The 72,089-nt window shown below is 34.3% G+C and overlaps 5 protein-coding genes and 3 pseudogenes across 5 annotated transcripts; all 8 read right to left on the bottom strand.

Annotated features, from left to right (window-relative positions):
- Positions 1-13,569: 13,569 nt before the first annotated feature.
- LOC144838287 (BTB/POZ domain-containing protein KCTD6 pseudogene) lies at positions 13,570-14,058 on the bottom strand (annotated as a pseudogene).
- Positions 14,059-14,669: 611 nt separating this feature from the next.
- LOC144838286 (BTB/POZ domain-containing protein KCTD16-like) lies at positions 14,670-15,356 on the bottom strand. The gene has a single exon (XM_078693627.1). It carries the CDS (start codon positions 15,354-15,356, stop codon positions 14,670-14,672), a length of 687 nt encoding a protein of 228 aa, XP_078549753.1.
- Positions 15,357-17,039: 1,683 nt separating this feature from the next.
- LOC144838285 (BTB/POZ domain-containing protein KCTD4-like) lies at positions 17,040-17,666 on the bottom strand. Its single transcript, XM_078693626.1, has one exon. The coding sequence runs from the start codon at positions 17,664-17,666 to the stop codon at positions 17,040-17,042; it is 627 nt and encodes a 208-aa protein (XP_078549752.1).
- A 27,537-nt stretch (positions 17,667-45,203) lies between these two features.
- On the bottom strand, positions 45,204-45,716 carry LOC144838284 (BTB/POZ domain-containing protein KCTD6-like). The gene has a single exon (XM_078693625.1). It carries the CDS (start codon positions 45,714-45,716, stop codon positions 45,204-45,206), a length of 513 nt encoding a protein of 170 aa, XP_078549751.1.
- A 1,564-nt stretch (positions 45,717-47,280) lies between these two features.
- LOC144838283 (BTB/POZ domain-containing protein KCTD6 pseudogene) lies at positions 47,281-47,963 on the bottom strand (annotated as a pseudogene).
- A 783-nt stretch (positions 47,964-48,746) lies between these two features.
- On the bottom strand, positions 48,747-49,115 carry LOC144838282 (BTB/POZ domain-containing protein KCTD6 pseudogene; annotated as a pseudogene).
- A 1,686-nt stretch (positions 49,116-50,801) lies between these two features.
- LOC144838281 (BTB/POZ domain-containing protein KCTD4-like) lies at positions 50,802-51,428 on the bottom strand. Its single transcript, XM_078693623.1, has one exon. The coding sequence runs from the start codon at positions 51,426-51,428 to the stop codon at positions 50,802-50,804; it is 627 nt and encodes a 208-aa protein (XP_078549749.1).
- Positions 51,429-71,123: 19,695 nt separating this feature from the next.
- LOC144838280 (BTB/POZ domain-containing protein KCTD6-like) lies at positions 71,124-71,672 on the bottom strand. Its single transcript, XM_078693622.1, has one exon. It carries the CDS (start codon positions 71,670-71,672, stop codon positions 71,124-71,126), a length of 549 nt encoding a protein of 182 aa, XP_078549748.1.
- Positions 71,673-72,089: the final 417 nt, after the last annotated feature.

Here is a 72,089-nt window from a genome sequence, read left to right as displayed (position 1 = left end):
TTATCGCTCATCATTTGTTCTAATACATAATACAGCGCTTCCGAAGAAATATCTTTACACAATTCTAACACATTAAAATTGTTTTCCAACTCTTTACAAGCACGAATAGTACTCTGGAGGATGGGTGAATCCAAAACAATTAACCCCGTCAATTTATATTCAATGTATACTAAAACTACTTCCTCTAAATCAACCATAACGCTCGACAAAACAAATGATAATGGATGTAATTACCAAGAAAGTTACAACTTAAAACATTTATTTTTGTTTTTAAAAAGAAGTTGTAACATAGAAACTAATTGACATTTATTTTTTTATCGCTCATCATTTGTTCTAATACATAATACAGCGCTTCCGAAGAAATATCTTTACACAATTCTAACACATTAAAATTGTTTTCCAACTCTTTACAAGCACGAATAGTACTCTGGAGGATGGGTGAATCCAAAACAATTAACCCCGTCAATTTATATTCAATATATACTAAAACTACTTCCTCTAAATCGACAAAACAAATGATAATGGATGTAATTACCAAGAAAGTTACAACTTAAAACATTTATTTTTGTTTTTAAAAAGAAGTTGTAACATAGAAACTAATTTTGTCAGGAAATGTGTTTTTATTATTTATGTGATTTATTTGTGTTTAGAAAGTTACAACATTAACATTTAATTTTGTCAAAAAAAAATGTGAATATACGGAGCCGAATGTAATTTTTAATCCTTAGTATAGTGAGAGATTTTATATAAGAAAAAAAAAAGAAAAAAAGAGCGAACGGAAACTAATGATTGCAGATTAGCCATATAGAAATGGATTGAAATTGGAAATCCACATGATCAAAGAAAAGAAACCATCGTTCCGACAGAAGCTAATGACAATTACAAAGGATGACACAGTTTGAATATAGTAATTACCGTAAAACATAATTAAATGTTGTCAAGATAGTTGTCAAAAATAAATAAAATATATTATACTGAATTTACTTAGTACATTTATTTAATTTAGGCCGTAATTAGGGTTGTTGTTCATTTATGATTGTGAAAAATATACATACGAATAAAACAGCTATATATATATATATAAAAAAAATAATGATTCAGTGTTATAATTTTATTTACCTGTCATTATGTTAAATAAAACATATTCTAAATTAAATTTATATCATGTTAGATATATTTTCAAGAACATTTGTTACATAAAAATAAATTTGTAAAGAAATTTGTTACATAAGATAAATTTGTTAAGAAGTTTGTTTCATAAAAATATTTGTGTAGATAAATTTGTTACATGAAAATAAATTTTTCAAAATATTTGTTACATAAAAATAAATTTGTAAAGAAATTCGTTACATAAATTTATTTTTTACAAGAAGTTTGTAACAGAAAATTATTTTGCTAAGAATTAGTTGCATCAATTGATTTTATCAACCGTATGTAACATAAAGAATTATTTTATTGAAAAAAATATTTTGTCATTCAGTCCATTTGTTCAATAGGCCTAGTTCGTTTAAGTTTTTAAGAATTATTTGTGTAATATTCTTGTATATAATAGAATTTATTTTTAACCTTTGTAATTATTTTGTAAATATCATTTATGCAATATTTTTGTGTGTAAATATTTGAATTTATTTATACTTTTTGTATGGAAATAATTATACTAATATTAAATATCATTATTTGTTTATAAATTTATTTGTGATTATAGATTTATTCTTTATAAGTATGTCGATTAATTTCAGAATCAAAAACTTGTTACATAAGAAAAAAAAAAAATGGTCATGAAATTCGTTAAATAAAAATAATTTATCAAGAATCTTTTTACATAAATTTTATTTTATCATTAAATTTGTTACATAAAAATAATTTGTCAAGAATCTTTTTGCATAAAATTTATTTTGTCATTAAGTTTGTTACATAAAAAAAAATTGTTTCATGAATCTTGTTACATTTTTTAAATTTTTGTTTTCAACTACTTATATGAAAATTCAAGTTAAGAACGCAGTATAATGACAATGACTGGGCGTTTAGTAACACCTTTCACCGCGGTGATTATCGGACAGACTTCCTCCGGTAACTCGGTATTTGTTAACAATCTTTTAGAAAATAATTACTTTAAAAAAATAAAACAAGTCGTTTGATGATATGACAAAGTGTTATGGCGAATATCAAACTTAGTTTGAGAAGTAAATACTGTTTGTGTTTACATGCGTGTCATAGTAGAGTCCGCAGAGACCTACAGATTTAAATTTAGAAATTCAAACAGAGTTAAAGATATGTCCATCAGGGAATGGCTGAATGAGCTCTCCCATTATTTAAAATGTTGGATGAAATGGGCTAATGTAAAAGAAGATGATGCTGCAGGCATTTTATCAAGTTATAAATAATGAATTTTAACTTATTAAATTTACTATGGTTGCATACACACTAATTTGAATATGCAGTGATGAGCAAAAAACAAATGTTAAAATTCATTATTTATAACTTGATAAAATGCCTGCAGCATCATCTTCTTTTACATTAGCCCATTTCATCCAGCATTTTAAATAATGGGAGAGCTCATTCAGCCATTCCCTGATGGACATATCTTTAACTCTGTTTGAATTTCTAAATTTAAATCTGTAGGTCTCTGCGGACTCTACTATGACACGCATGTAAACACAAACAGTATTTACTTCTCAAACTAAGTTTGATATTCGCCATAACACTTTGTCATATCATCAAACGACTTGTTTTATTTTTTTAAAGTAAATATTTTCTAAAAGATTGTTAACAAATACCGAGTTACCGGAGGAAGTCTGTCCGCTAATCACCGCGGTGAAAGGTGTTACTAAACGCCCAGTCATGGTCATTATACTGCGTTCTTAACTTGAATTTTCATATAAGTAGTTGAAAACAAAAATTTAAAAAATGTAACAAGATTCATGAAACAATTTTTTTTTTTTATGTAACAAACTTAATGACAAAATAAATTTTATGCAAAAAGATTCTTGACAAATTATTTTTATGTAACAAATTTAATGATAAAATAAAATTTATGTAAAAAGATTCTTGATAAATTATTTTTTATTTAACGAATTTCATGACCATTTTTTTTTTTTTCTTATGTAACAAGTTTTTGATTCTGAAATTAATCGACATACTTATAAAGAATAAATCTATAATCACAAATAAATTTATAAACAAATAATGATATTGAATATTAGTATAATTATTTCCATACAAAAAGTATAAATAAATTCAAATATTTACACACAAAAATATTGCATAAATGATATTTACAAAATAATTACAAAGGTTAAAAATAAATTCTCTTATATACAAGAATATTACACAAATAATTCTTAAAAACTTAAACGAACTAGGCCTATTGAACAAATGGACTGAATGACAAAATATTTTTTTCAACAAAATAATTCTTTATGTTACATACGGTTGATAAAATCAATTGATGCAACTAATTCTTAGCAAAATAATTTTCTGTTACAAACTTCTTGTAAAAAATAAATTTATGTAACGAATTTTTTTACAAATTTATTTTTATGTAACAAATATTTTGAAAAATTTATTTTCATGTAACAAATTTATCTACACAAATATTTTTATGAAACAAAATTCTTAACAAATTTATCTTATGTAACAAATTTCTTTACAAATTTATTTTTATGTAACAAATGTTCTTGAAAATATATCTAACATGATATAAATTTAATTTAGAATATGTTTTATTTAACATAATGACAGGTAAATAAAATTATAACACTGAATCATTATTTTTTATATATATATATATATAGCTGTTTTATTCGTATGTATATTTTTCACAATCATAAATGAACAACAACCCTAATTACGGCCTAAATTAAATAAATGTACAAAGTAAATTCAGTATAATATATTTTATTTATTTTTGACAACTATCTTGACAACATTTAATTATGTTTTACGGTAATTACTATATTCAAACTGTGTCATCCTTTGTAATTGTCATTAGCTTCTGTCGGAACGATGGTTTCTTTTCTTTGATCATGTGGATTTCCAATTTCAATCCATTTCTATATGGCTAATCTGCAATCATTAGTTTCCGTTCGCTCTTTTTTTCTTTTTTTTTTCTTATATAAAATCTCTCACTATACTAAGGATTAAAAATTACATTCGGCTCCGTATATTCACATTTTTTTTTGACAAAATTAAATGTTAATGTTGTAACTTTCTAAACACAAATAAATCACATAAATAATAAAAACACATTTCCTGACAAAATTAGTTTCTATGTTACAACTTCTTTTTAAAAACAAAAATAAATGTTTTAAGTTGTAACTTTCTTGGTAATTACATCCATTATCATTTGTTTTGTCGATTTAGAGGAAGTAGTTTTAGTATATATTGAATATAAATTGACGGGGTTAATTGTTTTGGATTCACCCATCCTCCAGAGTACTATTCGTGCTTGTAAAGAGTTGGAAAACAATTTTAATGTGTTAGAATTGTGTAAAGATATTTCTTCGGAAGCGCTGTATTATGTATTAGAACAAATGATGAGCGATAAAAAAATAAATGTCAATTAGTTTCTATGTTACAACTTCTTTTTAAAAACAAAAATAAATGTTTTAAGTTGTAACTTTCTTGGTAATTACATCCATTATCATTTGTTTTGTCGAGCGTTATGGTTGATTTAGAGGAAGTAGTTTTAGTATACATTGAATATAAATTGACGGGGTTAATTGTTTTGGATTCACCCATCCTCCAGAGTACTATTCGTGCTTGTAAAGAGTTGGAAAACAATTTTAATGTGTTAGAATTGTGTAAAGATATTTCTTCGGAAGCGCTGTATTATGTATTAGAACAAATGATGAGCGATAAAAAAATAAATGTCGGCAGATTTGTGACAGGACTCGTTTTATGTACTTGTGTTGTGAAACAATGTGACACTGAAATGCAGTTAGAAAATGTAAAACGTGTCTCTTGTGGATTTTTCAAGGAAAAGTTTTCGTTATTTGAACTTCGTAATGACGATAAATCGGTTAGTATGTTTCTTTTTTTTGTTTTGTTCGTGGGTATTTTAACAAATATTCTTAAATTATTCATTTTATTTATAATGCGCGTGTTTCGTTTACTAATTATTTTTATTTTTTATTTTCGTTCAGAATTTGTTTCTGTGCTTGAAGGGAGATGTTTTTTTCAGAGTAGTAGCATTCTTAGTGACTGGTATGGTGTTAACGCTTGTTTTTTGTTGAATGTCTTCAGATGTTTCCTCTAGTCATCAAAACAAATTATTATGAACACCATATTGTATTGATCTCTCTAATTAATTTTAGATGTGTTATCATTTATCTAAAATGTATATTTCTCAATAATAACACTTTACTTTATAAATTTGGTAAAAATACATTTATAATATGCCTTTTTATTGAAACCGTCGTTACATATCGTGCGTCTCAAATTTGTTTTCTTTTGTGTGCGTTTTATTTTTTTAGCAGTACCTATTGTGTCTTTCTTAAAAGATTTAAAATTGAAAACACGTAGAAAATGAAATTCATTTTGAAATAAAGAAATTGTATTTAAATTTAATTAATCTATGCTTTATACATTTTGTATGTTTATTTTTGTAATATTACTTATTATATATAAAATATAACTTTACATTACAGATCTATTGTACTGTTTAAAATTAAAAGAAGTAAACAGAATATTTATAATCACAATCATTTATTATGTGTGTTTGCAATTACATTTAACAACAACAGAAAAGAAAACAAATTAAATTAAGTCGATAAATAAATTTACCGTGAATTAAAGTAGGAAAACTACTTTTACAAATTTACACTGACAGTAAATTAAGTCAAAACATAGGCCTAATTAATTTAATTTCATTAAACAAATCTATTGCAATACACAATTCACAAACATAATAATAATTTAACAGAAAAGAAAACAAATTATTTTCCGGGCCGATTCCTTGTACCATAACAACTAACCTTTCAGGCTCAGGTACAATTGTTTGATCAAACTACATCGGGTGAATAACGAGAGAAGGAATTAAAGTAAGACAATATGTATATAATACGCGTGGAATCTAACACACGTTTACGAATTCTAGTTATATCATTATTACGATGATCGGGAAGCTCTAAAAAACTACAAACATAACGATAAAATGGAGTTTGAGCAAATATTGATCATGCCAACATGAACGGGTAAAACTAAATACAATACAACAGTAATTGAAATTAAAATAAAACACTTGACAAATCATTGACAATAAAACTATTTTCTTTTCAATACGTTCATGACAATACCGCTTGAAAAAATCGCTACATCAAAAATGTTGTTTTTGAATGGTAGAGAGTGAGATTTTGGTTTACGGGTTATTTTGTTAGGATTAGTTGTTGTTATTTTTTCCAGTCCGATTCCTTGTACCATGCTACCAACTATTTCAAAATTGACTTCCTTTGATTTTTGGAAATTTAAAGTCAAACAGTTTGTCTGAATCAAATTTTATACACGTTATTTTTCCAAATCCATTCCCCATTGTTCATCAATAACACTTACAAGTACCCAGTTTCGTTTGAATTTACGTTGAATGGATTTGTGTAATGTATATGTATCTTGCTTGCTCAGTCAGTCATGAACTTGTCTCTTGGTAAAATTTAAATCGTATTTTACATTTTGATAAAGTCGGTCCACACCACCAAAACTATCAGGATACTTAGGATCGTAATAATATACTTTTCTTAAGTACTCATCCATACTCATTACCCTCATTCACCCAAATGAAAATTAAAAAAATAAATAAAATACTTAAATAACACGCAAAGATCAAATTCATTTTCGTTGTTGTTGCTTTTAAAAGAAAAAACAAAACCTTTATTTTAACACATATTCTATTTCAATATAATTTACAACCATAATAATAATAAATTTACCGAAAAGAAATAAGAAATATAAAAATATAATGTAACATTAATTAAAAAAAGTGTTAAGATATTATTTTAAATTTGTACAAATTACAATTGGTAAAGAATCTTATTAAAAAGTTCTGAATCATTTGTAATCAACTTTATGGCTTTAGCAAACGCATCAACATTTATACAACGTAAATGAAAGTAGTTTAGCGCCCATTCAAAATGGGTAGCGCTATTGTCCACAAGTTTCAATGCCAGAATTGGTCGAAAAAATGTTAGGAGTTGTTCATATCTTGAGCCGTGAAAGTTATAACGTTCAACCATGTCCTTCAGAATGAATATAAATTCTTCTATGAAAACCTTCTCAATTGTTCTCATTATCTCTTTGTACTCAAGTTCGGTAGTTTCTTTCTTAATCTCCGCCTCCAGCACAGGGTTCAGGTACTCTTCCGCAAACACCCCATCTTCTACCTCATCTTCTACATCGGCTTTTCTTGCCAGAAATAGGTGGTAGTCAACTACCGATGACGTGTCGTCGTATACAATCCTCTCCTCTTCAGAAATTATTCTCGATCTATAATGTTCGTCTTCTTCAGTATTAGATACATTATTGAAATCAACGTTCATTGGAGGTGGGGGTTGAATCGCCATTAAACACGTCATATCCCCCATCTCTTCCCTCATCTCTTCCTCCTCCTTTGCTGTAAAATAGGCACCAGTCATAGCTAGTATGTCTTCGTCTTCAAATTCTGAATCACTGCTTATATTATATAACATCTTCTTCGACATCAGAGTCCATAGTAAGATCAATTATTTCAATCACGGAACCCATAGTAACTAGTTGTTGGTTTTTAGTTGAATATGCTAAGTCTGTCAGGATGTAGCACTGTAGAATGAGGTAAAGATGACAAAATATTCGAGAGTTATATACATTCAAAGGATTACATTCGGCATTTACTGAATTTGTTTCAGCCAAATGTCATTGTTGTATTTCCTGTCGGAACATTGTGTCGAAGCGCCGTGTATCTTTTGTTTCATTAAGTAGCTTCCCCACACAGTCCATAGTAAGTTCAATCACGGAACCCATAGTAACTAGTTGTTGGTTTTTGGTTGAATATGCTAAGTCTGTCAGGCTGTAGCGTTGTGTAATGAGGTAAAGATGACAAAATATTCGAGAGTTATATACAGTCAAAGGATTACATTCGGCATTTACTAAATTTTTTTCAGCCAATTGTCACAGCTGTTTCAACTAGTGTTAAGATATTAGAAAAAGTCAAGCGCCCTCAGTGTTAGCAGACGAGGCTCCCCGAGTCGCGCGAACATATAATTTTTGTTTACAAACCATTATTTCGCGAACGCCAAATTAAATTTCGCTATCGTGAGTTTTTATGTAGTAAAAACATTTTTTACAAAACAAAACGATTAAAAAAAGTGTATATTCAATTAAAAAATAAATATTTTATTGTTTCTTTACTATAAATTAATAAATAAACGACGATATTGTCCATTTTACTGAAATATTCTCCCGCACATAAACCAGGAAGTCGAGATAAACTGTGTAATGAAATAGTAAACAATCGTAAGTAGAAAATATCATTGTATTCTTTACTTATTTTTTGGATATAATTCATTTTTTTAGAAAAAGAACGAACTAGAATATAGTCCATCATTATTATATAAACAAAATAATACAAGTTTTGTTAATATAGCCTGGTTCAGTTTTTAGTAAAACTCGCATATTTTGCAACCCCTTTATACATTGTTATTGTTATCGGCGAGAAAACGGTTTGGCGATAGGCTTAGAACGTGCGTTGACGCCCGCGATGACCGTGACAGTAATGTGGGCCTAGAATGAAGCTAGGCCCAAACATAGAAAATTCGTAATAGTTAAACCTTTTATTACCCTAATCCTAAATTTAATCATTATAACTGTTACCAAATAATTAATGGCATGTGTTTATAATAATAATTATTGCTTTCCTGGTGCATTTTTAGGCTAGCTGGTGTGACTGAGTGACAGTCCTACAGCCTAGGCTAGGCCTTAATATTAATACATTTGTATAATAATGGTTTAATATTTTGGCTATTAGCTCTCTTGTTTGGATTTGTTTGGACACAAAACTGAAGTACTTTAGATTTAAAAATTGATTTATTTTTAAAGGGAAGTACAGTTGCATCTATTGTTTTTTAGACCATGGCAGTGAAAAAAAAAGAAGCAAAACAATATCGCACAGCGTTGTTAGGCCATACCTGGTAGACATTGAATAAAACAGGGTAGGTAAATAATCATAACCACCTCTTTAGAAAGTTTAATACACACTCCAAACAATGAAATGTGTGTTTGTACTTCCATATTAAAGAACAATGTTAGTATAAAATAACTGTCAAAACAAACAATTGTTACAGTAATTTATAAATATACCTCTTTTTCTTTATTAAATATTTCCTCAATCAACTATTTTTCCAGGTGTCAATATGTTATAATATTCAACACGCGACAGGATGCCGACATCTTGACTGGTAAATTCAAATGTTGTTTCAACTTTACATTGACATTACATATTAACTCAATTGGTCAAGTTGCTCTTTAAATACACATTGTCCCTTTGAGCATAGAATTTCAAAATTGTTTATCCTATTTATATGCATAATAAAGCAAACCTTTGGCTGGAACTTATTTTCCTATGAATTATCCATATATTATCATTATCTGCTACAAGAAATAGTGAACATTTTTTAAATATAATAATTTTGATGCTCATTTTTGATGCAGATTGAAATTTATTTGGTTGACCAATATTGTTAAATCTCAGGTGATCATCTAGCAGACTTTGAGAAAATCAGAAGATGCAGCACATCGACATGCTACAATGATTAAAATCCAGTCTTTAGAAGAGAATCTTGAGCATTTAAGAAATTAACTCTCAGTGTCACTTGTGACAAAACAGCATAGTAAGATTGCAGAAACTGGCCACAGAATAAATCTAAAAGAACAAGAGGTCAAAGACTTGGTCAGTCCTACATTATACACCTTTAAAATTATGTCTAAAACATGCAATACTATAAAAATTAATGCCATATTTCTTTTATATATTTTATATAGCGAACTACTATGAACCAAGAGATTTGAAACTCTATGTACAAAAATGGACGAGGTATTTAGACAAAATAAATTCCTCGACAGCAGTACCACGGAAGAGAATTTTGCGGGAAATCATGAAGTCACATTTGACGTTTATTTCACCTGAGATCCAGCATGAAGTAACTAGGCCGGTAACTAAGTGCAGAAAAGTTTGAGGAAATAGGAATAGTTTGCTATTTCTCAGTTAATTGTTACAGTATTGCATATATGTACAGTATACTGTATGCATAGTAGTATTTTTTGTTGTTATTGCTAGAACAATGATTTTGTAAATAAATGGTATATGACTTGTAATTGAATTGAATTTTTTGGAAGTTATTTTATTTTAATTTGGTTTATATATTATTGATTGATAACGGAAATTGATGTTATTTACTGATTTATATTGTGATTGCATATCAAAATAATAAATAATATACAATACAAATATGAAAGAAATATGCATTTATAATTAAATATCTAATGTCACAGTACTCTATAGCTTCTTTCTATTAATATATCACAGATCTTTGACTAAGACATGCTAGGTAGGCTGCTAGGCATTTAACCTGCTGATGATGTAGCCTATACCTATATATAGTATAGGCCTAGCTAGGCCTGTAGCCTGGACTACTCTGTACTCCCCTCCCAATATGAATGATTATTAAAATAGCTTAGGCCTAGGCTAGGCCTAATTTTTAATTAGGACCAGGAACAAGTAATTAATCAGCTTTATAACAGGTCTACTGTCACTCAGGCCCCCGTATAGACATGTTTACGTGTTAAAAATAAACAGCCATTAGTCTTACACAGCTGGTTTTAACCACGCAAAGGGGCCTGGGCATAGCCTATTATAAGCTAGCATAGGAAAAAATCCAGCCAGGCTATATGAATACGAACCTTCTTAAAACATTCAAGGATAACTAAAGTATCCAACTAAATCAAAGAATTCAACAGAAAAAATTATTTTTAAACTGATATGGAAAACAACATTTATACCTACTTTTTAAATGTATCACTTGAGAAAAAAACTGGCGTTGGGTGTACAATTTTGGTTAACTTTCAATTACATTACCTCTTAAAATCCACGTGATAAAACGCCGACAACATGTTTTTCACCTTCACCCAGGGTTGTTCTAATGAATATTCATTATTTTTCTGACTTTCGCGGTCTTTATTTGTTTTTATTGGCTATTAAAATACAGTCCTTTTATGCTTGATTGCTTCCGGGTTCCTCGTGTGGTTTGTATACAATATGTTTTCTGAATCACTACTCCATAAAACGCTATGAAACGTTGGGGGCGCTACACTTAATTCATATTTCTGGAACAGCTGTGTTGTCATTGTCATATCCTTGTTTCATTTTATTTCATTGTAATTGTTTTATTATCTGCTTTTGTTTTTTGCTTCTGTAATTGTTTTATTATTTGATTTGATATCTGCTTTTTACATTTATTATTATTGGTGTTTTCCTTTGAGCACGGTCTTACCTACATGCGCGTGCGTTTTTATTTGCTAATATTTCTCCCCTTTGTTAACAAATCCGGAAGATGGTTAATTACCTGTCGGTATAGTTCAATCAAGACATACTTATTAAATAACTTCATTCATTCTTATCTTTTTGTTTTAGTCATTGTTATAATATCCGGATCAAATAACTTATGTCTTTGGATTATGTCGGCATACATCAAGCAAATACCTCAATTAACTAGTTTTAATTAACCAGGTGCATCTTTATTGTACCCTTTTTAAAAATACCGCCAAGTACATGACTAATTCAAATCTTACAACAATCCTTTACTTCCTTACCCAATGTTAACCATTGTATTATTATATCCGAAACATAACACCTATTGACTTCAACCATTGTAAACCAATTGTTCACAAGCAACTAATTCATCAAATGATATACTCTATTGTCTTATACTATCCCCATTGTTAACCATTGTTATAATCACGACTGACTAGACCGTATACCTCTCTACTAAAACTTAGCCGGTACTGTAATAATATTGTACATCTTAATTGTCACAGTCTCTTGTATATGTCCAACAAGAGAATTTCGAGTCTGTTGCAAATGTAGGCCTAAATCCTAGTTGGGTTATTTCCTTAAACAAAGTCATTTCATCTTTTGGGGCACTTATGGTAAGGGCGTGTGGCGCTGTGTGTTGGACGTTCGACTACTGATCGTTAGACCGAGGTTCGAATCCAACTCTCGCCGAATTGCTTGTATCCTTAGGCAAGATACTTTACTTACGTTTGCCTCTCTCCACCCAGGTGTATAAATGGGTACCCGGTTAGATCAAGACACAACTTTGCGCTGATTACTAGCTGCATATATGGGAGTATGTTTCCATAGGTGTTTGATCAGGAAATGACTGGGGTAATAATGTTCAGCGCATTGAGAGCTTGCTTATATGCGCTATATAAGAATGAACTATTATTATTATTATTATTATTTTTGGAATAAAATCGGTTCTCGTAAATTGCGTTGGTAGAGATGGTAATTTATTGAATATGTTTGCGACACTGGTAGATATAGCCCACGAGGTTGAATATATTTGGCGTACCAAATCCAAGTATTTTCCTGTCTCTTTATTTTCAACTAATTGGATAAGGTCTTCTAGTTGGTAGAAATCTGCTTCCATAGATAAAATATCAAACTCCTTAAATCCTTTAAAAAGAACAAGTTTTGATCTTCGCAGGAAATTCAAATGTGTCTGAATGTGGGCCCATCCCCGTCAGTAATGTAGCGATTACACTGATAAACTTTAGAAGGAGGACGACCACTGAACATTCCACCCAGCATAGAATCTGGATAACGAGTTAAGGTTGATCGACTTGTGGTGTAAAAACATCCACCAACATTTAGCTCCAACACCTCGTCTACATGCGAATCCATGTTTCAAATTATCCGCCACAACAACAAAGCTAGAAGTAACTGCAAAATTATGTCCCGGTTAGATTTGATGGCTCAAACCAGTATACCGCGTACATGTAGTGTTTATTTATGGCTAGGAATTATGGTTATGGTCAAACAAGCTAACTCATCGAGGGCAGCTCCATATCAGGATCCAGGTGCGCAGCAAAGAAACGGGCTTTGCTAGTTTTAGATAGATGTACGTTCCTTTTACCAGAAGGCCTTCATATTTTTGTAGTCAGACCTAGGAATGGAGGAGGTGATTTTGCCAGTCATGGTTTATCTCCAAAAATCTGATCTCAAATTGATCAGAAGTCAAAAACAGAAGAAAAGACTATACTAAGTTTTAAAACTTAGCCAGGTACGGTACCGTAATACTGTACATCTCAATTGTCGCATTCTCTAGTAAATGTCCAACAATGGAAAGTTGAACCTGAAGTGCATGCAAATGTAAATCCTAGTTGAGTTATTTCCTTAAACAAAATTTCCGGATCTATTGTGATTTGTGTTGCAAAACTAAACTGTGTAAGCCTACGCAGCCTAGGTTTGTCTTGCAAAACTAAACTGTGTAAGCCTACGCAGCCTAGGTTTGTGTTGCAAAACTAAACTGTGTAAGCCTACGCAGCCTAGGTTTGTCTTGCAAAACTAAACTGTGTAAGCCTACGCAGCCTAGGTTTGTCTTGTTTTTTCATTTCCTGTTGTATATATGGTAATTTATTGAATATATTTTCCACACTGGTAGATATAACCCAGTCCCCATTTGAATATTTGTGTACCTCTATAAAATCCAAGCATTTTCCTTCCTTTTTATTTGTAACTAATTGGATAAGGTCTTCTATTTGGTAGAAATCTGCTTCAGCTGATAAAATATCCCACTCTTTAAATCCGTTAGGAAGAATTAGCTTTGATCTTCGCAGGAAATTCAAAATGTGTCGGAATGTAGGCCCATCTCCGTCAATAATGTAGCGGTTACACTGATCAACTTTAGTAGGAAGACGACCACTGAACATTACACCCAGCATAGAATCTGGATAACGAGTTAAGGTTGATCGACTTGTGGTGTAGAAACAACCACCAACGTTTAGCTCCAAAACTTCATCAACCTTTGAATCCATGTTTGCAAACTACAACTTAAAAATCAGAATATAAACTAAAAGGACAATGGTTATATTATGGTTAGATTCGACAATTTCCTTCAATCACTACAAAGCCGATTTTCCACTAGGCGATTCGGATGCGTTAGCCTATACGCATGTGTAGAGATGGATTTTGAAGATGAAAACATGAATCAGACTTTGAACTATGATTAAGAAAAAGAACGGACATAATGTTGATACAGTCCCTTGTGAACAGACACTTAAAAGGACTGATTTTAAAAATATTATTTATCTAATGATCAAACACTTTTGTAAGAGATAGAAAGGGTAGGCCTTTCGATTTCTGCTCCGATAGGTTTTCTGTATCAACAACATATAAAGATTGGACAAAGAATAACGTTTTAAAATCGATCTTTTTTTCAAATGTGCTGTATGCTTATTTTTGCAAATAAATGTTTACATAAATGTTTAAAGCCCACGGGCTTAATTGAGAATTGTCAATGAATGTTTATGATGCATGTATACATTAGCTCAACCCTAATGTTAAAGTTAGGTATATCATGAATTGAACATTGACTTTCCGTTTATGTTCTTGTTATAATAATAGTTAACAGTTAATCAGTGATTTACTATAGAAGACATTCTCTTGCAAATGTCCACCTAACACAACGGCTGTTAGAGGATGTTGTTATAAGTTTAAACCCTAGTTGAGTTATTTCCTTAAAAAGTTGCAAACGATTTAATGAAAAGTGTTCGGGAAGTGTCAATCCATACTCAGCGTGCTTGCGATAACCATTAAAAACTATCTCCGGCTCATAACCCCTTTCTAGCTTCTTAGACATTAATCCAGATTTTACACATGGCATCTTGTCGATTAGGTTAGGTGAGGCAAACAACCACCAAATGCCGTTTGTTTTAGCTGGTACATGCTCATTTTCAATGTTAGGATAACCTCCACTACACGAACCCTTAAATTCTACCTCTATGAATTCAAATTTGCCCGTCCTTGTTTTTTCAATTAATTGAATCAGCCCTGGAATTTGGTAAAAATCCGCCTCTGCCTGTAGAATATTCCACTCCTTAAATCCGTCAGGAAGAATTAGTTTTGATCTTCGCAGAAAATTCAAAATGTGTCTGAATGTAGGCCCATCTCCGTCAATAATGTAGCGGTTATACTGATCGACTCTAGAAGGAAGACGACCACTGAACATTGCACCCAGCATAGAATCTGGATAACGAGTTAAGGTTGATCGACTTGTGGTGTAAAAACAACCACCAACATTCAGCTCCAACACGTCGTCTACATGTGAATCCATGTTTCAAATTATTATTATTCAAAAACTGCAAAATTATGTTAGATTTTATGGCTCAAACCATTATATAACACGTACGTGTTGTGTTTATTATGGCTAGGAATTATGGTTTGAAAAACAAACAAACGATATCATCGAGAGCAGCTCCATATCAGGATCCAGGGGCGCAGCAAAGAAAAGGGCTTGTTTTAGATAGATTTGTTTGTTAAGTTCCTTTTACCAGAAGGCCTTCATATCTTTTTAGCCAGACCTAGGAATGGAGGAGGTGACATGCCGTTCATAGTTTATCTTGCAGAATATCATATCTTTAACGTTTGCGTTTATTATTTCAGAAATATCGACTTCCTCAATTTGAAAACTATTACAATAATATACAAAAGCTAAGTCGATTATCAAATATAATTCACCCTTCTAGTCCCGCCATAAAGAACACCAGCGAAGAATTTATTCTTTCTTCGAAACAACAGATAGATCCTGTATACAATATTTCTCCTCTTATTCCGGAGAACAATCCAACTTATACTCTATAAAATAATGTTTTCGTTCTTCACCTTCGTATAAAATCTCCTTATAATTCTGGGTTATTACGGTATCCCCACCCGTTCCAATGTTGCCAGCCTTTTCTACCTCATAATAACTTTAATTTGACTATAATCTTTTGTCCCGGTCGTCGTTTCTGGTTTCCATCTCAAATGTTCAGTTAATTCTTAGCATTCATGATATTGTGATATTGTGCGGTCCATATTTCTAGCTTATAAATCATTATGTAATATAAATATAAATAATAGCATGAGAAGGTAGAGTTAGGTACTTTTCGTGTCTGTATTGTGCTTGTTTGTTTTAAAATATAATTGTATACTTATTATTTAGCTTTTTAGATATTGTTAAGTATACTTTCATTCACATATTTTAACATGATCGAAAAATTGTTGTTACAGCCTCAAAAGACAATAACAGCGTACCATTCTATCTTATTTATTTAACACAATGATTAACTTAAACACAAATGGCTAAACATTATTGCAAGCTTGAATGTGATTTTCAGCAAAGCGATGTCTCGGGGGTTAAAGTTAGAAACCTGAAATACCCTACACAGGATTCACTAAACCACCATAAGCGGAGCCTCAATCTGCGATTCTTCGTACCTTTATATTTTCTGTGTGTCTATACTACAAAATACATTGAGACTATTGGCTTTAACAGTCAATCTTGATTGAATTACTGTTTGACAACTACCATTGCATTTTCAAATGAAAAAAGCAGCAAAATACATACACAACTAATTTAGTAATATTGTAATAATAATAATAATAATTGTTTTTTTAAAGCCTGGTAATGGCATTTGCAACATATCAGGTTAGGAATTGGAACAACAATATTTTAACTTTCTCGAATTTGCTCCTACAATATTATGCGAATATCCACCTGTTAACAGCCCAATGTTGCGGACTAGCTTATCTCTTTAAAAAGAATACATACGATTTAACAAACAAGAAACTTTAGGGAAAATGGCATTCAATATTCGGCACAAGAAATGGAGCCACAAAAGCAAAACGATACATTAATCAACTTTTGAAAAAAACCGACATAAAATAATCGAAACAACATGATGCAAACGTTACAAACTAAACAAATCTTGACAACTGCGTTACTAAAGACTTTTAACAATTCGTAACACGTTACACATTATATAGTGCCCGCAGAGGTCTCTCTTGTAAATGTCCTTCTATGCCTATCCTTCGAGTCTAAGCAAGCAGTTTCCAATGTAAATCCTAGTTGAATTATTTCCTTTAATAGTATAAGATGATCAGATTCGAATAGATAGGGAACTGTCACTTCCAACTCGCCATGTTTCTGAAGTTCGGAAGTTTCCATTAGTGATGGTAGTTTACAGAAAATGTTTGGCAGACTGCTAGATACACGCAATTGGGATGTTGACTTGTGTACCTCTATAAAGTCTAAACATTTAACTGTCTTTACTTTTTTTTTACGAATGTGTTCTTTCTCATTTCCAATAAATGTAATCAGTCCTGGAAGTTTGAAGATATCCGCTTCATTGATTAAAATATCCCATTCTTTAAATCCTTCAGGAAGAATAAGTTTTGATATCCTTAGGAAATTCAAAACGTGTCTAAAGGTAGGCCCATCTCCGTCAATAAAGTAGCGGTTACACTGATCAACTTTAGTAGGAAGACGACCACTGAACATTGCACTCAGCATAGAATCTGAATAACGAGTTAAGGTTGATCGACTTGTGGTGTAATAACACCCGCCAACATTTAGCTCTACAATGTCGTCTTTGTGTGAAGCCATATTTGTCAAATTCGCTCCAATATAATTTAATCTAAAAAACGGGAGAATATTCAGGTTAGATTTGAACCACTCTCCAGCCATTTGCTAGACATGTATTATTTAATGTAAAAACAACAAAGATATTTGGCTTATAATTAACAACTCTCTGAAAACAAAGATCTATTCTTTTAGAAAGAGAGCCTTTACTTTATTTATTCCAATAGCATTCGCCACAGCGTTGGCAGTATGGTTATTTGTTAGATATTATATATATATATAGTCGGATCGGTAATGATTGATAATTGTTACATTTGAATGAGATGATGATGATAAATTTGTTTCGGATAAATGTGGCTAATCTCGTATTCATAGAAATTGTTTCAATGTGCTTTCATATAACATTTCGAAGAAACGAAAATACCAAGGTAAACTAAATAATGAGTGGACGAATGGAGTACGATGGTGTATCGAAATATTGCGTGTGTGTAGGCGATGGCGTCTCCGGAGCCGTGTGCAAACAATCGATTCCTAAAACAACAGTAAACTGCACGACGTGTGCAGCGCATAACGGCCGATGTGTATACTCTGACGCCGCAGACGGTGACTATTGCGTGTGTCCCAACGATCGTTTTGGATTTTCGTGTGAGTATCGGTACGTCGGTGGTGTATCGGCAGCGATGTTAGCGTACGTTCAGGCTTGTCTCTAAAAAAAAAAAAAAAAAAAACACCGCACACACGCACTACACTATGGGCATTAAACTGGCCTTGTTCGAATGCGCTTATCGATGGTTGCCCATTCAACCGTATTTCTACATATCTATCATACTTTTCATAACGTTCAGCCTCATCAGTTATGTCATCGTAGCGTCCAGAGCCATCGTCGGCAACGTATGTAAAGTATTGTCCGCTGTAACGAAACAAGTGGAGCGAATCATCATCAGTCAAGCCAAGAAGAAAAGTTTACGCGTGTACATGCATCAATTCCAGGCTCTGTGGCACACCATCGACGGATGCGAAGCTTTTCAAACTTGGTATCAAGTCGTACGTTACGGATTTCACAGAACGATGGGATCCGTTTTCTGTGACAAAATGCGATGGTTTTACTCGATAACGTTCACTCGTTATCTTGTCTATTATCCAATGAATCTACTCGTATGGCAACCGACGCACGGTGACTGCTCCGTCAGTTATCAGGACGATATCTGCTTTGCCTTTCATCTAAATCTAATCTTGGACGTGATTCGACGATATCTTATCATATCCGTCGTTGTTTTGTACAATACTTGGCCTCTCGTCTCTCATTATATGGCCACATTAAAACGCATCTTTAGAACTTTGCATCGAGAAATGTGCTATCAGTTACACAGACTTGATCCCGGCGGTCATTCTCTGACGCGCGGACGCTTTGCAAAACGAATCAAACATTTTTTTCACTTTGATTGATGAAATGAATGATCTTCGGCCAGAGCACTTTCAGCCACTTTGCGGTTATGCACGTGCATTCTGGCTCCAGCGCATATTGCGTAGACAGACGCGATCGCTACTAAAAACGCTGTACAACAGGTAATCAATTCTAGTGTACAATCACAGTCGTCTTCGTGTACAGTACTGGAGCAGCCTAACGACATCCATCTGTCCCAGTCCAATAGTTTGGTGGCGTTTCTAATGAGTTCCAGTCGAACACACTCTACACGCTCGACGAGCGTAGATCTAGACACTGTCATCGAGCCATACAGTCGATTCAACACGACAGAGCCACCGACGATCGAGTTTAAACTCACGTTGTGTACCCGCAACGTTTCTTCAGACAACAGCGGTGATACGTGAACGAGTATGGGCGGTGGCGCTGAATCGATATTCATTACATCATCATCATCATCACCACCACCACCACCGTGTACACCGAGACGCTCCAATGTAACGTTGTACACGCGTCCGACTCCTGTGAGACGCAGCGCAGACGACGAACGCGACCAGTTGTTGCATTTAAACGAGAAGTCTTGTACGTGAACGTGATCACCGATCAGAAACGACGTGCAATCATTCGCTGTCACTATGATGCCTTTACCGCACAACGGTCGCACAGTCACGTTCGATACAAACACTTCATCATAACTAATACTCTCGAGACTAGAAGAAATGCACGATGAAACGTTTAATGCGTCGTCTGGAATAACAACGTACATATCGTGTGCATCGTTTCTATAATTCATGTCTTTCAGGTAACCAACCTGCGACGTGCATAATGACTTGTTTGCAATAAACAGAAATAGAATCAGAATTATTTGTTTTTTATTCATTTGAACAATTCACACGATGCCGTTGATTCTACAATGGAAATTGCTAGAGATAACTCAATACATTTTTTAGGTATGACTATCTCAAAAAACGATATATCTCTTGAAACCAAAGTAAATAAGAAATCCACTAATAAAGGCTTATTATTACATTATGATAGCCATGTGGATATCAAACATAAACGTAATCTAATTCACACAATGCTGCTTAATAGGGCCTACAAATTGTCATCTACGCATGACATTTTCCTATCAGAGGTTGATAATGTAATAAAGATTTTTCAAAAGTTGAATTATCCTTTAGATCTTATTAGTAATATTGTTAAGGCTTTCAACCAATCCATTAATACTTGTGTGACTCCTAGTAATACTAATGAAGATATGCTAACTTATGAATCTCCCCAGCCTATTAGGATTGTACTACCGTACAAGGATCAAACTTGTTGTAACACGGTTACTAAACAACTTAGTGCGAAGATTGAAAATGATATTTTACCAGTATTTACTAGTCGTAAGATAGGTGACACCTTAAAACCTAAAGAAATGAAACCCAGAATCATTAATTCACAATGCGTTGTGTACAAATTTCAATGTGGTTTGTGTGATACAAACTATGTCGTTTACACTTGCCTTTACAAACGCATTAATGAACATAACAAAAGTATTATAGGCGATCACCTAAAACAACATGGCATAACTGGTGATATCTCAGAATACTTTAGAGTCTTATCTAAATGTAACAATAAGTTTGATTGCCTAATTAAGGAGATGTTGTGGATCAAAGAGATAAAACCTACACTCAATAAACAATCGGATTCCATCAATTGTTTATCTAACTCAGTAGGAGGAGCTAATTACTTAATTAGCCCTCAATTAGCATTTCCTGTCACCAACTTTGGTGCTTAGTGCACATAATTATTATTGTTTTGTATTCACTTGATCTTGAAAATGGTTCTATGATGGTACCGAAACGTCGATCTCTCTTTTTTGTCATTAAATTTTATATTGAAATTATATAGTAAACGTCTTTTAATTTTTATTCATTTCGTTTCTATAACAAATTTAAAGTCGTCAACTGCAGCCAGTTCGTCTACGCTAAAATTACAATTTATCAACACTAACGTCACATGCTCCTTGTCAAACACACTTGACAATCTTATCGGAGACACGTCCATACATTCGATACACACCGTCATCGGATTAGCGCTCGGCAGCATGTCATTATCAAACGTCAGTCTGTTGCACCTTACAAGTCGAACGTCTTTCAAACCCCCTTCTCCTCCTCCTCCTCCTACTTTTGTCATCAACGTAGATAAAAAACTGTCGACGATCGGCACATCTATCAAAGTTAAACGTTGCAGAGATTGTATGCAGAGTACACGTTCAGCAAACGTTCTTCCCAACGTCGCATGCTGTCGTTCGCGCATTGCCGCGATCAAAATCTCGTCTGGATCGTGCTCGACTGCTTCACTCACAAAACGTACAATGGACCGCAAATCCATTTTATGAGCCTCTACGTTGTTGTGCATACGTTGCAAAATCTGAGCAATACATTCGTGTCTTTGACTCGCGCAAGTGCATTCGTTACAATATTTCCTGTCAATACGTACTACAGTCACGACGCATTTCTGAAACGAAGACACCTTGCAATTTGCGCACCTATACACTATTTTACATGTATCGCATGCTTTTACGCCGCAGTGTACACAATTCTGAAGCAAGAATCGAGTGCACTTTCGACAACGATCTGTTTTCTCATCACCGTATATCAAGTCGTTCCAAACTTTTGAAATATTCGACGTACACAGTCGGCGTGTCGGATCATCTTTTAGACAATCGCGTATACTCAGGCATACCTCTAACGGTACCTTGATCATTGTCATGTCGCGGACGCGTTGAAAACACGTTTATAACATCAACACAACGATATCATCATCATAACTTTTACGCACAAATTAAAAAAAAAAAACAAAACAAATTAACGTTTCGATTCTTTATTATCATCATCTCAGAAACAAAAAATTATTGCTAGTACTACTGCACACATCATGTATAAACGAAATAAATTCATAAGATTTTTTTTTTTTTTCAAATCTCAACATCCCATAGAATGTTCAACAGTGCTTCACTGCAGTCTTTGAAATAATAACTCAAATGATCATGTTCTGCACTGGCCATTTTCATATCTAAGCACACGTCATAACAATCTCGGATGTCTTCGTAACTGTTTGCTGCCAACAATTTGTGTTTAAGCATACAAATGTCCGTTCTGATAGGGCTGTAGGCGCCGTCGTAAGCTTCTCTCTCTACTGATACTGACTGAGCATTGTAACTGACGAGGGCATTCTGAATAAAGTTCATCAAGTCTCCCACGTACATTGACTGTCGAAGACTTATCACTTCTCCGAACGTTGATGCCTTGTTGTACTCTGGATACTGATACACGCCTAAACATATGTTAAGCAACGTGTCCAATTCGTAGCCTACCAAACCAAGCATTTTTGTATCGTTCGGGAACATCGCTCGTGCTTCCTGCAACAGTCGCACACATCTCGACAACTTTGACAACGTGTTGCAATTGTTCAGCTTAGCGTGAAGATTGTTCACGTACACGTACAAATCTGACATTATCGGTAACGATTGAGTATACGGGTAGTTGTAGTCGATATTGCAGTACTTGAACGCAGTTGATAGCCAATTTCGTATATCTTCTTTACTCATTTTCTTTCGTTCATCAATTTTTCTATGAAACATATCTTCGAAATTATCTATATAATATTGGACGGAATAACTATCGATTATAACGTTCCTGTTCTTCATGATCGGGTCATAGTCGTCGAGTATACGCATGCTATCTTCACATCGCATTTCTAGTCTACGCGACATCGGATTTATGTTCCACTGAAGCATTATACGCTCTTTTGCATCGCCGTACGTAAGTGCATGGTCTTCGATGTACCACGTTGAATCGTTGTTAAATCTGTAAGCAAATCTATGGTCATCATTCGACATCATCGTGAATGAAAATGAAAATATGGAATCGTAATCAGTTCCTTTTAACCATTAACAAGACACAAACACACACAGAGAGACACGCACAGCGCAATGATGACAAAGGCTCTCAACTTCAACACCGATTGGTTTATTGTAGGCAACGAGAATGCGACGGGTGGTGTTGGTGAAACACTACGAGATGAATTCAATAATACCGATTGGACGAGTTGGAAGGTGATGAAGAGGGACGATGAAGCAGCAGCAGCACCACGTCTACCCGTTCTACAACATTCAAAATCAAATAAACGAATACAGCTTAACAAAATGACGGTACAAGGCAGACGATTACTCCAACCGCACGTACATCCCAATCAATGGATATTAATAGATATTGACACTTTGATATGTTACCACGATGAAGACAGAACGACGTTTCTCACTACACATCGTTTACCAGCAAGCGCGTACACGCAGCTGTCGTGTAACAATCCTGATCGGATACGCTTCGGTCATGCATCGATCGCGGCCCGGAAATGCTGGAAACAAAACACAAAGATTCCGTACGCGGCTATCCCGATTCGATACATGGATCGCGACACCACGTTCGATATACGCGATGCGAGTACACTCTTCTACAAGGTTCTCTTGACCACCGACAGTCCACAATACAAATCTCCAGAATCGTATTACAGAGCGTTGGTGCAACGCGATAAACAGCCACCGTGGACTGTCGAAGTCAGGCAATACATACTGAACATACCGCTTCCCCCTCCCGCACCAGATATCGAATACTTCGAAGCCATCATGCGCTCAGTTGATTTCAGAACGAGCGTTAGAAACAAACGATTACCGTTACAATCCGGTGAATCGGCCTCTTTTTTGCGCGCCGAACCCGTTGTAATAGATAAACACGGTGACAAGTTTGCTCTTCGACCGGCCGACGTCATGACGCCCACCGCATATCGTGAATTCTACTCACAAGTTGGATGGACTAACGCGCACGACTTTGAAAAATGTATACAGTCCGTCTACAGATTCATGCATTGTCCCGTTGTCAGAAGAAATCTGTCCAACGGAGAAGTTGAATTCACGATTCTCATTCCTCTGCCGCCGCCTTCTCCTCGTCCTCCCTCTGTGTCATGATGAGTACATGAACGTATTTCGCGCACGAAACGACACAGCACAGAGACGATGAAAGAGTACACTGTTTGTTCGTTGATCACAACATGTTTCGCTACGTCTATTGTAATCGACGTACTGTTACAGACAAACGTTCATCCGATAATCGATTGGCACGCCATCTTTCTACCCGTTTGCCTCTACGCCATATTCGTACACGCTGCATCGACAACAAAACTCATATCGGCGTTTCGATTGAGCATGTGCGCGGCTGCAAACATATCGTTTCTGTCCAATATGAAATTCCTGATCGGACCGTGCGGTGTATCCTATCGAGATCCGATGCAAGAGTGCGGTGCTCACGGAACTGATGCACGTTGTCAACGCGCCTTGACGGACGCTCTTCGATGGCAAGCCGATCAACGACGTTGTCCCATGGTAGAGTTGGGAACAGCTGCCGGTTCCATTTACTACACTGTACAAATGTTGCTTGTCTATCTGCCCACCGGTATTCTGCCGGTAATACGAATACGAATAGAACTTTATTGCAATCAAACGAAAGATTGAAGTTTAACAAAAGCGTTTCACTCAGAAAAATAAAATGCAATATACAAATATAAAAGACATTCAGAAATGTAGAACATACAATCAAAAAATTAAAACAAAATTACAATTAAAAATCACTTATTATAAAAACAATAAATATAAAATTCAAATTGTTAAAGACATAGGCCTGCAGGATAAAAATTTAAAAGTATTAAAAATGTTTACAAATTTAAAAAATGTTAAAAACTTCAAAAATTTTCAATAATATTTACACAAAAAGGTACGGAAGGTCGCGGAAACATAACACAAAATGTTTACCATTTTTGGAATAATCCGTGATTAATAATAAACGTTTTTGAACGGTTAGTTTTAACTCTAGGGATACAGAACTCACGGAGTCTTCTAAGATTATAAGCAGCAGAAGGAGCCTCCGGTAACAAATGATTCAATCTGTGACTGGGGTCTTTGATTTTAACAAAAAAATCCTTGCACAGTCGAACACGGCGGTCTTCTAAGGTAGAAAAACCAAGGAAGCTGCGGGCATCGGAATAAGTAGCATGCGGAAAAATACATTTAAAGGCCCTTCTCTGAATTTGTTCAAGTTGTTGATTCTGTTGCTTCGTAATATTTGATCCCCAAACTGGGGCCGCATATTCTAATATTGGTCTAATGATACTAGTATAAAATTGGACAAGTGCGGGGGCATCCAGGCCTGCCCTCCGCACCTGTTTGAGAAAGTACATTCTAGAATTACATTTACTAATCATTTGATCAATATGAGGTTGCCATGACAAATTATGAGAAATAATTACACCAAGAAGTTTAAATTCGTCAACACGTTCCAGATTACAATCTCCAACATGGAGTGGCTCAAAAGCAGTCTTTGACCTTTTACAACTAATTCTCATCTCTTTCGTTTTCTTAATATTAAGGTACATATTGTTATCCTTAGCCCACTGGACAGTTACGTCAAGAGTGGTTTGGAGTACAGTTGCCCCATCGTTGCCGACGCGTTCATGGATGGAGGTGTCGTCCATGTATTTCATGCACGGCACCCCATCCAGAAGATCGTCGACAAAGATGATAAACAACATGGGCCCCAACCAGGATCCTTGGGGGATACCACCCTTAACGACTGTCCAAGGGGACAATTCATCGCCTAGTTTAACACGTTGTTTTCTATCACATAGAAAAGCATAGATCCAAGAGATTAGATGGTCTTCGACCCCTAAATTATACAACTTATCAATTAATATATTATGGTCAATTAAATCATAAGCCTTTTTGAAATCAAGCAATAATAATCTCATTTCATCTCCTTGGTCAGTAGCATTAAAGCATTCGGTTAACAAAAGTATAAGAGCGTCAGTGGTAGACACACCCTTAGAGCAACCAAATTGATTCAACTTGATTTTATCTTTAATTTGGACCCAAATCATTTCCCCTACGATCCCTTCAATAACTTTCATGGTGGTGGAAGTCAGCGAAATAGGACGCAAGTCATTCTCAAGAACCTTAGGTGGGTTAACCTTTGGAATGGGGATTATATCGGCTGACTTCCAAAGCATGGGGAGAACCCCTTCCCTTAAACTGGAGTTAACTATTGCACTTATTGGCTTGGAAAGGACATTGGCAAAATCACGTAGTACCCACGGAGGGATTCCGTCCGGGCCTGGGGCTTTATTACATTTCACAAGTTTAAGCTTAGACTCAATTGTCTCTGGCGTGATAATTAAATGGGGTGGTACTACAGTGTTACAATCATTGGTTTTTGGTTCAAGAGGTTTGAACTCAGAAGTCAGGGACTGGAAAAAACCACTAATTTTCGTGGTAAGATCGTATACGTTCCCGTTACATAATTCATTAGCCATAGTTTTAAAGTACTTAGTACCCTTTCCGAGATTAAGAAATTGTTTAATACCCCTCCACCAAGATTTAGAATCGGGCGAGAATAACTGGGCAATACTATTACGATAAAAATCACCTCTCAAAGATTTAGCCATTCGGTTAGATAAGTTTCTAAGTTTCTTATATTCGGCAGACATGGGGTCAATTGCAAAAGCTGCTTGCCGTCTAGAAACGATACCTTTAAACGCATTATTTACCCATGGCTTATCTTTAAGAAGTCTTTTAATCGTTACTTGGGGGAAGTGTAAATTTAAGAGTTCAGAAATGTTCTTATGATACAGTTCAAACTGGTTGCAGCATCCATCCATTCGATATAGATCTTGCCATCTAATGTTATTAATGTCGCGTTCGAAGTTTTCCTTGGCACCCGGTTTACAGCTACGTTTTGTATGGTAAGCGAAGACGTTAGGCGATTTAAATGTTCCTACGATTGGGGTGCATACGATGACGTTGTGATCAGACAGTCCTAAAGGTGATTCTTTAGTAGGTGCATTAAAAACATCGCTCATATTAGTATATATTAAATCAAGTGATGCTACACATAACCGATCGTTCAAAAGGAAATCAAGTTCTAGACTGCTGGACGTGGTACATGTTCGTTGGACTGCCTATAGTCGTTGCCACGTTACTGGTGGACGTTCTAGCCGGAGCCGTTGTATATCCACTTTGTTCTGAGCCCGTAGTGTACACGTTTCTGTCTGCCGCCATGATGTCCAGATACTCATCTTTGGAACGCATATGGGAGGCGGTTTCATTGATGTCGGTGGCTATGACAATCCTGGATCTGATACGCAACGTTTTTATCTATAAACTCGGTCCATGTATGTTTGACGGTCGTGAACTGTTCAAATGTGATGAGCTCGATAGCTGCTATCAGAATCTACTCGATTTGAGCGCACACAAACTAGACTCATCAGACTGTCCGATCAACAAAGTCGGTCGACACTGGGCATTCGCTCTCATGATTTCGCATCTGATCAGATTCTTCACCATAGTCTTTATTCAATGCTTTATGTTGATGCATAAACGTCATTTTCTAAGAAAAGGCGATGCGGATGGAGAGGAGGACGATGAAGATGTTCTGTTCACTAAAGAACGAAAAGGATGATACGACAAAGGCAATAAAAAAAAATGTCTTTACATTGCGTGTTTTTTGTTTCTATTTGGGTCGCATCACCACGAAAGGAGCCTTGTGTCGCAAAAGCTATATTGCTATAATTAGCTGACGCTTTAAATGCTGGCCTTCTTGCTAATGCTGACGATGCGGTCCTGTTCAGCGACTAGCTAGGCCTACATACATTCAGGATTGTTTTTTACTCGGTGAGGGGCAGAAGAAAAATGGGGTAAGTGAAGATGAAGATGGGGATACTAAAGACTGGCTGGGGATAGACGAAAATTCTGACGGCGAGGATAGTTATTGAAAACGAAGAAGAAATTAATGTGTAAGAATTTGTATACTAGGCCTAATCATGATCTAGAGTAGAAGTGAGTTATGTTAACAGATTGTGTGCTCAAAATAATCCATTAATCAACATAATTATGCATTTTTAATCGTTGATTTTATATATGAAGATGATAATAAAATTAAAAGAAATTAAAGTGTAATCTTTATTCGTATTCATTGTTTAAGTGTGTAAAATTTCATGTAGATCCATTAATAATAACTAATGGTATTCAATGAGAATGTGTTGTGGATATTGAATAGAACCAATGAACCACTGAACTTCAAAGGCTGGTTTCTAATTGTTGATAATCTATCGAAAGTAATCTATTGAATTCGGCTTATATCTTAATTGCCTGGAAGGAAATTATAAAGCAAGTTACATATTTTTGGAAAGCTTAGAGAATGGAGAATAATATTTTAATAATAATAATAAAAAAAAAATTAATTTCAACACAAGGCTCCTTCTGTGGTGAATCTTTGAATCAAATTACATGTATTATTATTATTATTATATATAAAAAAAAAGTATGAAGATTAAAAGTTATCGTTAATGTACAGCGTCGAGTGCACATGCGTGCATGATGTTGAAGCTAAGAGGATTGATTTTCGACGTATTTATTGTTTTATTCGTTGTAAGTGTTCCATGGAATTGGTTATTGTTGTACAGAGAGAGAGTGGCGGTTAATCGGGCCGAGATGACACAGAGACGAATCACAGAGAATGATGATACGATGAATGTTTTTGTGTCGTGGTTGCGAACAAATATCTTTATAGAAGAAAGAGACGAATGTACAGAATATCACAGAAACTATGTGGTACATCCGATCCTGTCCGTTTCGCCGGTTGAAGCGTTTGCCAAGACCGTTTCTAGCTTGATAGAGATTCCTGCTCGGACACTTGGAAAGGCAATGTCTGACTTTAACTTGAATTTCATAGGCAGAATTCCAATTTCAATCTGGATTCCTGCCCTATTAACATGGTCTTCTATGCTCATAGCTACAGTTACGTTCGTCTATTTACTCTGTCTAAAGTACAGTCGTCCAAACACCGTATTCGTTACTGCACTGTCCACGAAGAAATGTTGGTCGTCGCGAAACGGTAAACATCGGTTAAAAGTACACTCGTAAAGCTTTGTCACTCTGAAACGTTGAATACTTTTTTTTTCACACCACACCCACCACTATCAAGAAGTGTTTTGTGTATACACACACACACGATATTAAAGTCTATTTTTTTTTTATAAACTATTATTTTACCATGTACAAATGATATAGTATTCTCTGGATAATAAGTTCTCGAGCCGTGAAGAAACGGTACAAATATGTAATGCTCGCTTTCTACACTATACCGTTTCGATTTTATCAAGAAACGAACAATATTATTTGTATACACACGCACACACACGCCAGATAGTAAACTTGTTTACTCTTCTGACTTTTTGTGTGATTGCGCCCTCTGTATATTTTTTATTATTTACTCATACACAAAATGATTCTCACGGCTCCCATGATAATGAACAAGTCAAGCACCCTCAGTGTTAGCAGATAACGTTTACTGAACCGCGCGGAAGATTTGTTCGAGCGGGCGGTATCAAACAATCATTTATTTAATGTGTTTTCAATAGTTAAAAGATAACACTTATTTTATGTAAAACATTATTACGCCCTAATGTATTACTTTTAAGCTATATCTATTTTAACATGTAATATTGATTATAACGTGGAATACATTTGCACTTTGGTGCAATTGTATTCGACAATTAAAGTTTGTATGTAAGCGGTTTTCTGTGCATGTCTTCGAATAGAGTTTTTATCCGAATTCAGTAGTCGTCCTATGATTCTGCACACAGGATGACAGAGCCATGAACACACACACGCGCACTCACACACACACACACACACAAGAAATGAATAAATAAAAACAAACAAACGTGATCTAACTTTTTAAATTTTTTTATTTGTTAAAACGATTTCCGAGTTAACGAAATTTAAATTTGATTGCAAATGAATCAAGTAATGCGCAACTCTCGATCAGTTGATGTCAATTTCCGATGAAGATTTGAATCTACCGCCGACTCTCAAACTGTCTTTGCAACAGATTGATCCGAGAGTTATAATGGACGAAGGCGATAGTCGTTGTGTAAGCTTCCAACATATGAAAGCGTGGATATTGGAACCTCACAAGTCTATTTTTTTTTTATAAACTATTATTTTACCATGTACAAATGATATAGTATTCTCTGGATAATAAGTTCTCGAGCCGTAAAGAAACGATACAAATATGTAATGCTCGCTTTCTACACTATACCGTTTCGATTTTATCAAGAAACGAACAATATTATTTGTATACACACGCGCACACACACGCCAGATAGTAAACTTGTTTACTCTTCTGACTTTTTGTGTGATTGCGCCCTCTGTATATTTTTTATTATTTACTCATACACAAATGATTCTCACGGCTCCCATGATAATGAACAAGTCAAGCACCCTCAGTGTTAGCAGATAACGTTTACTGAACCGCGCGGAAGATTTGTTCGAGCGGGCGGTATCAAACAATCATTTATTTAATGTGTTTTCAATAGTTAAAAGATAACACTTATTGTATGTAAAACATTATTACGCCCTAATGTATTACTTTTAAGCTATATCTATTTTAACATGTAATATTGATTATAACGTGGAATACATTTGCACTTTGGTGCAATTGTATTCGACAATTAAAGTTTGTATGTAAGCGGTTTTCTGTGCATGTCTTGGGCGTTTGGGCGGTATCAAACAATCATTTATTTAATGTGTTTTCAATAGTTAAAAGATAACACTTATTTTATGTAAAACATTATTACGCCCTAATGTATTACTTTTAAGCTATATCTATTTTAACATGTAATATTGAAATACATTTGCACTTTGGTGCAATTGTATTCGACAATTAAAGTTTGTATGTAAGCGGTTTTCTGTGCGTGTCTTCGAATAGAGTTTTTATCCGCATTCAGTAGTCGTCCTAAATTCTGCACACAGGATGACAGAGCCATGAACACTCACACGCGCACTCATAACTTTTTAAATTTTTTTATTTGTTAAAACGATTTCCGAGTTAACGAAATTTAAATTCATAAACAATAAATACAGTACAATAATAATTGAAATTCTATCATTAAATAAAACATTAAACAAACTGAAATTTCAGTCAACCGTGATGCTCTATGTACATAACAATATGCACCACTAGCAGCAGACATTAAAAAAGTATGGATTCACGTACGTACAACGAAGGTTAACATTCACAAACAAATATATTATTAATTATTAATTACTACCCTATTAAAAACTAATGGAAAGTATACTACCGACACTAATGAAATTTTAAGAGAACAGGTCAACTTTTACAAAAACTTATATTCCAAAAAAAATATTTCTGTTAATAATATAAATAGCTATCTTGATAAATCAAAATCCAAAACACTTTCATTAAATGACAGTATGCAATGTGAAGGTTTACTAACTATAGATGAATTAACAAGTGCTCTTCATAAAATGCACTTGAATAAAAGTCCGGGGTGTGATGGACTAAGTGTAGAATTTTACAAGTTTTTTTGGAATCATATAAAAGAAATGTTATGTGCATCCTTAAATTATAGCTACAATAAAAGTAAACTACCTAAAACACAAAAAAAGGGAATAATAAAATTATTATTTAAAAATGGAAAAAGAGAATTACTAACAAACTGGAGACCAATTACATTGTTAAATGTTGATTATAAAATTATGGCCCATGCCCTATCGAGTAGAATACAAAAAATAATTGCCCCAATTATTGATTCCGACCAAAAAGGTTATATCAACGGACGATTTGGAGGAGAAAACATACGCTTAGTAGAAGACGTTCTTTTCCAGACCAATACATGTAACTTACCCGGAGCAATAGTTTTTCTAGACTTTGCAAAGGCCTTCGATTCATTAGATAGAAACTTTATTTTTAAATGCCTCCAAAAGTTTGGCTTTGGAATGTCATTTACAAAATGGATTACATTGTTATATACAGAAACAGAATGTATTATAGAAAATAATGGTTGGCTATCTGAAAGTTTTCAGATGGAAAGTGGAGTAAGACAAGGATGTCCACTGTCTGCTCTTTTATTCACACTTGCTGTTGAAATAATGGCTAATAACATAAGGGATAATCCTCTATGTAAAGGCATTATGTTACCATGTAATATAGATAATGTAAATGAAAGTACTGTTAAAATTTGTCAATTAGCAGATGACACCGTCTTATTTACACAAGACGAGACTAGTTTAAAACACTTTTTGAAAGAAATAGAGGTTTTTTGTAATATATCTGGATTAAAATTAAATAAAGAAAAAACTAAAGGAATGTGGATTGGTTCCAGCAAAAATAATGAAACAGCACCTTTTAATCTAACATGGACGAAGAATCCAGTTAAATTCTTAGGGATATATGTCGGCTACAATAAAAGAGTGTGCGAAGAAAAGAACTGGAATGAAAAAATCACTAAACTTGATCAGATATTGCAATTATGGCAAAAAAGAAACCTCTCTTTTTTTGGAAAAATAATTATTATAAAAACATTTGCAATTTCCAAACTTGTATATAATGCTAGTGTCATAAATGTGCCTAAATATGTATTCCCAAAAGTAGAAAAGGTATTATATAGATTTTTGTGGGGTAAAAAAAGAGAAAAAAATAAAAAGAAAAACCCTTATAAATTCAATACTAGAAGGTGGTCTAAATATGGTACATCTTAGCACAATGGTTAGTTCGTTAAAACTTAGTTGGGTTAAGAGATTGTTAAGCCCTGACCCAGGTAAATGGAAATATTTACCAAAACATTATATGTATCCATTTAATTATACTGTCAATATTAGTGAGCCCAATTTTGAAAGTCATGTAGAACTGAAATGTATGCCTGAATTTTATAAAGAAATGTTAAAAGTGTTAGTGTATTTTAACAATATAAGTAATACATACCCGCAAAATGTAAACGAAGTTGAAAAACAATATTTGTGGGAAAACACTTTTATAAAATGCAGTGGAAAAACATTATATTTTAAAAGTTGGATACAAGCAGGGTATAAAACAATAAAAGATATAATAGTTAATCACGGATTAATGACTCCGACAGAATTGATACCTACCCTTTCAGAGCAACAAAATGGAATAATTGAATATTTTAAGATTGTAAATGCAATTCCCTCAAATTGGAAGAAAATATTTATAAACAATGAAAAAGAGAGAGACAAACAAGAAATAAAAACAATATATTGTAAACAGTATAAAAATTCTTTTTATTATAAACACATTATAAACAATATATCTATTACTCCATTTTGTCAATCGAAATGGGAAACGGAATTTAGAAATGTGAACTTTAAGTGGAATAAAATATGGTTAAAAAAAGTCTATAGCATGAAACATGTAACAAAAGTAGCACAATTTAATTTTAAACTGCTACATCGGATTCTGGCATGTAAACAACGAATGAAGATATGGAAAATATCTCCTGAAGAAATGTGCGAACACTGCCAAAACGAAATTGAGACAGACAAGCACATGCTTCTGAAATGTAAAAGTATCCAAAAAGTATGGACAACATTTAACAACATGATTATAAAATGCTATACACTTGAAGAAACCGTACATGATTGGCTAGACATTGTTATTGGAACAAAAAGTGAAAATGTCAATGAATTATTATCATTGTTTACTTTTTGTATTTATAAAACAAATTTTATTAAATCATTAGAAAACCATTCAAAAATGAGATCAAAAGTCGTCTGGAACTTGTTCCGATTTGAGCTAAAAAATCTTATAGAGAATCAATATGCTTGTAACATAAACAAGGCAAAAAAGAAATGGGGTAACGTAAAAAGAAAATTATTAACTTGTATTTCTTAAAATTACATGTATTAATTTTTAATTGTTTCATTATTATTTTAATTTTTTATTTATATATATATATATATTTAAAACTTTATTTTAATGACATTTTATACAATTTCTATATATAACTACAATGTGTAATATGAAGAATGAAATAAAAGTGGGTTGCCCCCACGAAAGAGAAAAAAAAACAAATATATTATACATATGTATATTTTTCCTGCTTTAGATAACTAACCATTTCTGCTTTGTACCCCAAAGCGTTTATAACTATGCCTTTTCATTAGTTAAAAATTCATACTTGTACAACTAATGATGAAAGTTATTATTCAATTAAACCAACAAAAGACAAATTATTGACAATGAAACTATGTTCTTTTCAATACGCGAATGACAGTGCCACTAGAAAAAACCGCTATATCAAAAATGTTATTTTTGAATGGTAGAGTTGTCTCCACCATTCCTAAATTTTCGCTGCAGATATTAAATACGTCATTGACGTAATCGTCGAAAAATAGATTTTGGAACACAATAACGCGTTTGCATCTTTCAACATACCTCATTATTGTTTGTTTGTCTTTTGTTGGCTTCATTCGAATATACGTGAAGCCATTCCATTTTAATATATCTGCTACCTTAGCTGTGTCACTGTTATGTACAGCAGAGCACGAAGACGCTACAAGGTAGTCTTCGTTTTTGTTGTCGACGTCTTCGGAATCAAAAGCGTAAGTTTCCTTAAAAGGTAGAAGTGTGCTTTGCCTGTGAAAGAAAACATGACGTAAATAAAGAATAATAATTTTCTGGTTTTGGGAGCATTTTCCTGCATGAACAAGAATAATAGTTTGTGAACCTACCATGAAAACATGCCTCTAGTTCGTTGACGGCGTTTAGAACGACCCGTTGAATGTAACGATTGTTGCTGCGTTGATTCTATATGAAATCAAATATATATAATATATATTATAACAATCATATTATGAGCAGCGTTAAATAGTATCGTTCGCCAACAACAATGCATCTATATATAAATTACCTTTGTCCACGGTTTCCTCTCCTTTCGGGTTGAACGGGTGCTCTTCCGAAGGAACTCTTACCAATGTACTATATGAATAAATTATATATATATCTATATGAATCGAATAAATAAACAAAAATGTAATGTCAAGAGAATAAAAAAAACCACTTACTGCAGTATTGGTATTCTTGTTACTGAAATTATAAAAAAAAAAAAAAACTGGTTTTATTATACAACTAATAATACGTGGTGCTGGTGCTAGTTTGCAACCAATTAAAACATATACAAGGCTTCTCGGAGAAGGATTTAATACTGGATGTGTTCAGGGTACACATCTAACTCGTGTTCTCTTTAAAAATTTATTTATCCCAATGAGCATCAAGTTTTTCAATATGAATCATATCTATCTATATATCTATATTATAAGTGAGAGACAAACGAACAGACAGACGTACACACTCTCTCACTTATAATATAGATATATAACGTTAGTATTGTATTTACCTTTAACATTATCTTTCCATTGTGGAACATTCTGAACTGATGTTCGTTGTACTAAAAACAAATTAAAAAAAAAAAGTTTACAAACCACAATCATTGTCATTATGCGTTGCATAACCCGGTAAAAGATATATTACAAAATATATATCGAATCATGCCCTTGCAAAACTATGGTAACATTATTTCTTCTTGATAAAACAAAAACAACAAAACTAGTGAAAAAATAAAATTACGTTGCTAAAACAAAAAATATACATTTATGAATTACCTTCAACATCGTCCATCCACCACGGAGTCATCCACAATGTATGTTCTTGCACTTCACACTTAGCTGTTTGCTGAGACATATTAGTTAGTATACTGCTTGACTGAAGTGTGTGTAGGCTATACTGCTTGACTGAAGTGTATGTTGGCTACTGATTGACTAAAGTGTGTGTAGGCTATATACTCTCTTCAAGAATGTTGATATAAAGTTTGCGGTACACCACGTGTATTAGTTCTGAAAAGAACTGTTGAGTTTCTCGACGTTTCGATCAATATGCTTTGATCGTCCTCAGGAGTGAGAATGCAGAAAGTCCAGGAAACTTGGAATATAAGTGGGAAGGGTGGGACTGGTGTGAAAGCCAGAAACAATGGCAAGTTCACACAGTGGGAGGGATTGAAACTAGCTATAGCAGAGCATTGTTTCTCAAGAACAATAGTGAATGGAAACTTGCTATAGAAGAGCATTGTTTCAGATAGGTGTGAAAAGCAGGGTGAGACAAGCTAAAAACAATTGCATTGTCTCAAAGGTGTCTAATTTGACTAATAACAAATTCAATATCTTGATGAACAGTGTTGTGTTTGTAGATTTCAATAGCTTCCCTGGTTCGTCTGGAATGCCAAGAAGGAACGGTAGCAATTAGTTCAGCATCTTCCCAATTAAATCGGTGTTGTTGCTTGTGAGAATGCATAACTATTGATGATTTGTCTTGCTCTCCTCTTCTGGCATGGCCTTGATGTTCTTTGAGGCTGGTTTGAAGGTCGCGTCCAGTTTCTCCAATGTATACCTTTCCACATTCACATGGGATGCAGTATACACCCGGTTGACTGTGTTTAGCTGGTTTGTCCTTGTTGACTGGAAAGGATGTTGTTATCAATGTAAACCCTATAGACCCAATGCAACCCTATATGTAGCAAACATAATGGGTATACCTAGACAAAATTAGAACATAATTTATTTTTTTGGTAAATATCTCTGAAGACCTATCACAACAACATATCAAAAATGGAGGAAAAATGTAGTTGAAGAAATTAGTTTAATATCCATAAAACCAAAATGGCCGCTATTTACAGAATTTTTCTATATATCAGGTATAGTCTAGGCAATCTAGAATTTAAAGTTAAACAAATTGCGAACAAAGCTTTTATTTTTTAAATTGAACAAACATCACACTTTGGGAACATATGCAAATTAGCTGAAATATGCAAATTAAGTATAAAAATACAGGGTACCCATAAACCGCCAACAGCTAGTTGTAGAGAGTTCATTTTTTGTTTCTAAATAGTTTAGAATATATATGTTTGTATTCCTTCTTATAGAACGTTTTGTCCAAAAATGACCGGAAATGCTGTATCTGACCTCTGACCTTATTTTCAAAGGATTGTTGTAGCGTTCCATTTAAAATAAAGAAATATTTAGGTTGTGAAGCTCGTTAAATTCGTTGGCGTCAGCATCCCTTCTTTTACCAATTTTAACGATTAAGCTAACATCAAAACAACAACAACAATGATAAAATGCCCTGCAACTCTGTAACTACTTTATGACTTATCAAGTTCCGGGTCCGGATGGATATTGTATACGATGAAATGGGACTCTTTACTTTAGTGGCAGAAACAACATTTACTATGAAATTAAGGGTGTTGCCCGGGCCACTAGGGCAACACCCCTGAGTAATATATGAATATTTTTGTGACATCTTCGTCAATAATGTTTATGATGCATGTATACAACATTAGCTCAACCCTAATGTTAAAGTTAGGGATATCATGAATTGAACATTGACTTTCCGTTTATGTTCTTGTTATAAAAATAGTTAACAGTTACTCAGTGATTTACTATAGAAGACATTCTCTTGCAAATGTCCACCTAGCATGGCGACTTGCAAAGGATGTTGTTATAAGTTTAAACCCTAGTTGAGTTATCTCCTTAAAAAGTTGCAAACGATTTAATGAAAAGTGTTCGGGAAGTGTCAATCCATACTCGGCGTGCTTGCGATAACCGTTATAAACCATCTCCGGCTCATAACTTTCTAGCTTCTTAGACATCAATCCAGATTTTACACATGGCATCTTGTCGATTAGGTTAGGTGAGGCAAACAACCACCAACAGCCGGCTGCTCCAGGTGGTACAAATATTTGTTGATTATCCTGAGTTTTAGGACGACCACTTATACATAAGCCCACAAATTCTACCTCTATGAAGTCAAAGCATTTTCCCGTCTTTGTTTTTTCAATGAGTTGAATCAGCTCTGGAATTTGGTAAAAATCTGCTTCAGATGATAAAATATCCCAATCTTTAAAGATGTATTGTCCCCCTGAAAAAATAATTCTTTAAACATTTTTTTGTTGAATATTCCATTTTAATGTAACATAATAGTTATCCACTTTTAACAAAAATTGGAACGAAAAAAATGTATTTACCTGAAAAAATGTAATTTAAAGCAAAAAATTGTCAAATTGGCTGCCAGCCAATGGATTTTTGGTTGAATTTAACAATTTATTTTGTCATTTTACAAGTGAAAACATTATTTTTTTCGTTTTTTTTTCTATGGAAGTGATTAACTTTATTAAAACTACAAAATAACATATTCAAAGTCTTATTTAATTAATCTTCATTTTTCATGTTTTTGGGGGCCAAACCATCTTTAAATCCTTCAAGAAGAACAAGTTTTGATCTTCGTAGGAAATTCAAAACGTGTCGGAATGTAGGGAGGCCCATCTCCATTAATAATGTAGCGATTACACTGATCGACTGTAGAAGGAAGACGACCACTGAACATAGCACCAAGCATAGAATTTGGATAACGAGTTAGTGTTGATCGACTTGTAGTGTAAAAACATCCACCAACATTCAGCTCCAACACGTCGTCTATATGCGAATCCGGTTCCATGTTTCAAATTATCCGCCAAAAAAGCTAGAAGTAACTACAAAATGATGTCCCGGTTAGATTTTACGGCTCAAACCATTTATTTATGGATAGGAATTATGGTATGAAAAACAAACAAACGATATTATTGAGAGCAGCTCCATATCAGGATCCAGGGGCGCAGCAAAGAAACGGGATTTGGTATTTTTAGATAGATTTGTTTGTTAAGGTCCTTTTACCAGAAGGCCTTCATATCTTTTTAGCCACCCTAGGAATGGAGGAGGTCATGGTTTATCTTGCAGAATATCATATCTTTAACGTTTGCGTTTATTTTAGCAATATCGACTTCCTCAATTTGAATAAAAATTATGACAATAATATACAAAAGCTAAGAGGTAGAAATGTTACCATTTATGATAGGAACCCATATCTGCCATACGACACAGATGCTACCCGCATTATTGTTAAAGATCTGCCTTTATCTGTATCGGATGAAGAAATTAAAACAAGCCTTCTGCGTTTTAATTGCAAAATACTGGGATCTATACAACGGATGAAACTGAGAGTAGACGGGCAATTAACAAATTGCCTAAATGGAGACCGGGTACTATACGCTGAAACCCTTAAAACACCTTTGCCAAGGTTTGTAAGCGTTTTAAATTTCAAAACGAGAATGTTTCACGATGGAATAGATGAGAGAATTAAGTGCTCAAAATGCCTTAAAAATGGTCATAGTGCGAAAACATGTTCCAATAAGCTTGTCTGTCACGCCTGTGGTTTGGAGGGTCATAAAAAGGACCAATGTGGTGCAGAAAAGCTGTTACACAATGACTCGGGTGAAATTCTCATCCAAGAAATGTGGGAACGTGTTATAGAAAAAAAGGCTCTCGACACCGATAAGCCAGCTAAAGATAAAGATGAATCATTATCAGAGGAAAGTGAGGAGAGTGAAGAAGAGGAATATGAGGAAAGCGAGCCAACAAAGGAGAAACAAAAGAAACAAGGAAAGATAACAACTTTTATGAATGCGCCAGCTAGCTCCAGCGTAGGCCTTCAAGTGGCTAACGAGAAAGAAAATAACAAGAAAGAAGAGGAACAAGCTGAGCCAGAAATCTCACCCTCGATGCCGGGAACGAAAAGAAGACGCAAAGCAAGTAAAAGTAAGAATGACGGACAAAAGAAATAATTTTGTAGACACACCAATCTAAAAAGTGTATAATAGTAAATATAATATTACATATTACAGATACCAACAACCTTTTTGTAGGCCATGTATTTTAAGCACCACATGTATATTACAGTGTGTGTATGTGTATACTATACTTTATATATAGACAAACAAGTTAGCTGTTTGGTGTATACAACTTAATTAATTTATCAGATAACATATAGATGGATAAAGCAAGCATTAATTGCGTCTCTATAAACGTAAGAGGCTTACGTAACATAGATAAACAAAGGCAGATACATAGTTGGTGTCAAGACCAAAAGGCTGACATTGTACTTATACAAGAAACACACCTTACACCTGACTTATTTGAAAAATTTAATTTAGTTTGGAACAGTACTTGCATACATAGCACTGGGTTTTCAAATAGTGCAGGGGTATCAATAATATTCTTAAATGAATTCAATTTTAAGATTACTAACGAATGTATCGATAAAAATGGAAGATATATAATTATAAATGTTGAAATTAATGGTAAAATGCATGTTTTTGTAAACGTATATGCTCCTAACAATTATAAAGTAAGAAGCTCATATTTCAGAAAGTTAAATGAGACCATTTTGGATATTGTTGACTTAAACAACGATATAATTATTATCGGCGGGGATTTCAATTGTATTTTGGACAGAAAATGGGACCAAAAGAACAGTAAAGACAGAAAAGATACATCTGTTTTTACACTTAAAAATTTTATTAAAAAACTTAATTTAAAAGATGCCTGGAGAAATAAAAATCCAGAAAAATTACAATATACCTGGCGTAGAAAATCTAAGCAAATTTACAGACGGCTAGATTACTGGTTGACTTCTAAACAAATTCTTGATCACGATGACGTAATATCATGTGATATAAGACCAGCTATCTTGACAGATCATCAAGCAATTTCAATTAAAATCAGCTTTGATGAGTCCAAAAGAGGCCCAGGTTATTGGAAATTTAATAACAACCTATTGCAAAATACTGATTACCAAAACTATATTACAAATGTAATTAAAAAAACCCAAACCAATGAAAATAACCTTAGCCCAGATGTATTATGGGAATTATTAAAAGCCAAAATTAAAGACGTTTCAATCTACTATGGCAAAAAAATCAATAAAGAAAAAAAAATAAAAAAAGTAAAACTAGAAAAAGAAATAAAAAAACTAAATGATTCTTTATTAAACAATGATTGTACTGCCAATGAGAGCATAGAAGCAAAAATTGCAAAAAAAACAAAAAAGCTGGAAAATATTTATGATAATGAAACAAAAGGTGCATATATACGTTCTAGAGTAAAATGGATTGAAGAGGGCGAACGTAGCACTAAATATTTTCTTAGTCTGGAAAAAAATAAGGGAAAAAAAAACCAAATCAAATGTTTACAAAACGAGAAGGGTAGAGTGCTAACAAAGACAAAGGAAATCCTTTGTGAGGAAGTTAGATTTTATAGGCATCTATATGCAAATAAGGGTATATCCCGTAAACAAATAAACACTTACCTAGATAAATCAAATGTAACGAGTTTAACTGAAGAAGAAAAAGGGATATGTGAAGGTATTGTCACACTAAATGAATGTACCAATGCAATTAAAAAAATGAAATTAAATAAAACTCCCGGATGTGATGGCTTGACCGTTGAGTTTTATTTACATTTCTGGGATGACATTAAGCACATTGTTTGTGACGCTCTAAATGCATGTTATTTTAACAATGAAATGAGTTCTACACAGAAACGTGGTATTATAAGCCTATTATACAAAAAAGGTGATAAAAAATTGCTTGAAAACTGGCGTCCTATCACTTTATTAAATACAGACTACAAAATTTTAACTCAAATTCTATGTATGAGACTTCATAAAGTAATTGAAAATGTAATTGACAATGACCAAAAGGGGTACATTAAAGGACGATTCGCTGGAGAAAACGTCCGTCTAATTAATGATATTCTATATTATACAACAGAAGAACAAATCGAAGGAGCTATTTTATCTCTTGATTTTAGGAAAGCCTTTGATTCTGTAAATAGAGATTTTATGTTTAAGGTACTAACAAAATTTAATTTTGGAGACTCCTTTTTAAAATGGGTAAATACAATTTATAGTAAAACTGAATGTGTTATTGTTAATAATGGTTGGATATCAGAAAGTTTTGAAATGGAATGCGGAATAAGACAGGGTTGCCCATTGTCGGCGTTACTCTTTATTTTAGTAGTAGAAATTATGGCGTGTAATATAAGAAAAAATAAATGCTATAAAGGAATATCTTTACCTAACAATGATAATGGTGAGGAAGTTCGCATTGCGCATCTGGCGGATGACACTGTACTCTTTGTGGGAAATGAAAAAAGTATAGAGATTGGTTTAAATATTGTTAATAAGTTTGGTAAAGTGTCTGGTATGAATTTAAATAAAAAAAAAACCAACGCTATATGGATTGGCAAAAATATAAACAAAACTGAAAAACCATGCAGTCTAAATTGGGTTAATGAACCAATTAAGATTTTGGGTATTTATGTGGGATATAATGAGAACAAATGCAGTGAATTGAATTGGGATAGTAAGGTGGCAAACTTAGAAATGCTACTCAATAGATGGAAAGGAAGAAACCTAACCTTTTTTGGCAAAGTTACCATTTTAAAAAGTTTAGCTTTGTCTAAGCTAACATACAATGCATGTATAATTGATGTACCAGATGATGTTATTTTTAAAATAAATAAATTGATATATAACTTTTTATGGAATGGAAAAACAGAAAAAATAAAAAGAAAAACTTTAATCGGTAAAATGATTAAAGGGGGCATAGGTATGCCTGATTTCGCATTACACATAAACTCGCTGAAAATGATATGGGCAAGAAAATTACTCTGTAGAAAACACGTAAGATGGAAAATCTTACCACTATACTATTTTAACAAATTTGGAACCGAACAACTAATTTTAAGTATGTCAAATATCAATTTTAAAAATAACATGGGCTTAGGTAATATACCATCTTTTTATTATAATGTTCTAAAGTGTTGTGTTGAATTTAATAATATGAATAATGAAGATACAATTAACAAGTATGAAGACGTGATAAAGCAAAACTTATGGGGTAATAATTATATTAAATATAGAAACAAACCACTATTCTTTAAGAACTGGATAGATGCAGGTTTTAATCAAATTGGAGATATAATTATTTTCAATCGTCTAATGAAACCTATAGAAATAATTAAACAACTACGTATTAAGAAAAACTGGATAGCTGAATATGTTTCCTTAACTAGAGCTATTCCAAAAGAGTGGTTAAATATAATTAAACATAATATGCCAAATATGAATCAATATATGAATGTGAATCTGGAATACAATATCAACAATATAATTAAGATGACAACAAAAGATGTATATTCTAACTTTGTAAATAATGTTTTTATTCCTCCGAAAAGCATACTTAAATGGAACAACATATTTAATGAAGATATCAAGTGGTGTGATGTCTGGAAAAGAAAAGTGAAAAACGAAAAAATTAAGAAATTTGCTCAATTGAATTACAAATTACTAAATAGAATTGTACCTACAAATCTAAAACTGTATAACTGGAAACTGAAAAATAATAACATATGTAACAATTGTGGAGTCATTGAAGACGAAAAACATATGTTTTATTATTGTAAACGTAATCAAAAACTGTGGAAAAAAATTGACAACATATTTAAAAAACTAGATAACAGCAGTAGCTCGTTCAAAGAACTCCTGTTAGGAAGTAAATGTCAAGTAAAAAATCAATTGTATTCAATAGCTGTGTACGTCATATACATAATTAAAATTAAAACTGAACTTAAAAAACCTGTATGCCAGAATCCCTGGATTCAGTTTAAATATATTTTAAAAGAAATGAATACACTAGGCATGTTGTAATTTATAAGTGGTATCCATATTTGTATTTTAAAATGTACAGTATTAAATCATGTACATTATGAAGTGTAGATTTTTATGGTTTATGTATGCATATAATCACACCACTATATGTATAAAGGTTAAAAGAGTAAAAATCAGAAAATAACGAAAAAAGTAGAAAACGGAAATTTAATGTATGAAAATGAAATGTGAACGAAATATGTATGAAATATTGAATGAATAAAGGTGGTGGTTAACCACAAAAGAGAAAAAAAATAATATACAAAAGCTATGAAAGTTGATTATCAAATATAATTCACCCTTCTAGTCCCGCCATAAAGAACACCAGCGAAGAATTTATTCTTTCTTCGAAACAACAGATAGATACTGTATACAATATTTCTCCTTTTATTACGGAGAACAATCCAACTATACTCTATAATATAATGGTTTCGTTCTTCACCATCAGTTCACATGGCACGTATACAATCTCCTTACAATTCTGGGTTATTACGGTATCCCCACCCGTTACAATTTTGCCAGCCTTTTCCACCTCATAATAACTTCATTTTGACTATCATTTTCTGTCCCGGTCATTTCTCGTTCCCATCTCTAATGTTCAGTTAATTCCTGGCATTCACGATATTGTGCGGTCCATATTTCTAGCTTATAATTCATTATGTAATATTTATACACCAACAGATGTGGTAAATAATAATCTGAGAAGGTAGAGTTAGGTACTTTTCCTCTCTGTATTGCTTGTTTGATAAATATAATTGTATACTTATTATTTAGCTTTTTAGATAGTGTTCAGTATACTTTTAATTCACATATTATTTCAACATTATCGAAAAATGTATAAATTTGTGCTAAACACGTCATGTGTTGTTGCCCCATGTCAACAGACAATAACAGCGTACCATTCCCTTATTTATTTAACACAATGATTAACTTACACAAGTGGCTAAATATTATTGCAAGCCTGAATGTGATTTTCAGCAAAACGATGTCTCGGTGGTTGAAGTTAGAAATAGCCTACACAGATTTCCACTAAACCACCATAAGCGGAGTCTGCGATTCTCCGTATCTTTATACTTTCTATGTGTCTAATTTGTATACTACAAAATACATTGAGACTATAGGCTTTAACAGTTAATTTATTGAATTACTGTTTTAAAAAAACTACCATTGAATTTTCAAATAAAAAAAGCAGCAATAGGCTATACACAGTTAATTTAGTAAGATTGTAATAATGATAATAATTGTTCTTTTAGATTAGGACTCGACTTTGAACAATATTTTAACTTTGCTCCTACACAATTATGCGAATATCCACCTGTTAACAGCCCATTTTTGCGGACTGACTTATTGATTGTCTCTTTAAAAGAAATTGCAAACGATTTAACACACAAAAAGCCTTAGGGAAAATGGCAATCAATATTAGGCATAAGAAATGGAGCCACAACATTAAAACGATACATTGATCAACTTTAAGGATGCAATAAAATGATTAAAACAAAATGATGCAAACGTTACAAACTAAACAAATCTTGACAACTGCGTTACTAAAGAAATTTGAACAATTAGTTAGGCCTACACGTTATTTACACATTATATAGTGGGCGCAGTGGTCTCTTTGGTAAATGTCCATCTATCCTTCGAACCTAAGCAAGCAGTTTCCAATGTAAATCCTTCTTTTAACAGTGTCAGATGATCAGGTGCGTACGGATGGTAAACTGTCACTAGATTTTTCTCGGGCCGTTGATAATCCTCGAGTTTTGAAATTCCCAGTTTTAGTGATGGTAGTTTACAGAATATGTTTGGCAGATTGCTAGATGTGGATGTTGTCTTGTCTACCTGTATAAAGTCTAAACATTTACTTATGTTTTCCTTATGAATGTGTTCTTTCGCATTTCTTATAAGTGGAAGCAGTCCTGGAATTTGAAAGAAATCCGCTTCACTGAATAAAATATCCCACTCCTTAAATCCTTCAGGAAGAGTAAGTTTTGATCGTCGCAGGAAATTCAAGATGTGTCGAAATGTAGGCCCATCTCCGTCAATAATGTAGCGGTTATACTGATCAACTCTAGAAGGAAGACGACCACTGAACATTGCACCCAGCATATTTGGGGAAAATTACCTAAAATACTGTACCTACTAAGCTACACTAAATACAACTGTCAAAAAAATTATAGTTAAACTCTAAAAATATTTTTGAGAACTGCTGTGTCGGTTCCATGTCTTAAAGGAAAAACGAAATGATTTTTTTCAAAAGAAGACTAGTTCCATGCCCTTCCAAACCTCGCTCCTCGTTATTTCATGGAAGGATAATCGTAAGTATAATAATGTTCATTTTACAGATTTCTTTTTCCGAAAATCTGTTCTCAAATGGATCCGAAATCAACAACACAAACACTATAAATGAGTTACTAAGTTCTAAAACTTAGCCGGTACTGTAATAATATTGTACATCTTAATTGTCACAGTCTCTTGTATATGTCCAACAAGAGAATTTCGAGTCTGTTGCAAATGTAGGCCTAAATCCTAGTTGGGTTATTTCCTTAAACAAAGTCATTTCATCTTTTGGGGCACTTATGGTAAGGGCGTGTGGCGCTGTGTGTTGGACGTTCGACTACTGATCGTTAGACCGAGGTTCGAATCCAACTCTCGCCGAATTGCTTGTATCCTTAGGCAAGATACTTTACTTACGTTTGCCTCTCTCCACCCAGGTGTATAAATGGGTACCCGTTTAGATCAAGACACAACTTTGCGCTGATTACTAGCTGCATTTCCTGACTGGGGTAATAATGTTCAGCGCATTGAGAGCTTGCTTATATGCGCTATATAAGAATGAACTATTATTATTATTATTATTATTATTTTTGGAATAAAATCGGTTCTCGTAAATTGCGTTGGTAGAGATGGTAATTTATTGAATATGTTTGCGACACTGGTAGATATAGCCCACGAGGTTGAATATATTTGGCGTACCAAATCCAAGTATTTTCCTGTCTTTTTATTTTCAACTAATTGGATAAGGTCTTCTAGTTGGTAGAAATCTGCTTCCATAGATAAAATATCAAACTCCTTAAATCCTTTAAAAAGAACAAGTTTTGATCTTCGCAGGAAATTCAAAATGTGTCTGAATGTGGGCCCATCCCCGTCAGTAATGTAGCGATTACACTGATAAACTTTAGAAGGAGGACGACCACTGAACATTCCACCCAGCATAGAATCTGGATAACGAGTTAAGGTTGATCGACTTGTGGTGTAAAAACATCCACCAACATTTAGCTCCAACACCTCGTCTACATGCGAATCCATGTTTTAAATTATCCGCCACAACAACAAAGCTAGAAGTAACTGCAAAATTATGTCCCGGTTAGATTTGATGGCTCAAACCAGTATACCGCGTACATGTAGTGTTTATTTATGGCTAGGAATTATGGTTATGGTCAAACAAGCTAACTCATCGAGGGCAGCTCCATATCAGGATCCAGGTGCGCAGCAAAGAAACGGGCTTTGCTAGTTTTAGATAGATGTACGTTCCTTTTACCAGAAGGCCTTCATATTTTTGTAGTCAGACCTAGGAATGGAGGAGGTGATTTTGCCAGTCATGGCTTATCTCCAAAAATCTGATCTCAAATTGATCAGAAGTCAAAAACAGAAGAAAAGACTATACTAAGTTTTAAAACTTAGCCAGGTACGGTACCGTAATACTGTACATCTCAATTGTCGCATTCTCTAGTAAATGTCCAACAATGGAAAGTTGAACCTGAAATGCATGCAAATGTAAATCCTAGTTGAGTTATTTCCTTCATCAAAATTTCCGAATCTATTGTGATTTGTGTTGCAAAACTAAACTGTGTAAGCCTACGCAGCCTAGGTTTGTCTTGCAAAACTAAACTGTGTAAGCCTACGCAGCCTAGGTTTGTGTTGTTTTTTCATTTCCTGTTGTATATATGGTAATTTATTGAATATATTTTCCACACTGGTAGATATAACCCAGTCCCCATTTGAATATTTGTGTACCTCTATAAAATCCAAGCATTTTCCTTCCTTTTTATTTTTAACTAATTGGATAAGGTCTTCTATTTGGTAGAAATCTGCTTCAGCTGATAAAATATCCCACTCTTTAAATCCGTTAGGAAGAATTAGCTTTGATCTTCGCAGGAAATTCAAAATGTGTCGGAATGTAGGCCCATCTCCGTCAATAATGTAACGGTTACACTGATCAATTTTAGTAGGAAGACGACCACTGAACATTACACCCAGCATAGAATCTGGATAACGAGTTAAGGTTGATCGACTTGTGGTGTAGAAACAACCACCAACGTTTAGCTCCAAAACTTCATCAACCTTTGAATCCATGTTTGCAAACTACAACTTAAAAATCAGAATATAAACTAAAAGGACAATGGTTATATTATTATGGTTAGATTCGACAATTTCTTTCAATCACTATAAAGCCGATTTTCCACTAGGCGAATCGGATGCGTTAGCCTATACGCATGTGTAGAGATGGATTTTGAAGATGAAAACATGAATCAGACTTTGAACTATGATTAAGAAAAAGAACGGACATAATGTTGATACAGTCCCTTGTGAACAGACACTTAAAAGGACTGATTTTAAAAATATTATTTATCTAATGATCAAACACTTTTGTAAGAGATAGAAAGGGTAGGCCTTTCGATTTCTGCTCCGATAGGTTTTCTGTATCAACAACATATAAAGATTGGACAAAGAATAACGTTTTAAAATCGATCTTTTTTTCAAATGTGCTGTATGCTTATTTTTGCAAATAAATGTTTACATAAATGTTTAAAGCCCACGGGCTTAATTGAGAATTGTCAATGAATGTTTATGATGCATGTATACATTAGCTCAACCCTAATGTTAAAGTTAGGTATATCATGAATTGAACATTGACTTTCCGTTTATGTTCTTGTTATAATAATAGTTAACAGTTAATCAGTGATTTACTATAGAAGACATTCTCTTGCAAATGTCCACCTAACACAACGGCTGTTAGAGGATGTTGTTATAAGTTTAAACCCTAGTTGAGTTATTTCCTTAAAAAGTTGCAAACGATTTAATGAAAAGTGTTCGGGAAGTGTCCATACTCAGCGTGCTTGCGATAACCATTATAAACTATCTCCGGCTACACGAACCCTTAAATTCTACCTCTATGAATTCAAATTTGCCCGTTCTTGTTTTTTCAATTAATTGAATCAGCCCTGGAATTTGGTAAAAATCCGCCTCTGCCTGTAGAATATTCCACTCCTTAAATCCGTCAGGAAGAATTAATTTTGATCTTCGCAGAAAATTCAAAATGTGTCTGAATGTAGGCCCATCTCCGTCAATAATGTAGCGGTTATACTGATCGACTCTAGAAGGAAGACGACCACTGAACATTGCACCCAGCATAGAATCTGGATAACGAGTTAAGGTTGATCGACTTGTGGTGTAAAAACAACCACCAACATTCAGCTCCAACACGTCGTCTACATGTGAATCCATGTTTCAAATTATTATTATTCAAAAACTGCAAAATTATGTTAGATTTTATGGCTCAAACCATTATATAACACGTACGTGTTGTGTTTATTATGGCTAGGAATTATGGTTTGAAAAACAAACAAACGATATCATCGAGAGCAGCTCCATATCAGGATCCAGGGGCGCAGCAAAGAAAAGGGCTTGTTTTAGATAGATTTGTTTGTTAAGTTCCTTTTACCAGAAGGCCTTCATATCTTTTTAGCCAGACCTAGGAATGGAGGAGGTGACATGCCGTTCATAGTTTATCTTGCAGAATATCATATCTTTAACGTTTGCGTTTATTATTTCAGAAATATCGACTTCCTCGATTTGAAAACTATTACAATAATATACAAAAGCTAAGTCGATTATCAAATATAATTCACCCTTCTAGTCCCGCCATAAAGAACACCAGCGAAGAATTTATTCTTTCTTCGAAACAACAGATAGATCCTGTATACAATATTTCTCCTCTTATTCCGGAGAACAATCCAACTTATACTCTATAAAATAATGTTTTCGTTCTTCACCTTCGTATAAAATCTCCTTATAATTCTGGGTTATTACGGTATCCCCACCCGTTCCAATGTTGCCAGCCTTTTCTACCTCATAATAACTTTAATTTGACTATAATCTTTTGTCCCGGTCGTCGTTTCTGGTTTCCATCTCAAATGTTCAGTTAATTCCTAGCATTCATGATATTGTGATATTGTGCGGTCCATATTTCTAGCTTATAAATCATTATGTAATATAAATATAAATAATAGCATGAGAAGGTAGAGTTAGGTACTTTTCGTGTCTGTATTGTGCTTGTTTGTTTTAAAATATAATTGTATACTTATTATTTAGCTTTTTAGATATTGTTAAGTATACTTTCATTCACATATTTTAACATGATCGAAAAATTGTTGTTACAGCCTCAAAAGACAATAACAGCGTACCATTCTATCTTATTTATTTAACACAATGATTAACTTAAACACAAATGGCTAAACATTATTGCAAGCTTGAATGTGATTTTCAGCAAAGCGATGTCTCGGGGGTTAAAGTTAGAAACCTGAAATACCCTACACAGGATTCACTAAACCACCATAAGCGGAGCCTCAATCTGCGATTCTTCGTACCTTTATATTTTCTGTGTGTCTATACTACAAAATACATTGAGACTATTGGCTTTAACAGTCAATCTTGATTGAATTACTGTTTGACAACTACCATTGCATTTTCAAATGAAAAAAGCAGCAAAATACATACACAATTAATTTAGTAATATTGTAATAATAATAATAATAATAATTGTTTTTTTAAAGCCTGCTAATGGCATTTGCAACATATCCGGTTAGGAATTGGAACAACAATATTTTAACTTTCTCGAATTTGCTCCTACAATATTATGCGAATATCCACCTGTTAACAGCCCATTGTTGCGGACTAGCTTATCTCTTTAAAAAGAATACATACGATTTAACAAACAAGAAACTTTAGGGAAAATGGCATTCAATATTCGGCACAAGAAATGGAGCCACAAAAGCAAAACGATACATTAATCAACTTTTGAAAAAAACCGACATAAAATAATCGAAACAACATGATGCAAACGTTACAAACTAAACAAATCTTGACAACTGCGTTACTAAAGACTTTTAACAATTCGTAACACGTTACACATTATATAGTGGCCGCAGAGGTCTCTCTTGTAAATGTCCTTCTAGGCCTATCCTTCGAGTCTAAGCAAGCAGTTTCCAATGTAAATCCTAGTTGAATTATTTCCTTTAATAGTATAAGATGATCAGATTCGAATAGATAGGGAACTGTCACTTCCAACTCGCCATGTTTCTGAAGTTCGGAAGTTTCCATTAGTGATGGTAGTTTACAGAAAATGTTTGGCAGACTGCTAGATACACGCAATTGGGATGTTGACTTGTGTACCTCTATAAAGTCTAAACATTTACCTGTCTTTACTTTTTTTTTACGAATGTGTTCTTTCTCATTTCCAATAAATGTAATCAGTCCTGGAAGTTTGAAGATATCCGCTTCATTGATTAAAATATCCCATTCTTTAAATCCTTCAGGAAGAATAAGTTTTGATATCCTTAGGAAATTCAAAACGTGTCTAAAGGTAGGCCCATCTCCGTCAATAAAGTAGCGGTTACACTGATCAACTTTAGTAGGAAGACGACCACTGAACATTGCACTCAGCATAGAATCTGAATAACGAGTTAAGGTTGATCGACTTGTGGTGTAAAAACACCCGCCAACATTTAGCTCTACAATGTCGTCTTTGTGTGAAGCCATATTTGTCAAATTCGCTCCAATATAATTTAATCTAAAAAACGGGAGAATATTCAGGTTAGATTTGAACCACTCTCCAGCCATTTGCTAGACATGTATTATTTAATGTAAAAACAACAAAGATATTTGGCTTATAATTAACAACTCTCTGAAAACAAAGATCTTCTTTTAGAAAGAGAGCCTTTACTTTATTTATTCCAATAGCATTCGCCACAGCGTTGGCAGTATGGTTATTTGTTAGATATTATATATATATAGTCGGATCGGTAATGATTGATAATTGTTACATTTGAATGAGATGATGATGATAAATTTGTTTCGGATAAATGTGGCTAATCTCGTATTCATAGAAATTGTTTCAATGTGCTTTCATATAACATTTCGAAGAAACGAAAATACCAAGGTAAACTAAATAAAGAATGGACGAATGGAGTACGATGGTGTATCGAAATATTGCGTGTGTGTAGGCGATGGCGTCTCCGGAGCCGTGTGCAAACAATCGATTCCTAAAACAACAGTAAACTGCACGACGTGTGCAGCGCATAACGGCCGATGTGTATACTCTGACGCCGCAGACGGTGACTATTGCGTGTGTCCCAACGATCGTTTTGGATTTTCGTGTGAGTATCGGTACGTCGGTGGGGTATCGGCAGCGATGTTAGCGTACGTTCAGGCTTGTCTCTAAAAAAAACAACAACAAAAAACACCGCACACACGCACTACACTATGGGCATTAAACTGGCCTTGTTCGAATGCGCTTATCGATGGTTGCCCATTCAACCGTATTTCTACATATCTATCATACTTTTCATAACGTTCAGCCTCATCAGTTATGTCATCGTAGCGTCCAGAGCCATCGTCGGCAACGTATGTAAAGTATTGTCCGCTGTAACGAAACAAGTGGAGCGAATCATCATCAGTCAAGCCAAGAAGAAAAGTTTACGCGTGTACATGCATCAATTCCAGGCTCTGTGGCACACCATCGACGGATGCGAAGCTTTTCAAACTTGGTATCAAGTCGTACGTTACGGATTTCACAGAACGATGCGATCCGTTTTCTGTGACAAAATGCGATGGTTTTACTCGATAACGTTCACTCGTTATCTTGTCTATTATCCAATGAATCTACTCGTATGGCAACCGACGCACGGTGACTGCTCCGTCAGTTATCAGGACGATATCTGCTTTGCCTTTCATCTAAATCTAATCTTGGACGTGATTCGACGATATCTTATCATATCCGTCGTTGTTTTGTACAATACTTGGCCTCTCGTCTCTCATTATATGGCCACATTAAAACGCATCTTTAGAACTTTGCATCGAGAAATGTGCTATCAGTTACACAGACTTAATCCCGGCGGTCATTCTCTGACGCGCGGACGCTTTGCAAAACGAATCAAACATTTTTTTCACTTTGATTGATGAAATGAATGATCTTCGGCCAGAGCACTTTCAGCCACTTTGCGGTTATGCACGTGCATTCTGGCTCCAGCGCATATTGCGTAGACAGACGCGATCGCTACTAAAAACGCTGTACAACAGGTAATCAATTCTAGTGTACAATCACAGTCGTCTTCGTGTACAGTACTGGAGCAGCCTAACGACATCCATCTGTCCCAGTCCAATAGTTTGGTGGCGTTTCTGATGAGTTCCAGTCGAACACACTCTACACGCTCGACGAGCGTAGATCTAGACACTGTCATCGAGCCATACAGTCGATTCAACACGACAGAGCCACCGACGATCGAGTTTAAACTCACGTTGTGTACCCGCAACGTTTCTTCAGCGGTGATACGTGAACGAGTATGGGCGGTGGCGCTGAATCGATATTCATTACATCATCATCATCATCACCACCACCACCACCGTGTACACCGAGACGCTCCAACGTAACGTTGTACACGCGTCCGACTCCTGTGAGACGCAGCGCAGACGACGAACGCGACCAGTTGTTGCATTTAAACGAGAAGTCTTGTACGTGAACGTGATCACCGATCAGAAACGACGTGCAATCATTCGCTGTCACTATGATGCCTTTACCGCACAACGGTCGCACAGTCACGTTCGATACAAACACTTCATCATAACTAATACTCTCGAGACTAGAAGAAATGCACGATGAAACGTTTAATGCGTCGTCTGGAATAACAACGTACGTATCGTGTGCATCGTTTCTATAATTCATGTCTTTCAGGTAACCAACCTGCGACGTGCATAATGACTTGTTTGCAATAAACAGAAATAGAATCAGAATTATTTGTTTTTTATTCATTTGAACAATTCACACGATGCCGTTGATTTTACAATGGAAATTGCTAGAGATAACTCAATAAATTTTTTAGGTATGACTATCTCAAAAAACAATATATCTCTTGAAACCAAAGTAAATAAGAAATCCACTAATAAAGGCTTATTATTACATTATGATAGCCATGTGGATATCAAACATAAACGTAATCTAATTCACACAATGCTTAATAGGGCCTACAAATTGTCATCTACGCATGACATTTTCCTATCAGAGGTTGATAATGTAACAAAGATTTTTCAAAAGTTGAATTATCCTTTAGATCTTATTAGTAATATTGTTAAGGCTTTCAACCAATCCATTAATACTTGTGTGACTCCTAGTAATACTAATGAAGATATGCTAACTGATGAATCTCCCCAGCCTATTAGGATTGTACTACCGTACAAGGATCAAACTTGTTGTAACACGGTTACTAAACAACTTAGTGCGAAGATTGAAAATGATATTTTACCAGTATTTACTAGTCGTAAGATAGGTGACACCTTAAAACCTAAAGAAATGAAACCCAGAATCATTAATTCACAATGCGTTGTGTACAAATTTCAATGTGGTTTGTGTGATACAAACTATGTCGTTTACACTTGCCTTTACAAACGCATTAATGAACATAACAAAAGTATTATAGGCGATCACCTAAAACAACGTGGCATAACTGGTGATATCTCAGAATACTTTAGAGTCTTATCTAAATGTAACAATAAGTTTGATTGCCTAATTAAGGAGATGTTGTGGATCAAAGAGATAAAACCTACACTCGGATTCCATCAAAGCTAAATTGTTTATCTAACTCAGTAGGAGGAGCTAATTACTTAATTAGCCCTCAATTAGCATTTCCTGTCACCAACTTTGGTGCTTAGTGCACATAATTATTATTGTTTTGTATTCACTTGATCTTGAAAATGGTTCTATGATGGTACCGAAACGTCGATCTCTCTTTTTTGTCATTAAATTTTATATTGAAATTATATAGTAAACGTCTTTTAATTTTTATTCATTTCGTTTCTATAACAAATTTAAAGTCGTCAACTGCAGCCAGTTCGTCTACGCTAAAATTACAATTTATCAACACTAACGTCACATGCTCCTTGTCAAACACACTTGACAATCTTATCGGAGACACGTCCATACATTCGATACACACCGTCATCGGATTAGCGCTCGGCAGCATGTCATTATCAAACGTCAGTCTGTTGCACCTTACAAGTCGAACGTATTTCAAACCCCCTTCTCCTCCTCCTCCTCCTCCTTTTGTCATCAACGTAGATAAAAAACTGTCGACGATCGGCACATCTATCAAAGTTAAACGTTGCAGAGATTGTATGCAGAGTACACGTTCAGCAAACGTTCTTCCCAACGTCGCATGCTGTCGTTCGCGCATTGCCGCGATCAAAATCTCGTCTGGATCGTGCTCGACTGCTTCACTCACAAAACGTACAATAGACCGCAAATCCATTTTATGAGCCTCTACGTTGTTGTGCATACGTTGCAAAATCTGAGCAATACATTCGTGTCTTTGACTCGCGCAAGTGCATTCGTTACAATATTCCCTGTCAATACGTACTACAGTCACGACGCATTTCTGACACGAAGACACCTTGCAATTTGCGCACCTATACACTATTTTACATGTATCGCATGCTTTTACGCCGCAGTGTACACAATTCTGAAGCAAGAATCGAGTGCACTTTCGACAACGATCTGTTTTCTCATCACCGTATATCAAGTCGTTCCAAACTTTTGAAATATTCGACGTACACAGTCGGCGTGTCGGATCATCTTTTAGACAATCGCGTATACTCAGGCATACCTCTAACGGTACCTTGATCATTGTCATGTCGCGGACGCGTTGAAAACACGTTTATAACATCAACACAACGATATCATCATCATCACTTTTACGCACACATTAAAAAAAACAAAAAAAAACAAATTAACGTTTCGATTCTTTATTATCATCATCTCAGAAACAAAAATTTAATGCTAGTACTACTGCACACATCATGTATAAACGAAATAAATTCATAAGATTTTTTTTTTTTTTTCAAATCTCAACATCCCATAAAATGTTCAACAGTGCTTCACTGCAGTCTTTGAAATAATAACTCAAATGATCATGTTCTGCACTGGCCATTTTCATATCTAAGCACACGTCATAACAATCTCGGATGTCTTCGTAACTGTTTGCTGCCAACAATTTGTGTTTAAGCATACAAATGTCCGTTCTGATAGGGCTGTAGGCGCCGTCGTAAGCTTCTCTCTCTACTGATACTGACTGAGCATTGTAACTGACGAGGGCATTCTGAATAAAGTTCATCAAGTCTCCCACGTACATTGACTGTCGAAGACTTATCACCTCTCCGAACGTTGATGCCTTGTTGTACTCTGGATACTGATACACGCCTAAACATATGTTGAGCAACGTGTCCAATTCGTAGCCTACCAAACCAAACATTTTTGTATCGTTCGGGAACATCGCTCGTGCTTCCTGCAACAGTCGCACACATCTCGACAACTTTGACAACGTGTTGCAATTGTTCAGCTTAGCGTGAAGATTGTTTACGTACACGTACAAATCTGACATTATCGGTAACGATTGAGTATACGGGTAGTTGTAGTCGATATTGCAGTACTTGAACGCAGTTGATTGCCAATTTCGTATATCTTCTTTACTCATTTTCTTTCGTTCATCAATTTTTCTATGAAACATATCTTCGAAATTATCTATAGGATATTGGACGGAATAACTATCGATTATAACGTTCCTGTTCTTCATGATCGGGTCATAGTCGTCGAGTATACGCATGCTATCTTCACATCGCATTTCTAGTCTACGCGACGTCGGATTTATGTTCCACTGAAGCATTATACGCTCTTTTGCATTGCATCGTACGTAAGTGCATGGTCTTCGATGTACTACGTTGAATCGTTGTTAAATCTGTAAGCAAATCTATGGTCATCATTCGACATCATCGTGAATGAAAATGAAAATATGGAATCGTAATCAGTTCCTTTTAACCATTAACAAGACACAAACACACACACACACAGAGACACGCACAGCGCAATGATGACAAAGGCTCTCAACTTCAACACCGATTGGTTTATTGTAGGCAACGAGAATGCGACGGGTGGTGTTGGTGAAACACTACGAGATGAATTCAATAATACCGATTGGACGAGTTGGAAGGTGATGAAGAGGGACGATGAAGCAGCAGTAGCACGTCTACCCGTTCTACAACATTCAAAATCAAATAAACGAATACAGCTTAACAAAATGACGGTACAAGGCAGACGATTACTCCAACCGCACGTACATCCCAATCAATGGATATTAATAGATGTTGACACTTTGATATGTTACCACGATGAAGACAGAACGACGTTTCTCACTACACATCGTTTACCAGCAAGCGCGTACACGCAGCTGTCGTGTAACAATCCTGATCGGATACGCTTCGGTCATGCATCGATCGCGGCCCGGAAATGCTGGAAACAAAACACAAAGATTCCGTACGCGGCTATCCCGATTCGATACATGGATCGCGACACCACGTTCGATATACGCGATGCGAGTACACTCTTCTACAAGGTTCTCTTGACCGACAGTCCACAATACAAATCTCCAGAATCGTATTACAGAGCGTTGGTGCAACGCGATAAACAGCCACCGTGGACTGTCGAAGTCAGGCAATACATACTGAACATACCGCTTCCCCCTCCCGCGCCAGATATCGAATACTTCGAAGCCATCATGCGCTCAGTTGATTTCAGAACGAGCGTTAGAAACAAACGATTACCGTTACAATCCGGTGAATCGGCCTCTTTTTTGCGCGCCGAACCCGTTGTAATAGATAAACACGGTGACAAGTTTGCTCTTCGACCGGCCGACGTCATGACGCCCACCGCATATCGTGAATTCTACTCACAAGTTGGATGGACTAACGCGCACGACTTTGAAAAATGTATACAGTCCGTCTATAGATTTATGCATTGTCCCGTTGTCAGAAGAAATCTGTCCAACGGAGAAGTTGAATTCACGATTCTCATTCCTCTGCCGCCGCCTTCTCCTCGTCCTCCCTCTGTGTCATGATGAGTACATGAACGTATTTCGCGCACGAAACGACACAGCACAGAGACGATGAAAGAGTACACTGTTTGTTCGTTGATCACAACATGTTTCGCTACGTCTATTGTAATCGACGTACTGTTACAGACAAACGTTCATCCGATAATCGATTGGCACGCCATCTTTCTACCCGTTTGCCTCTACGCCATATTCGTACACGCTGCATCGACAACAAAACTCATATCGGCGTTTCGATTGAGCATGTGCGCGGCTGCAAACATATCGTTTCTGTCCAATATGAAATTCCTGATCGGACCGTGCGGTGTATCCTATCGAGATCCGATGCAAGAGTGCGGTGCTCACGGAACTGATGCACGTTGTCAACGCGCCTTGACGGACGCTCTTCGATGGCAAGCCGATCAACGACGTTGTCCCATGGTAGAGTTGGGAACAGCTGCCGCTTCCATTTACTACACTGTACAAATGTTGCTTGTCTATCTGCCCACCGGTATTCTGCCGGTAATGCTACACATAACCGATCGTTCAAAAGGAAATCAAGTTCTAGACTGCTGGACGTGGTACATGTTCGTTGGACTGCCTATAGTCGTTGCCACGTTACTGGTGGACGTTCTAGCCGGAGCCGTTGTATATCCACTTTGTTCTGAGCCCGTAGTGTACGCGTTTCTGTCTGCCGCCATGATGTCCAGATACTCATCTTTGGAACGCATATGGGAGGCGGTTTCATTGACGTCGGTGGCTATGACAATCCTGGATCTGATACGCAACGTTTTTATCTATAAACTCGGTCCATGTATGTTTGACGGTCGTGAACTGTTCAAATGTGATGAGCTCGATAGCTGCTATCAGAATCTACTCGATTTGAGCGCACACAAACTAGACTCATCAGACTGTCCGATCAACAAAGTCGGTCGACACTGGGCATTCGCTCTCATGATTTCGCATCTGATCAGATTCTTCACCATAGTCTTTATTCAATGCTTTATGTTGATGCATAAACGTCATTTTCTAAGAAAAGGCGATGCGGATGGAGAGGAGGACGATGAAGATGTTCTGTTCACTAAAGAACGGAAAGTTTGATGATACGACAAAGGCAATAACAAAAAAATGTCTTTACATTGCGTGTTTTTTGTTTCTATTTGGGTCGCATCACCACGAAAGGAGCCTTGTGTCGCAAAAGCTATATTGCTATAATTAGCTGACGCTTTAAATGCTGGCCTTCTTGCTAATGCTGACGATGCGGTCCTGTTCAGCGACTAGCTAGGCCTACATACATTCAGGATTGTTTTTTACTCGGTGAGGGGCAGAAGAAAAATGGGGTAAGTGAAGATGAAGATGAGGATACTAAAGACTGGCTGGGGATAGACGAAAATTCTGACGGCGAGGATAGTTATTGAAAACGAAGAAGAAATTAATGTGTAAGAATTTGTATACTAGGCCTAATCATGATCTAGAGTAGAAGTGAGTTATGTTAACAGATTGTGTGCTCAAAATAATCCATTAATCAACATAATTATGCATTTTTAATCGTTGATTTTATATATGAAGATGATAATAAAATTAAAAGAAATTAAAGTGTAATATTTATTCGTATTCATTGTTTAAGTGTGTAAAATTTCATGTAGATCCATTAATAATAACTAATGGTATTCAATGAGAATGTGTTGTGGATATTGAATAGAACCAATGAACCACTGAACTTCAAAGGCTGGTTTCTAATTGTTGATAATCTATCGAAAGTAATCTATTGAATTCGGCTTATATCTTAATTGCCTGGAAGGAAATTATAAAGCAAGTTACATATTTTTGGAAAGCTTAGAGAATGGAGAATAATATTTTAATAATAATAATTAAAAAAAAATTAATTTCAACACAAGGCTCCTTCTGTGGTGAATCTTTGAATCAAATTACATGTATTATTATTATTATTATATATAAAAAAAAAGTATGAAGATTAAAAGTTATCGTTAATGTACAGCGTCGAGTGCACATGCGTGCATGATGTTGAAGCCAAGAGGATTGATTTTCGACGTATTTATTGTTTTATTCGTTGTAAGTGTTCCATGGAATTGGTTATTGTTGTACAGAGAGAGAGTGGCGGTTAATCGGGCCGAGATGACACAGCTTGTCAACAAATGTGAAAAGCAACAGAGACGAATCACAGAGAATGATGATACGATGAATGTTTTTGTGTCGTGGTTGCGAACAAATATCTTTATAGAAGAAAGAGACGAATGTACAGAATATCACAGAAACTATGTGGTACATCCGATCCTGTCCGTTTCGCCGGTTGAAGCGTTTGCCAAGACCGTTTCTAGCTTGATAGAGATTCCTGCTCGGACACTTGGAAAGGCAATGTCTGACTTTAACTTGAATTTCATAGGCAGAATTCCAATTTCAATCTGGATTCCTGCCCTATTAACATGGTCTTCTATGCTCATAGCTACAGTTACGTTCGTCTATTTACTCTGTCTAAAGTACAGTCGTCCAAACACCGTATTCGTTACTGCACTGTCCACGAAGAAATGTTGGTCGTCGCGAAACGGTAAACATCGGTTAAAAGTACACTCGTAAAGCTTTGTCACTCTGAAACGTTGAATACTTTTTTTTTCACACCACACCCACCACTATCAAGAAGTGTTTTGTGTATACACACACACACGATATTAAAGTCTATTTTTTTTTTATAAACTATTATTTTACCATGTACAAATGATATAGTATTCTCTGGATAATAAGTTCTCGAGCCGTGAAGAAACGGTACAAATATGTAATGCTCGCTTTCTACACTATACCGTTTTGATTTTATCAAGAAACGAACAATATTATTTGTATACACACGCGCACACACACGCCAGATAGTAAACTTGTTTACTCTTCTGACTTTTTGTGTGATTGCGCCCTCTGTATATTTTTTATTATTTACTCATACACAAAATGATTCCCACGGCTCCCATGATAATGAACAAGTCAAGCACCCTCAGTGTTAGCAGATAACGTTTACTGAACCGCGCGGAAGATTTGTTCGAGCGGGCGGTATCAAACAATCATTTATTTAATGTGTTTTCAATAGTTAAAAGATAACACTTATTTTATGTAAAACATTATTACGCCCTAATGTATTACTTTTAAGCTATATCTATTTTAACATGTAATATTGATTATAACGTGGAATACATTTGCACTTTGGTGCAATTGTATTCGACAATTAAAGTTTGTATGTAAGCGGTTTTCTGTGCATGTCTTCGAATAGAGTTTTTATCCGAATTCAGTAGTCGTCCTATGATTCTGCACACAGGATGACAGAGCCATGAACACACACACGCGCACTCACACACACAAGAAATGAATAAATAAAAACAAACAAACGTGATCTAACTTTTTAAATTTTTTTATTTGTTAAAACGATTTCCGAGTTAACGAAATTTAAATTTGATTGCAAATGAATCAAGTAATGCGCTAACTCTCGATCAGTTGATGACAATTTCCGATGAAGATTTGAATCTACCGCCGACTCTCAAACTGTCTTTGCAACAGATTGATCCGAGAGTTATAATGGACGAAGGCGATAGTCGTTGTGTAAGCTTCCAACATATGAAAGCGTGGATATTGGAACCTCACAAGTCTATTTTTTTTTTATAAACTATTATTTTACCATGTACAAATGATATAGTATTCTCTGGATAATAAGTTCTCGAGCCGTAAAGAAACGATACAAATATGTAATGCTCGCTTTCTACACTATACCGTTTCGATTTTATCAAGAAACGAACAATATTATTTGTATACACACGCGCACACACACGCCAGATAGTAAACTTGTTTACTCTTCTGACTTTTTGTGTGATTGCGCCCTCTGTATATTTTTTATTATTTACTCATACACAAATGATTCTCACGGCTCCCATGATAATGAACAAGTCAAGCACCCTCAGTGTTAGCAGATAACGTTTACTGAACCGCGCGGAAGATTTGTTCGAGCGGGCGGTATCAAACAATCATTTATTTAATGTGTTTTCAATAGTTAAAAGATAACACTTATTTTATGTAAAACATTATTACGCCCTAATGTATTACTTTTAAGCTATATCTATTTTAACATGTAATATTGATTATAACGTGGAATACATTTGCACTTTGGTGCAATTGTATTCGACAATTAAAGTTTGTATGTAAGCGGTTTTCTGTGTATGTCTTGGGCGTTTGGGCGGTATCAAACAATCATTTATTTAATGTGTTTTCAATAGTTAAAAGATAACACTTATTTTATGTAAAACATTATTACGCCCTAATGTATTACTTTTAAGCTATATCTATTTTAACATGTAATATTGAAATACATTTGCACTTTGGTGCAATTGTATTCGACAATTAAAGTTTGTATGTAAGCGGTTTTCTGTGCATGTCTTCGAATAGAGTTTTTATCCGCATTCAGTAGTCGTCCTCAATTCTGCACACAGGATGACAAAGCCATGAACACACACACGCGCACTCATAACTTTTTAAATTTTTTTATTTGTTAAAACGATTTCCGAGTTAACGAAATTTAAATTCATAAACAATAAATACAGTACAATAATAATTGAAATTCTATCATTAAATAAAACATTAAACAAACTGAAATTTCAGTCAGTTTTTTTGGAATCATAAAAAAGAAATGTTATGTGCATCCTTAAATTATAGCTACAATATAAGTAAACTACCTAAAACACAAAAAAAGGGAATAATAAAATTATTATTTAAAAATGGAAAAAGAGAATTACTAACAAACTGGAGACCAATTACATTGTTAAATGTTGATTATAAAATTATGGCCCATGCCCTATCGAGTAGAATACAAAAAATAATTGCCCCAATTATTGATTCCGACCAAAAAGGTTATATCAACGGACGATTTGGAGGAGAAAACATACGCTTAGTAGAAGACGTTCTTTTCCAGACCAATACATGTAACTTACCCGGAGCAATAGTTTTTCTAGACTTTGCAAAGGCCTTCGATTCATTAGATAGAAACTTTATTTTTAAATGCCTCCAAAAGTTTGGCTTTGGAATGTCATTTATAAAATGGATTACATTGTTATATACAGAAACAGAATGTATTATAGAAAATAATGGTTGGCTATCTGAAAGTTTTCAGATGGAAAGTGGAGTAAGACAAGGATGTCCACTGTCTGCTTTTTTATTCACACTTGCTGTTGAAATAATGGCTAATAACATAAGAGATAATCCTCTATGTAAAGGCATTATGTTACCATGTAATATAGATAATGTAAATGAAAGTACTGTTAAAATTTGTCAATTAGCAGATGACACCGTCTTATTTACACAAGACGAGACTAGTTTAAAACACTTTTTGAAAGAAATAGAGGTTTTTTGTAATATATCTGGATTAAAATTAAATAAAGAAAAAACTAAAGGAATGTGGATTGGTTCCAGCAAAAATAATGAAACAGCACCTTTTAATCTAACATGGACGAAGAATCCAGTTAAATTCTTAGGGATATATGTCGGCTACAATAAAAGAGTGTGCGAAGAAAAGAACTGGAATGAAAAAATCACTAAACTTGATCAGATATTGCAATTATGGCAAAAAAGAAACCTCTCTTTTTTTGGAAAAATAATTATTATAAAAACATTTGCAATTTCCAAACTTGTATATAATGCTAGTGTCATAAATGTGCCTAAATATGTATTCCCAAAAGTAGAAAAGGTATTATATAGATTTTTGTGGGGTAAAAAAAGAGAAAAAATAAAAAGAAAAACCCTTATAAATTCAATACTAGAAGGTGGTCTAAATATGGTACATCTTAGCACAATGGTTAGTTCGTTAAAACTTAGTTGGGTTAAGAGATTGTTAAGCCCTGACCCAGGTAAATGGAAATATTTACCAAAACATTATATGTATCCATTTAATTATACTGTCAATATTAGTGAGCCCAATTTTGAAAGTCATGTAGAACTGAAATGTATGCCTGAATTTTATAAAGAAATGTTAAAAGTGTTAGTGTATTTTAACAATATAAGTAATACATACCCGCAAAATGTAAACGAAGTTGAAAAACAACATTTGTGGGAAAACACTTTTATAAAATGCAGTGGAAAAACATTATATTTTAAAAGTTGGATACAAGCAGGGTATAAAACAATAAAAGATATAATAGTTAATCACAGATTAATGACTCCGACAGAATTGATACCTACCCTTTCAGAGCAACAAAATGGAATAATTGAATATTTTAAGATTGTAAATGCAATTCCCTCAAATTGGAAGAAAATATTTATAAACAATGAAAAAGAGAGAGACAAACAAGAAATACAAACAATATATTGTAAACAGTATAAAAATTCTTTTTATTATAAACACATTATAAACAATATATCTATTACTCCATTTTGTCAATCGAAATGGGAAACGGAATTTAGAAATGTGAACTTTAAGTGGAATAAAATATGGTTAAAAAAAGTCTATAGCATGAAACATGTAACAAAAGTAGCACAATTTAATTTTAAACTGCTACATCGGATTCTGGCATGTAAACAACGAATGAAGATATGGAAAATATCTCCTGAAGAAATGTGCGAACACTGCCAAAGCGAAATTGAGACAGACAAGCACATGCTTCTGAAATGTAAAAGTATCCAAAAAGTATGGACAACATTTAACAACATGATTATAAAATGCTATACACTTGAAGAAACCGTACATGATTGGCTAGACATTGTTATTGGAACAAAAAGTGAAAATGTCAATGAATTATTATCATTGTTTACTTTTTGTATTTATAAAACAAATTTTATTAAATCATTAGAAAACCATTAAAAAATGAGATCAAAAGTCGTCTGGAACTTGTTCCGATTTGAGCTAAAAAATCTTATAGAGAATCAATATGCTTGTAACATAAACAAGGCAAAAAAGAAATGGGGTAACGTAAAAAGAAAATTATTAACTTGTATTTCTTAAAATTACATGTATTAATTTTTAATTGTTTCATTATTATTTTAATTTTTTATTTATATATATATATATTTAAAACTTTATTTTAATGACATTTTATACAATTTCTATATATAACTACAATGTGTAATATGAAGAATGAAATAAAAGTGGGTTGCCCCCACGAAAGAGAAAAAAAAAAACAAATATATTATACATATGTATATTTTTCCTGCTTTAGATAACTAACCATTTCTGCTTTGTACCCCAAAGCGTTTATAACTATGCCTTTTCATTAGTTAAAAATTCATACTTGTACAACTAATGATGAAAGGTATTATTCAATTAAACCAACAAAAGACAAATTATTGACAATGAAACTATGTTCTTTTCAATACGCGAATGACAGTGCCACTAGAAAAAACCGCTATATCAAAAATGTTATTTTTGAATGGTAGAGTTGTCTCCACCATTCCTAAATTTTCGCTGCAGATATTAAATACGTCATTGACGTAATCGTCGAAAAATAGATTTTGGAACACAATAACGCGTTTGCATCTTTCAACATACCTCATTATTGTTTGTTTGTCTTTTGTTGGCTTCATTCGAATATACGTGAAGCCATTCCATTTTAATATATCTGCTACCTTAGCTGTGTCACTGTTATGTACAGCAGAGCACGAAGACGCTACAAGGTAGTCTACGTTTTTGTTGTCGACGTCTTCGGAATCAAAAGCGTAAGTTTCCTTAAAAGGTAGAAGTGCGCTTTGCCTGTGAAAGAAAACATGACGTAAATAAAGAATAATAATTTTCGGGTTTTGGGAGCATTTTCCTGCATGAACAAGAATAATAGTTTGTGAACCTACCATGAAAACATGCCTCTAGTTCGTTGACGGCGTTTAGAACGACCCGTTGAATGTAACGATTGTTGCTGCGTTGATTCTATATGAAATCAAATATATATAATATATATTATAACAATCATATTATGAGCAGCGTTAAATAGTATCGTTCGCCAACAACAATGCATCTATATATAAATTACCTTTGTCCACGGTTTCCTCTCCTTTCGGGTTGAACGGGTGCTCTTCCGAAGGAACTCTTACCAATGTACTATATGAATAAATTATATATATATCTATATGAATCGAATAAATAAACAAAAATGTAATGTCAAGAGAATAAAAAAAAACACTTACTGCAGTATTGGTATTCTTGTTACTGAAATTATAAAAAAAAAAAAAAACTGGTTTTATTATACAACTAATAATACGTGGTGCTGGTGCTAGTTTGCAACCAATTAAAACATATACAAGGCTTCTCGGAGAAGGATTTAATACTGGATGTGTTCAGGGTACACATCTAACTCGTGTTCTCTTTAAAAATTTATTTATCCCAATGAGCATCAAGTTTTTCAATATGAATCATATCTATCTATATATCTATATTATAAGTGAGAGACAAACAAACAGACAGACGTACACACTCTCTCACTTATAATATAGATATATAACGTTAGTATTGTATTTACCTTTAACATTATCTTTCCATTGTGGAACATTCTGAACTGATGTTCGTTGTACTAAAAACAAATTAAAAAAAAAAAGTTTACAAACCACAATCATTGTCATTATGCGTTGCATAACCCGGTAAAAGATATATTACAAAATATATATCGAATCATGCCCTTGCAAAACTATGGTAACATTATTTCTTCTTGATAAAACAAAAACAACAAAACTAGTGAACAAATAAAATTACGTTGCTAAAACAAAAAATATACATTTATGAATTACCTTCAACATCGTCCATCCACCACGGAGTCATCCACAATGTATGTTCTTGCACTTCACACTTAGCTGTTTGCTGAGACATATTAGTTAGTATACTGCTTGACTGAAGTGTGTGTAGGCTATACTGCTTGACTGAAGTGTATGTTGGCTACTGATTGACTAAAGTGTGTGTAGGCTATATACTCTCTTCAAGAATGTTGATATAAAGTTTGCGGTACACCACGTGTATTAGTTCTGAAAAGAACTGTTGAGTTTCTCGACGTTTCGATCAATATGCTTTGATCGTCCTCAGGAGTGAGAATGCAGAAAGTCCAGGAAACTTGGAATATAAGTGGGAAGGGTGGGACTGGTGTGAAAGCCAGAAACAATGGCAAGTTCACACAGTGGGAGGGATTGAAACTAGCTATAGCAGAGCATTGTTTCTCAAGAACAATAGTGAATGGAAACTTGCTATAGAAGAGCATTGTTTCAGATAGGTGTGAAAAGCAGGGTGAGACAAGCTAAAAACAATTGCATTGTCTCAAAGGTGTCTAATTTGACTAATAACAAATCCAATATCTTGATGAACAGTGTTGTGTTTGTAGATTTCAATAGCTTCCCTGGTTCGTCTGGAATGCCAAGAAGGAACGGTAGCAATTAGTTCAGCATCTTCCCAATTAACTCGGTGTTGTTGCTTGTGAGAATGCATAACTATTGATGATTTGTCTTGCTCTCCTCTTCTGGCATGGCCTTGATGTTCTTTGAGGCTGGTTTGAAGGTCGCGTCCAGTTTCCCCAATGTATACCTTTCCACATTCACATGGGATGCAGTATACACCAGGTTGACTGTGTTTAGCTGGTTTGTCCTTGTTGACTGGAAAGGATGTTGTTATCAATGTAAACCCTATAGACCCAATGCAACCCTATATGTAGCAAACATAATGGGTATACCTAGACAAAATTAGAACATAATTTATTTTTGTGGTAAATATCTCTGAAGACCTATCACAACAACATATCAAAAATGGAGGAAAAATGTAGTTGAAGAAATTAGTTTAATATCCATAAAACCAAAATGGCCGCTATTTACAGTATTTTTCTATATATCAGGTATAGTCTAGGCAATCTAGAATTTAAAGTTAAACAAATTGCGAACAAAGCTTTTATTTTTTAAATTGAACAAACATCACACTTTGGGAACATATGCAAATTAGCAGAAATATGCAAATTAAGTATAAAAATACAGGGTACCCATAAACCGCCAACAGCTAGTTGTAGAGAGTTCATTTTTTGTTTCTAAATAGTTTAGAATATATATGTTTGTATTCCTTCTTATAGAACGTTTTGTCCAAAAATGACCGGAAATGCTGTATCTGACCTCTGACCTTATTTTCAAAGGATTGTTGTAGCGTTCCATTTAAAATAAAGAAATATTTAGGTTGTGAAGCTCGTTAAATTCGTTGGCGTCAGCATCCCTTCTTTTACCAATTTTAACGATTAAGCTAACATCAAAACAACAACAACAATGATAAAATGCCCTGCAACTCTGTAACTACTTTATGACTTATCAAGTTCCGGGTCCGGATGGATATTGTATATGATGAAATGGGACTCTTTACTTTAGTGGCAGAAACAACATTTACTATGAAATTAAGGGTGTTGCCCGGGCCACTAGGGCAACACCCCTGGGTCCGCCCCTGAGTAATATATGAATATTTTTGTGACATCTTCGTCAATAATGTTTATGATGCATGTATACAAACATTAGCTCAACCCTAATGTTAAAGTTAGGGATATCATGAATTGAACATTGACTTTCCGTTTATGTTCTTGTTATAAAAATAGTTAACAGTTACTCAGTGATTTACTATAGAAGACATTCTCTTGCAAATGTCCACCTAGCATGGCGACTTGCAAAGGATGTTGTTATAAGTTTAAACCCTAGTTGAGTTATCTCCTTAAAAAGTTGCAAACGATTTAATGAAAAGTGTTCGGGAAGTGTCAATCCATACTCGGCGTGCTTGCGATAACCGTTATAAACCATCTCCGGCTCATAACTTTCTAGCTTCTTAGACATCAATCCAGATTTTACACATGGCATCTTGTCGATTAGGTTAGGTGAGGCAAACAACCACCAACAGCCGGCTGCTCCAGGTGGTACAAATATTTGTTGATTATCCTGAGTTTTAGGACGACCACTTATACACAAGCCCACAAATTCTACCTCTATGAAGTCAAAGCATTTTCCCGTCTTTGTTTTTTCAATGAGTTGAATCAGCTCTGGAATTTGGTAAAAATCTGCTTCAGATGATAAAATATCCCAATCTTTAAAGATGTATTGTCCCCCTGAAAAAATAATTCTTTAAACATTTTTTTGTTGAATATTCCATTTTAATGTAACATAATAGTTATCCACTTTTAACAAAAATTGGAACGAAAAAATGTATTTACCTGAAAAAATGTAATTTAAAGCAAAAAATTGTCAAATTGGCTGCCAGCCAATGGATTTTTGGTTGAATTTAACAATTTATTTTGTCATTTTACAAGTGAAAACATTATTTTTTTCGTTTTTTTTCTATGGAAGTGATTAACTTTATTAAAACTACAAAATAACATATTCAAAGTCTTATTTAATTAATCTTCATTTTTCATGTTTTTGGGGGACAAACCATCTTTAAATCCTTCAAGAAGAACAAGTTTTGATCTTCGTAGGAAATTCAAAACGTGTCGGAATGTAGGGAGGCCCATCTCCATTAATAATGTAGCGATTACACTGATCGACTGTAGAAGGAAGACGACCACTGAACATAGCACCAAGCATAGAATTTGGATAACGAGTTAGTGTTGATCGACTTGTAGTGTAAAAACATCCACCAACATTCAGCTCCAACACGTCGTCTATATGCGAATCCGGTTCCATGTTTCAAATTATCCGCCAAAAAAGCTAGAAGTAACTACAAAATGATGTCCCGGTTAGATTTTACGGCTCAAACCATTTATTTATGGATAGGAATTATGGTATGAAAAACAAACAAACGATATTATTGAGAGCAGCTCCATATCAGGATCCAGGGGCGCAGCAAAGAAACGGGATTTGGTATTTTTAGATAGATTTGTTTGTTAAGGTCTTTTTACCAGAAGGCCTTCATATCTTTTTAGCCACCCTAGGAATGGAGGAGGTCATGGTTTATCTTGCAGAATATCATATCTTTAACGTTTGCGTTTATTTTAGCAATATCGACTTCCTCAATTTGAATAAAAATTATTACAATAATATACAAAAGCTATGAAAGTTGATTATCAAATATAATTCACCCTTCTAGTCCCGCCATAAAAAACACCAGCGAAGAATTTATTCTTTCTTCGAAACAACAGATAGATACTGTATACAATATTTCTCCTTTTATTACGGAGAACAATCCAACTATACTCTATAATATAATGGTTTCGTTCTTCACCATCAGTTCACATGGCACGTATACAATCTCCTTACAATTCTGGGTTATTACGGTATCCCCACCCGTTACAATTTTGCCAGCCTTTTCCACCTCATAATAACTTCAATTTGACTATCATTTTCTGTCCCGGTCATTTCTCGTTCCCATCTCTAATGTTCAGTTAATTCCTGGCATTCACGATATTGTGCGGTCAATATTTCTAGCTTATAATTCATTATGTAATATTTATACACCAACAGATGTGGTAAATAATAATCTGAGAAGGTAGAGTTAAGTACTTTTCCTCTCTGTATTGCTTGTTTGTTAAATATAATTGTATACTTATTATTTAGCTTTTTAGATAGTGTTCAGTATACTTTTAATTCACATATTATTTCAACATTATCGAAAAATGTATAAATTTGTGCTAAACACGTCATGTGTTGTTACAGCCCCATGTCAACAGACAATAACAGCGTACCATTCTCTTATTTATTTAACACAATGATTAACTTACACAAGTGGCTAAATATTATTGCAAGCCTGAATGTGATTTTCAGCAAAACGATGTCTCGGTGGTTGAAGTTAGAAATAGCCTACACAGATTTCCACTAAACCACCATAAGCGGAGTCTGCGATTCTCCGTATCTTTATACTTTCTATGTGTCTAATTTGTATACTACAAAATACATTGAGACTATAGGCTTTAACAGTTAATTTATTGAATTACTGTTTTAAAAAAACTACCATTGAATTTTCAAATAAAAAAAGCAGCAATAGGCTATACACAGTTAATTTAGTAAGATTGTAATAATGATAATAATTGTTCTTTTAGAATAGGACTCGACTTTGAACAATATTTTAACTTTGCTCCTACACAATTATGTGAATATCCACCTGTTAACAGCCCATTTTTGCGGACTGACTTATTGATTGTCTCTTTAAAAGAAATTGCAAACGATTTAACACACAAAAAGCCTTAGGGAAAATGGCAATCAATATTAGGCATAAGAAATGGAGCCACAACATTAAAACGATACATTGATCAACTTTAAGGATGCCATAAAATGATTAAAACAAAATGATGCAAACGTTACAAACTAAACAAATCTTGAAATCTGCGTTACTAAAGAAATTTGAACAATTAGTTAGGCCTACACGTTATTTACACATTATATATATAGTGGGCGCAGTGGTCTCTTTGGTAAATGTCCATCTATCCTTCGAACCTAAGCAAGCAGTTTCCAATGTAAATCCTAGTTGAATTATTTCTTTTAACAGTGTCAGATGATCTGGTGCGTACGGATGGTAAACTGTCACTAGATTTTTCTCGGGCCGTTGATAATCCTCGAGTTTTGAAATTCCCAGTTTTAGTGATGGTAGTTTACAGAATATGTTTGGCAGATTGCTAGATACACACAATGTGGATGTTGACTTGTCTACCTGTATAAAGTCTAAACATTTACTTATGTTTTCCTTATGAATGTGTTCTTTCGCATTTCTTATAAGTGGAAGCAGTCCTGGAATTTGAAAGAAATCCGCTTCACTGAATAAAATATCCCACTCCTTAAATCCTTCAGGAAGAGTAAGTTTTGATCGTCGCAGGAAATTCAAGATGTGTCGAAATGTAGGCCCATCTCCGTCAATAATGTAGCGGTTATACTGATCAACTCTAGAAGGAAGACGACCACTGAACATTGCACCCAGCATATTTGGGGAAAATTACCTAAAATACTGTACCTACTAAGCTACACTAAATACAACTGTCAAAAAAATTATAGTTAAACTCTAAAAATATTTTTGAGAACTGCTGTGTCGGTTCCATGTCTTAAAGGAAAAACGAAATGATTTTTTTCAAAAGAAGACTAGTTCCATGCCCTTCCAAACCTCGCTCCTCGTTATTTCATGGAAGGATAATCGTAAGTATAATAATGTTCATTTTACAGATTTCTTTTTCCGAAAATCTGTTCTCAAATGGATCCGAAATCAACAACACAAACACTATAAATGAGTTACTAAGTTCTAAAACTAGTAGAGAGGTATACGGTCTAGTCAGTCGTGATTATAACAATGGTTAACAATGGGGATAGTATAAGACAATAGAGTATATCATTTGATGAATTAGTT

Source organism: Antedon bifida, chromosome 3, assembly GCF_963402885.1.
Source record: "Antedon bifida chromosome 3, ecAntBifi1.1, whole genome shotgun sequence".
NCBI lineage: Eukaryota > Metazoa > Echinodermata > Crinoidea > Comatulida > Antedonidae > Antedon > Antedon bifida.
This window is presented reverse-complemented; position numbering and strand designations above follow the sequence as displayed.

Bases quoted from the DNA above. Each gene is read 5' to 3' on its own strand.
- LOC144838281 (XM_078693623.1), bottom strand. From the start codon at position 51,428: ATGGCTTCACACAAAGACGACATTGTAGAGCTAAATGTTGGCGGGTGT.
- LOC144838280 (XM_078693622.1), bottom strand. From the start codon at position 71,672: ATGCTGGGTGCAATGTTCAGTGGTCGTCTTCCTTCTAGAGTTGATCAG.
- LOC144838284 (XM_078693625.1), bottom strand. From the start codon at position 45,716: ATGCTGGGTGCAATGTTCAGTGGTCGTCTTCCTTCTAGAGTTGATCAG.
- LOC144838285 (XM_078693626.1), bottom strand. From the start codon at position 17,666: ATGGCTTCACACAAAGACGACATTGTAGAGCTAAATGTTGGCGGGTGT.
- LOC144838286 (XM_078693627.1), bottom strand. From the start codon at position 15,356: ATGGATTCACATGTAGACGACGTGTTGGAGCTGAATGTTGGTGGTTGT.